Source organism: Panicum hallii, chromosome 1 (genome assembly GCF_002211085.1).
Source record: "Panicum hallii strain FIL2 chromosome 1, PHallii_v3.1, whole genome shotgun sequence".
NCBI classification, from domain to species: Eukaryota; Viridiplantae; Streptophyta; class Magnoliopsida; order Poales; family Poaceae; genus Panicum; species Panicum hallii.
The window spans coordinates 20,905,997-20,978,085 of NC_038042.1; the positions used below are offsets into that span (position 1 = coordinate 20,905,997).

A 72,089-nucleotide genomic window follows, 5' to 3' on the forward strand; every position below is an offset into this window, starting at 1 on the left:
CACAGCGAGTTAATATTGATATTTGTCGCTCTTTAATGCTAACTTAGATCTATTAGTATGTATCATGATTGCCATAGATTGATTATGTGATCATAATATTTTAATTACAGTACTTCATTCTTTGCACTATATGTTATGATGCTGAAATCAAATAATATTGATATTTGTCGCAGCGAAATACCTCGAGTAAATATTGATATTTGTCGCTCTTGAATGCTAACTTAGATCTATTAGTATATATCTATGTTGCCATAGTTTGATGATGTGATCGTAAATCTTTATCTACAGTACTTGGCTATGAAAACTTGATCGCATGTGCGGATACCTCGAGTGTGAGTGTTAAATCATGTAAGACAAAATCATTGACAAACGAACAACGGGAACGTATAAATAAACGTTGTCCTGAATTATATCATGAGAAAAAACTGTCATCGCAACCATGTGATGTCGATCGAAGGGAAAGCAGGAATCAACGGAGCTGAGAAGCATCTCATGCGAAGGAGGCCAGCCAAATGTCAAGTGGAAAGTCTAAGCCTAAGACCACTTGTGCAGCTCGTAATCGAGACTACAAGAGAAGAGTTAGAGAGTTTCGGGAGAACAATCTACACCCCGAATCCATCGCCATGGAAAATCCGCAATTTATCCCTAAGATCATATCCCCCCCTAAAGGTGAATCTACCATAATAGCTGAAGACTGGGAAATGCCTTTCATAAATGGAATGCCGATCTACATTCAGACCTCATCAGATCAGGGTTTAGAAAACCCAACGGTTGATGAAAATATTGAGTTGCCTTCCACGAACCATATTCGGTGACAGCGTGTTTGTCTAGGGAAGAGATAAAACCATTTAGCCTGGTGCAATCTTCTATTTGAAGCAACAATAGGTAGAAGCACCATGGGTTCTTCGAATGAAATTCCAGATGTGGAAGATGCTCCAACACAATCTACCGTCATTAACACCGGTGAATGCCTATATGGTCTTGGCCTACTGAATTTAACATCCTTAATATTTATTAATAAAGTAATGTTGTTGTACAGGATTATCGATCCCAAAACAAGCAAACCACACGACTCCACAGTCACAAGAATCCATTGTTAAATCAGGTAAATTCATAAAGTTCCTTAAGCCTTTCTTAACACAATAATTGTTGGTGTTTAACTCTACAATGCATTCACCAACTAACCATGAATTTATATGTGGAAATTTCATCATCTAGGTGATCTGTATTCGATAAACTATGCACAAGACACCAACGCACATACGCATGCATCAATCTTTGAGGATGGTAATGTATTTTATGGTATAATTAATTCAAACTCAAGAATCTATTCACGTAAACTATTACTAATTACACAAATGTTTCGTTAATCTCTCAAATACCCAGATGGCAATAAGGATGTTGTATTTGAGGAGGATGAGGAAGAGGAGGAGGGCTACCTTTTTGCCAGACAAGGTATTGGTCCTAGATATCTAATAAGATCAATGAAAAATTTCGATCATTTAATCATATATATTTATATTTATTAATATTCAATGTAGATGAAGAAGACGAAGTTGATGTGGAAATCAACCTTGACGATGAAGATAACGGTGTTCCGGATGTGTTGGATCCTTATGATAAGGTCTATGCTTATATGCCATCTGAAACACATAAGTTAGAGGACATGGAGAATTGCGAGCATTGCAATGCGAAGAAGTTTGAGTTTGAAATATCGGGTTTTTGTTGTCGCAGCAGGAAGATACATTTATCCACACCTAAAACACCGCCTGAACTTATGATGCTATGGACAGCTTCAGATGCTGATGCAAGGCACTTTCGTTCCAACATCAGCTTCTTCAATGGCCATTTTTCATTTACTTCATTGTATTATCACCTTGATCGCATGACCATGAACATGCGTAGAGGAGGTGTGTATACGTTCCGTGCCCATGGTCAAATTTACCACAACATACGTTCATTTGGTAAAGAGGAGAGTACTGAACCAAGGCATCTTGAGTTGTATTTCTATGATGATGACCCTTCGCTCGAGCTTCATTATCAAAGATGTCGAGAGGAATGCCTAAAGAAAGACATGGAAGTCATCGATAGGTTGGTTGCGATCATGTGGGGCAACCCATACTCTGAGCACCTTAGGACTATGGGTGTAGTTGATGGTCTGGAGAATTACCACGTGACATGAATCTTGACCGAAGGTTGGACCAGCGAACCTACAATGTACCTACCACATCAGAGGTTGTTGCTGTTTGGATAGAGGGTAGCAAGTGTCAAGGGCAGTTCGAGCAAAGTGTTGTACTCCAAGGAAAGGATAGATCTATTCACAGCATTCGATCATACCATGGTTGTTATGATGCTTTGTCATACCCTCTATTCTTCCCCAAGGGTGAGCTTGGGTGGCACAATTGCATCCCAAAGGTGGGAGTCACCGCGGCGCAAGTAAATGCTGCTTATGAAGTCCGAAATGCACGTGCAGGAGGCGAGGATCTAGGTAATTGTCAAGTGCATATATTTACATGTTTAATTTTCATATTTTTTGTGTGGTTTAGTAATGACAAAGAAATTCTCTATTTGTGTAGGGAGTGCTAGAAATTTATTTGTATCAGTGCATGACTACTACTGCTACAAATTTCAAATGCGTCCTGGCATTTTCAACCCAATATTCTTCGGCAAGCAACTTTTCCACCAGTTTGCCATTGTTAAGATTGAAAGCTCTTGATTAGATTACATCAGAAACAATCAGGAGAGTCTCAAGGCCGACCTGTATTAGGGTCTTGTCGATGGCTTGCATGCTGGTGAGTGCCGAGCCAATGCTGTTGGAAGACGTACTGTTCTTTCTACGTCATTCATCGGAGGTCCTCATGACATGAGACGTCGGTACATGGATGCATGGCCCTGGGACGCAAGTATGGTAAACCAGATATCTTCCTAACAATGACCTGCAATCCTAACTTGGATGAGATCAAGAATGAAATGTTCCCAGGCCAGTCAGCACAAGATCGACCAGATCTTGTAACTCTTGTGTTCAAGGCGAAACTTGAGGCGATGAAAAAGATGTTGTTGAAGAAAGATATACTTGGAAAGGTTCAAGCATACGTGTATGTTGTGGAGTTTCAGAAGAGGGGTTTACCACATGCCCACTTCTTGCTAATAATGAAAAGGAAGTGGAAGCTCACATGTTCTGAGAAGTATGACCGACTTATATGTGTTGAGCTGCCAAACAAGAAGAAATATCTAGAGCTGTACAAGATGGTGACTAAGCATATGATGCATGGACCATGCGGTGTGCTAAACCTAAATTGCCTGTGTACTAAGGGACGTTCTTCATGCAAGAATCATTATCCGCGTCCCTTCGCCAACTCCACCTCATAGGGCAAAGATTATTACCCTATATGTGTGGCAGAACCATCCTGAATTATACCGGCTCAAGTACGCGAGTCCACTCCCGAGGGCTCCAACGTGCTTCAAACGGTATAATCCCTTGGCCTGTCGGGTAACGTCCCGATAAACCACCGATACACAGGATCAAATAAGGTTACCTCACACGAAGGTGAGTCCAGAGATACAATCACCATCACATTTTACATAACAGGGAATTACATTACAAGAGTTTATAAAAGTGGTACAAAGTTTCAAACTTAGAGAAAACAATACAACTCTTTAAGCTAGGATTTTTAGCATCGGAAAAAAATACACGATGATCTACAGCACGTTGACAAGACGGATGTCATGCTAAGCCCGGGCACGACATCACTCGATATCACCAGTGCTGGCTGGGGACGGATCCCATTCCACGGACCAATCATCTGGAAGAGCACAGGGCCAAGGCAAGGAAAGAGTAGGGTCTTCACAGATATCACCTGAAAAACATTCAACTAGCAAGGCTGAGTATACTAATACTCAGCAAGGCTTACCCGTCTCATGGTATACTTAGCCATGTAACTAGACTTATGAAGTCTTTTAGCTTTGGGTAGTGTTTTCAGCTGAAAAGCAACAAAGAGTAGATCCTTACTTTCAACTTTTAGCTTTCAGGTTCTAGTTGATTAACCATTCTAAGTAAGCACCTATAACTATTCAAACATGGTAGGATCTTTACTCAAACATCATCTTTGATAATCATATAATTACTCTTGTTACTCTATGTGATAAAGGGGGTAAGCAGTCTCATTCATCGTGAGAGGCGGACGATTCCTGAATCGAGATTCAACCTTGCAAGGTAAACCTAACACACACGCTTGAAATACCACAGGGTTATTCCGAAGCAACCGTTTGCCTTTCATTCCGACTCGTGGATCAGGGCCACCACAAGCGACTGCAGGTCATATGCACATCCAAAGTGCAGGAAGTACGTCTGTAGCGCGACTACAAAACCCGTATTCCTGGTTGCCCAGCAACACATATGCCTACACGTCGAACAAAGTAACAAAAAGAAGCAAATACATGTGGTGGGAGGTATGTCCACTCCTCGGGCCGATCGGTTACTAGGCTTACCGCTTACCATATTTCACGGCATGTGGCTAGTACTTTCAAACGCTTAGCCACCGCTACCACACACTGCGACCTTATCAAATTCCACAACACAGACGGGGTATCATCTTGACCATGATACCTCATAAAACTCCCGTCCGTCATCCTTATAATGATAACAGGAATGTAAACATCACAACTCCTATATCGCGCGAGTGACAGGAAATCACTCGACTTCTACCGGTCCTATAAGCAGAGCAGCTATTCGGACTCAAGTTCTAGTGTTCAATACATAGGTTCCTGGAATTATGCAACTAAGGTTTACAAACAACTCCTAAGAACTTAATGCATAAAGATATACATAAATAGTATAGGTTGCAGTGTAATAAAGTAGGGGTTATGTCCGGGGCTTGCCTTTATTGGTGGGTTTGAAGTCAGTAAGTCAATATCTTCCGAACTTTGGTTCGGGGCTTCAGATAATCCCGCGACGAAGTTCCCGAGGTCTTCAGAATAACTTCCTTCTGGTTCCGGGATTAGTGGGTAATTTCTGTCGGCGAGAGTGGTCGAATCTATATGATATGCAAGATGGAGTTTAATGAATGCATACACTTTCATTTCAATTCACGATAAAGTTGCAATCCAAATAAAGGAACATTACATTTCGACAAACAACCTAACTACCCCGTACTGGGCAGTCATTTATCGAGTATTAACTAAACTAACTAGTCTCGTTAGGCAACAGGGGGGGTTACCCTAAACATCTATACTAACTTCATTAGGTAGCATGTTTGATTATCTAATTGGTTGGTGTATAGGTCTTGGTCTTAACCGATGAGGATGCATCCGGTTTAGCTGACTGATGTGCTTTGGTCGTGCCTAACAGAGGTGTGTCTACTGTGCGATCTTACTGATCCAAGGTTGTGTACTTTGGTCTGGGTAGCCGGTTGACAGGTGCACTGGTTTTCTAATTGATCGATGAAAACATCGATCACTTTAGCAGAGGGATGTTTCCTAAAGCAGTTGTGTCTTAACTAAGATGTGCTTAAGTGTTATCCTAGGTAACTAGGTGTGGTTGCATTGGCTGGATTACGTCAACACAACAATTGAGTGCAGTACAGCCGATGGGGTTATCTAAGTTAGACCTATTTCAAGATTTAGATATAACAGAACACTAATATTAAACTAGGTTGGTGAGACCATAAGTGTGGAATTAGACTAAAGAGGATGTGGTTGAGGGTATGTAACCGGTAAGCATATAGCCGACCTCTCAGCCGATAAATCGGCTGATAACAGTGTGTGGATAAGGATGGGAAAACTAAGGATTGACCGGCCATATTTGACCGCTATGGGAAACAACTGGAATTGGCTTAGGTCAGTGGATAACAGAACTCTAAGATCATGTGTGTATCTCCGATACGTCGACTATGTGCAGCCGATACATTATCTAAATTGGAGGGTTAGTTGATCACTGTGCGCATCGGCATAGCCGATTTGTGTTTTTAGCAAACTAGTCGAGCTGTGAGCATCAGCATGTTAGCCGCTCAGGGTATGTAACTATTTAATTGTGCATCAGTAAACTAGTCGATAGTGTGAACATCGACCGAGCCAATATGTGCGCATGCGTTAGATTTGTGAATCGGCACAAGTAGCCGATTCCCTATGCTGTACTGGCTGTGCTTAGCTGACAATTACATTCTCTATTGGATGTACCTATCCAACTATTGACGGGAGTGTTAATCGGAGTAATCAGTGTTTGAGTGGTTCAATGATATCAGCAAATAACCGATTGACGCATAACCGGCGTGGTTGTCTAGATCGGACCAGGTCGGTCAGGGTACTAACATCAGATCGGACCGATAGAGTAGTTAACATCGGGCCGATGGGCTTTTGCCGACAGGGAAGAAGTCAAAAGGCTTATGGCCGATGGGGTTACGCCTATCAAAAATTGGCTGAACTAGTAGTCAATTGCTAAGCCTAGTTACAAAGGTGTATCAGCTAAGTAGTCGATACACGAGGTAGACTAGGATCTTTACATAGGAAGGGGCTCTGACAAGATTGTAATCAAGACTAAAGCAAAGGTATGAGCATCCATATGAACAAGGGTTAATCAATCATCACAAAAAGTCTGCCATAGGGGCGGCAAGTACATCAGACATGGTGCACAATTTATCTTTAGTCAATCTATGGCAAGGACTTTGGCTACCGAAAGCTAATTAAGTTTAGCGTCACACAAATAGTAGGCTAAATATAAATCAAACATTTCATGTTCAAATTAGACCTCTCTTATGCTTTAAAGTTGCACAACAAGTCTAATTAAGATTTAAACAAGCGGCACAAGAAACACATTGCAATAACAAGCAAACATGACTAAATATAGCTTTAAGTGGATATGCTTAATTATTTCTTCTATAAACAAATTGAATTGATTAACTTAAAAGAATTTAAGTTACAAAGCAAAATTAGGTTTGAAAATTCCACATCCATTCATACTTAATCTATAAAAATTGTATACCAAAAATCATGATCTACAAAGTTAACATGTAGGAGCTATGAATATTACACTCTCTTATCTTGGATTTAACATAGATTCAAAAATATATGGTTTCATATCAAACTCACTTAATAAAAGTTGTGGGGCTCTAAATCTAGTTTCTAACAAAACTGGTTTTGCAATTTTTGGAATTTCCTACTATTTTCTATGGATTATACAAGTCAGCAGTAACACTTCACATGAAATAACAAACACTCTTACACAAAGGTCCTCAAACAACACTGTTCCTATGAGTCTAGACTTTGCAGAAAACCCCCTGAACTTGTCTTAATTGTTGCACGAGGTCCTCTAGGCGAGCTTGAACAGAGGAGGCGCTTGGGGAGCTCGGTTCCAGTGGGAGGAGACCATACCGGCGGTCGGGAAGGTCGAGCAGCACATCGGGAACTCCTTTTGGTGATCAGTAAGCGAGGAGAAGGGCCACAAGGGAGACATCGGCGTTGGGGGGGGGGGCGGATGTCAGGGGCGCGGCTGCTCCGGCCGAGCCACACCACGCGCCAGCGCGCCCACGCGCGCCGTTCTGCGCCCCGCACGCCGGGCCGCCTGGGCCGCACCACGCGCACGTCCACGAGCCGGCCGAGCGCCTGCCGCCTGCGCGCTGCGCTTCCTCCTGCGCGCCGTGCGCTGCTCCCGCGCCAACACGCCGCCTGGGGGCCGCTCGCTCGCCGCTCGCGCCTCCTGCCCAGCTCCCGCACCTGCCTTCGCGTCCGCGCGCAGCGTCCGAGCCGCCCCTGCTCCTGGGCCCGCCTGAGCCGCTAGCCCTGCCGCCGCTAGCGCCCAGGCCGCCGCCCCGGGCCCGCCTGCCGCGTGCCTGGACCCGCTCCGCCTGCCACGCCGTGCGCCGCGCGTCCGCGCGCCTGGCCGCCCAGCGCTGCCACCCAGCGCCAGCGCCGCACCTCCCGCGCGCGCCTGGGCCCAGCCGAGCCGCCCTCGCGCGCTCCGCTCCTGCGGCCGCCGCTCGCGCTGTGTGACAGTTCGTGTGTTTGTAATGCTAGGCATGTATTTTGTTAGTGTGAAATATGTGTTTGTTTGTATAAAGCTTATGTGTGTTTATGTGAAGCTTTTGAAAATTTAAAGTGCAAATAAAAAGGGTATTTTTGTAATTCCAGAAAAACCTAGGGTTGTTTTTGTAAAATGTATAAGTAAAGGGTGGTTTTGCAAATATGTTTTTCTTACCTTATGTTTTGCAAAAATATATATATATTTACTCAAAAGTTGCATTGGAAATGCGTGTGTTGAAATATGTAAAAATTTTGGGTAAAGTGGTAAAAATAAGGGTATTTACGTGATTTTATAAAAGTACAAGTCCTTTTATGCAAATGTTTGATTTACAAAAGTAACTTTAAAAATTTACTTAGGGCTAAAGTGTAAAAGTGCAAGTCATCATGGCACGTCTATCCAATCATTATGACGAGTCTATCCCGTCATTATGACGTGCCATAAATGCTTGCATTTAGGTCCTGAATTTTATAAAGTTACGCTCTTTAGGACAAAAACAATTCAAATCCGACTTTTATTCAAAATTTCATGTGTAAAAATATAAGTTTTGAGTTTTTGAACTTGAGCCCTAAAGCAATGTTGTAGAGTTTGAAAAACTCTCCAACTTTCGTTTTGGGCGTTTCTTCATTTGGGTTTTAAATCAACGGGAAATTTTGTTTTACAGATAGGTCCCTGCAGTTTTCGGAAATTACACATAAGTCCTTGGGAAATCCTAGTTCCCTTCCTCCTCTGTTTTACCTCTCTCTGTCTTGCCTTATCCTTCACTGGCGGCTGTATCTTTTTCTTCCCTGCTTTTCCCCTTTCTTCCTTCAGCTCACGGCAGTGCGGGGCGCTGGGCGAGCAGCCCAGGCCAGGCGGCGGCGCATGTGGGCCCCGGCAGGGCGGCCGCGCGCGTGGGTGCGGGCAGGCGGAGCGCGGCTCCTAGGCGCAGGCGCGCGAGCGCTGGCTCGCAGGGCGCGGCGCGCGGCGGGGCCAGAGCCCAAGCGGCGCCGGGCGGAGCCGAGCGAGCGGCACCGGCTCGGACGGAGGCTGGCCCAGGCAGCAGCGGGCCAGCGGCGCAGGCGGAAGCAGGCGGCCCGGGACTGGAGCGGCGCGTGGCTCGGCGCGCGGAAGCCAGGGCGGCGGCCGCGGCAGGGCTAGGCGCGCGGGCTGGTGGGCCAGGCGCGGGCGAGCGGCGGCCGCAGAGGTGCGGGCGCGTAGGCGTGGCGCTGGCCGGGCGCGGCCAGGCGTGGCTCGGGGCTTGGGCGCTGGCGCGCGGAGCGGGAACGGCTCGGGCGCAGGCGCGTACGCGGCTCGGTGCAGGTGCTGATGCGGGAACCGGAGCGGCGGCGTGGGCATGCGAGCACAGGAGCACGCGGGCGCTGGTGGCAAGCACTGGTGCGAGGTGCGCGGCATGAGCGGCGCACGGGACCGGTGGCGTGCAGGAGCGGAGCGGCACGCGTGAGCCGGCGTAGCGCGGGCAGCACTGGAGTGCGGCATGAATGGACCAAGGGTGCAGCGCAGGCGACAGTGAACGCGGGAGGAGGCGCGGTGCGCGAGTAGGCTCGGCCGGGGCAGGAGTAGGCCCCAGGTGGCGCGAACACGCATGTGCGAGCGCGGGAGTGACACGGAAAGGCCGGGCGAACACGGGTTCGACAGCAGAAAGCGGAGGAGCAGCTGCACGGCGTGCGGGACGGGAACCCAATCTTCAAGCCGGCGTCGATGCGAGCAAGCACGAGAAGGAGGCGGTCGCCAGTCTGGGGCACCGCCATCAATGGAGCACGCCCGACGAAGGCCGACGAATTGAAAGGAAGGATGCTAGCTCGCTCGCTCATGAGATGCACGAGAAGCGGCGAGCCGAAAGGAAAGGCGGCAAAGCGGAGGTGGCGACCGGATGCAACGAGTTCGGAGGAGCCACACACGGCGAGCTCCCTTCATCTGTGCGGAAGTCGAGGCAGGAGCAACATAGAGCGGGTTCGACGCACAGCGCAAGACCGGCGGCGGTGGTAGACCGGCCTTAATGGCGTCGCAACCGGTGAAGAGGGCGGCGGGGTTGCAAGACCCGGAGGTCCGAATGGAATTGAACTGGCGCGTTCGCGAGTGCGAACGGGAGTGTTTGCCAGTGGCCGGCACGACTCGATTCAGCAAGCGCGTGCGAGACAACATGCCATCTTCCACCCACGGCAACTCTTCCCGGCAAACTTCTTCGTCATCCACGGGATCTCATCATCGTCGAGCTTTTCTCTTCGCCGATCCTGTTCGCCACGGGAATTCACTTTTTACCCGTTCTTCCTCCACATCCGAAACTACCCTAAGGTTTGCCCTGATTCACTGAATCTTCTTAAGGCCGGCGATTCCTTTGCCGGAATATCGCCGTTAACTTCCTGTTACTTGTTTTCCCAGACCAGAGACTTGGTTGCTATGTTTTAGAAACTTCTAGGGTGTTCTTTGTAAAATTTCCAAAGCTTTCTGTATTTCAAATCGATGAACTTCTACATTTCATAGATTTTCGTAGGAAGTTCATAAAGATATAAAATCAGTATTTGTTTGAAACCCTAGGTCCAAATCTACAAGTTATATGTTGTGATTTTGAATGGAAGGTCTTTGAAGTGCGGTCTATGTTAAACATTAGGAAATGTGTGCTTTATTTGCATCTTATGTGATGTGCATGTGCTGTAGCTGAAAAGTAACCATAAGGCATATATCTCAAGTAGAGATATGTGATATCTAGTCAACCCTTTCACCCGAGTACCTATAACCCTGCCATCAAGATATTGTCCCCGTCCCGATTGCTGTTTCTTTAAGTTCCTTGTCGTATAAGGATCCCCGTTAGTTCTTGTGTGTCTACTGCTTAGCCAAAACATCTCTGCGGCTATGCTTCAGCGTTGGCTATCAATTCAGCCGCTAAGCATCCACTTTCCTTGAGTCTAGAATGTTTCTATGTATCTGCTGTCAATCGATACTTTTTGCCATCGGCCGACCCAAGCCAATTTTGATTGTTTTTCCATATCGGTCAAACACAGCCGATCGATCCCTAATTTCCCCATCCATATCCACACACTTCTATCAGTCGATTTATCGACTGAGAGATCGGCTATCTATACTTATCTGTCACACACCCTTAACCACACTCCATTCGGCTATGCGTCACTCAATAGTTGTGCTGACATAATCGAGTCGATACAACCACACCTAGTTACCTAGAAAAACACTTAAGCACATCTCAGTTAGGACACGACTGCTTTAGGAATCATCCCTCTACTGAAGTAATCAATGTTTTCATCAATCGTCTAGAAACCCGATGTATCTTTCCATCAGCTAAACCTCCGTTGTTTCCAATCGGCTCTGTTGTGATCTTCAACGAGCAGCCGATTCTGGTTAGTTGTCCCCCTAAAGCTCTATCTAGGTTTAGTTCAGATCTTTTTGGTTAATATGTGAATAGTATGTTGTATGAATGCTGGATTGCAATTGAATTGTGAAGTAAGGTAGTTTTATGTGCACGCTTGAATGTAATGTTGCATTACATGTAGATACGACTACTTCAGCAACGTTACCTACGAGATCTCCCCGGAGTCTACGGAGGATGTTCCTGAAGACCGAGTGAATGTCACCAAGAGATCAACTGAAGCCCCGAATCAAAGTTCGGAAGATGTTGACTTACTGACTTCAGACCCACCAGTAAAGGCAAGCCCCGGACATAACCCACTATTTTATTTACACTACACTTTATATCTATTTACGTATTCTATGCATTAAGTTCTCAGGAATTGCTTGAAACCCTAGTTGCATTTCCCTAGGAACCAATGTGATGAATACTAGTACTTGAGTCCGACTAGCTGCTATGCTAATAGGGCCGGTAGAAGTCGGGTGATTTCCTGTCACTCGCGCGATATAGGAGTTGTAATGTTTACATTCCTGTTATCACTATAAGGATGCCGGACGGGAGTTTTGTGAGGTATCATGGTTGAGGTGATACCCCGTCTGTGTTGTTGAATTGGATAAGGCCGCAGGGTGTGTTAGCGGTGGTTAAGCGCTTGAAAGTACTAACCACATGCCGCGAAATATGGTAAGCGGTAAGCCTAGTAGCCAATCGGCCCGAGGAGTGGACATACCTCCCACCACTCGATTTGCTTCTTTTGGTTACTTATGTTCGACTGAGGAAATACGTGTTGCAAGGGCAACCAGGAATACGGGTTTTGTAGTCGCGCTACAGACGTATGTCCTGCACGAGTGATGTGCGTATGTTCCGGCAGTCGCTTGTGGTGGCTCTGATCCACGAGTCGGAATGAAAGGCAAACGGTTGCTTCGGAACTGTCGTTGGAAGTTCCAAGCGTGTGAGTTAGGTTTACCTTGCAAGGTTAAATTCGATTCAGAATCGTCCGCCTCTCACGAAGATTGAGACTGCTTAATCCCTTTATCACATAGAGTAACAAGAGCAACATTATGGTTATCAAAGATGATGCTTGACCAAAGATTATACCATGCTTGCTTAGTTATGGGTGCTTACCTAGAATGGATAATTAACTAGAATCTGAAAGCTAAAACTTGAAGTTAAGGATCTACTCTTTGTTGCTTTTCAGCTGAAACTAAACCCAAAACCATTATGAGCTCTCATAAGTCTAGTTATGGGCTAAGTATACCCAATCCCGGGTAAGCCTTGCTGAGTATTAGTATACTCAGCCTTGCTAGTTATATGTTTTGCAGGTAAAGTCTTGAAGACCCTACTCTTCCCCTGCCTTGGCCCTGTGCTCTTTCAGAAGGTTGGTCCGTGGATTGGGATCCATCCCCGGCCAACACTGGTGATATCGAGTGATGTCGTGCCCGGGCTTAGCATGACATCCGTCTTGACGACGTGTTGTAATCGTCGCGTATGTTTTCCGCTGCCAAAAACTATAGCTTTAATGGTTTGTACTCTTTTCTCTAGATTTGAAACTTCATATTTCTTTTAGAAACTCTTGTAATGTAATTCTCTGTAATGTAAAATGTGATGGTGATTGTATCTCTGGACTCACCTTCGAGTGAGGTAACCTTATCGATCCTGTGTATCGGTGGTTTATCGGGACGTTACCCGACAGGCCAAGGGATTATACCGTTTGAAGCACGTTGGAGCCCTAGGAAGTGGACTCGCGTACTTGAGCCGGTATAATTCAGGTTGGTTCTGCCACACGCTGCGCCTCCGCTCCCCGCGCTGGCGCCCACCGCTGCCTGAGCCGCTCGCCGCCTGCTGCTCCCCGCGCTGTGGATGGAAAAGAGAGGGAGGGGAAAAAGAAGTTTGCTAGAGCTGCTGCCGGTGGGGAGGAGATAAGGGCGCAGAGGAGAAAGAGCTGAGAGGTAGTGTCGCGTGGAATTTCTGCAGCAGGAGGTGGCAAGGGTGGAGGAACAGCGGCGAACCGCAGCAGCAGGAGGTGGCAACAGTGGCCGGACAGCGGCGGTTGCAGAGCAGAGAATAGAGCAGCGCCAGAGGAGGAGGAGAAAGTGTGGCAGAACCAACCTGAATTATACCGGCTCAAGTACGCGAGTCCAATCCTGAGGGCTCCAACGTGCTTCAAACGGTATAATCCCTTGGTCTGTCGGGTAACGTCCCGATAAACCACCGATACACAGGATCAAATAAGGTTACCTCACACGAAGGTGAGTCCAGAGATACAATCACCATCACATTTTACATTACAGAGAATTACATTACAAGAGGTTCCAAAAGAAATATGAAGTTTCAAATCTAGAGAAAAGAGTACAAACCATTAAAGCTATGGTTCTTGGCAGCGGAAAACATACGCGACGATTACAACACGTCGTCAAGACGGATGTCATGCTAAGCTCGGGCACGACATCACTCGGTATCATCAATGTTGGCCGAGGACGGATCCCATTCCACGGACCAATCTTCTGGAAGAGCACAGGGCCAAGACAGGGGAAGAGTAGGACCTTCAAAGGCTTTGCCTGAAAAACATAAAACTAGCAAGGCTGAGTATACTAATACTCAGCAAGGCTTACCCGGGATTGGGTATACTTTAGCCCATAACTAGACTCATGAAGGCATTGTAAAGGCTCTGGGTTTATTTTCAGCTGAAAAGCAACAAAGAGTATAAACTATTTTTAAGTTTTAGCTTTCATCTTCTAGTTGAGTATTTATTCTAGATTAGCACCTACACTAAGCAAGCAAGGTAGTGATTATCATCCATCAAGATTATCCATCATTAGTTCCACTTCTTACTCAATGTGGCAGAAGGGATAAGCAATCTCAATCCTCGTGAGAGGCGGACGATTCGAATCGAATTTAACCTTGCAAGGTAAACCTAACACACACGCTTGGAATACCAACAGGGCATTCTGAAGCAACCGTTTGCCTTTCATTCCGGGTCGTGGATCAGGTCCACCACAAGCGACTGCAGGACCGTACGCACACCCAATGTGTACAGGACATACGTCTGTAGCGCGACTACAAAACCCGTATTCCTGTCTGCCTTGCAGAACGTACTCCCGCACGTCGGTGCGTGTACATATAACATAAAATCGAGTGGTGGGAGGTATGTCCACTTGCCGGGCCGATTGGTTACTAGGCTTACCGCTTACCATATTTCGCGGCATGTGGCTAGTACTTTCAAAAACTTAGCCACCACTACCACACATTCCGACCTTAAGACTTTTATCAAAACAGACAGGGTAAAACCTCAGGTCATGATACAACACATGACCCTGTCCGTCATCCTTATAGTGGTTGCAGAAATGTAAACATGCAACTCCTATATCGCGCGAGTGACAGGAAATCACCCGACTTCTACCGGTCCTATTAGCGAAGCATCTAACCGATAAGGACTCGGGAGCATTACATTGGATTCCTAGGATTCATGCATCTAGGGTTTCACCTCAATTCTTAGACTTAATGCAAGATATAATATAGATAGACATAGATTGCAGTGTAAATAAAATAATGGGATATGTCCGGGGCTTGCCTTTACTGGTGGGTCTGAAGTCAGAAATGTTAATATCTTCCGAACTTTGGTTCGGGGCTTCAGTCAGTTCCTTGGTGACGTTTATTTGGTCTTCAGGAACATCCGCCGTAGACTTCTGGGAGATCTTGTAGGAACTGCGTGCGGAAGTAGTCGTATCTACATGCAATGCGACATCACATTCAAAGCATGCACGTGAAGCTATTTCACCTCACAACAAAATTGCAATTCAACACTCCTTTAACATATTACTTACATAACAAACAAAAGACTTGCAACTAAACTTGGATAGAGCTATAGGGAAACAACTATTTAGAATCAGCTACTTGCTGAGGGTTACCACAGAGTCGATTGGAAACAATGGAGGTTTAGCCGATGGAAAGGTGCATCGTTTCCCTAATCGATCGATGAAACCATCGATTACTTTAGCGGAAGGATGATTCCTAAAGCAGTTGTCTTAACTGAGATGTGCTTAAGTGTTATTCTCAGTAACTAAGTGTGGTTGTATCGACTCGATTACGTCAGCACAACTATTGAGTGACATATATCTAATTGGAGTGTGGTTAAGGGTATATGACCGATAGACATAGACAGCTGATCTTTCAGTCGATAATTCGACTGATAGAAGCGTGTGGATATGGAGGGGGAAGAAACTAAGGATCGATCGGCTCTATGTGACCGGTATGGAGAGTAACTAGAATCGGCTTGGGTCGGTCGATGGCAAAAACCCTTAGATCGTGTGTGTTTCTCCGATACATCGACTCTGTGCAGTCGATACAGAACAGATCAAAAGAATTGTATCGGCAGTAGCCGATACTAAAAAGGTAACAACCGTATCAGCTAATCGGTCGATGATAGAGGTATCGACTGACAGCTGTTACACAGAAATATCCTAGACTCAAGGAAATGGATGCTTAGCTGCTGAATCAAAAGCTGATATTGAATCGCAGCTGCAGAGATGTATAAGCTAAGCAATAGATGCATATGAATTAACAAAGATCCTCATACGAAGAGAATCTTAAGGAAACGGCAATCAAGACAAGGATAACGTCTTAACGGTAAGGATATGAGCACTTCGTGGGAAAGGATTAACTAGATATCGCATATCTCTACTTACGACATAACTTCTATAGCTTACTCTTTAGCTATAACACAAGCATACAATATAAAGCACAATATAACATTCATTCCCTAACATTTGACCTAGACTACACATCAAAGACCTCAACTCAAGATCATAACATAAAACTTGTAGAGTTTGACTTAGGGTTTCAAACGAAACTGATTTTACATTTTTATGAACTTTCTACGAAAATCTATGAAATGTAGAAGTTCATCGATTTGAAATACAGAAAGCTTTGGAAATTTTATAAAGAACACCCTAGAACTTTCTAAAACATAACAATCAAGTCCCTGATTCGGGAAAACAGATAACAGGAAGTTAACGACGATATTTCGGCAAAAGAATCGCCGGCATTAAGAAGATTCAGTGGATCAAGGCAAACCTTGGTTGTGGAGAAGAACAAGCAGAAAGTGAATTCCCGCGGTGAACAGAATTGGCGACGAGAAGAGCTCGACAATGACGAGACTCCATGAGTGACGAAGAAGCTTGCCGGGGATTGTAGTGGTTAGAGAATGGCCGAAGAAGTAGTCTTCGGGGTGATTCGTGGTTATAACGGTTGAGCGATCCACGAGGGGCAAGAACCGTTGAATGTCGGGGATCATGGGACGAGACGATGGAGCCGAATGGGTTCGCTATACCGACTTCTCCGCGAACCCTAGGGTTTTCCTGCTCACGGGTTGAACTTCCTCTTCCCACGCACATGCGATGCCAAAGTCGGGCCGACCGAACATCTCTGCTCGCACAAGAAGAAATCCTCCTTGACTTGACTGCACCGCATCTCCTCCGAGCTCGTCACGCCCGACCACTGTCTTTGCTTCGCGGCTTCTTTTTCTAACTCGCCACGCCGTACTCACACTTCCGCCTTCGCGAGGACCGTGTTCCGCTTGCATTAGGGTTGTGCCTTCCGTTGCGTTTTCCTCGACGGCCTCTAATGTCCATCACGCGCGACCCTCCTGCACACCAACTCGGTCGCGGCCTGAGCTCGCCCAGCGGGAACTCCGTCATGCGTTGCACGCCACCGCTCTGCACGTTGTTGCCCTGCATAGATCTTCCTCCTTCTTCCGTTGTTGGTCACGCGCTCGCTTCGGCCTTGCCGTGCCTTCGCTGCGCGCTACACTGCTCTGCCGCGCACGCGTTGCTCCACCCGCGCGCTCGCATCTGCCACACCCTCGCTCCTGCCCTCGCCACTCCCGAACCGACGCGTTGTTTCCACTGTGCTGTGCTCTAGCTCTTGTTCGCCCAACGCCCGCGAGCCAGCGCCGTCTTCTCGCCTGAAGCCGTTGGCTTCGCTCCTGCGCTCGGCTCATGCGCGCCACCGGCGCTGCTCCTGCTCCGGCCACGAGCCGCCGCTGCACGCTGCGCGCATCCAACCCGTCAGCGCCGAGCCGGCCTCGCTTCGCCCCTGGGCCTGGCCTACGGTCCTCCTGGCTGCACTTCCTGCCCTCCAATTTCCCCCTCGCATTGCAGCTCCCCGACGTAGAACACGGCCACCTGCACTGCACTGCTCAGCCAGCATCTGCGTTTGCCAGGCGTCTGTGCCCGCGCCGCCACCAGCCGCTCGGGGCCGCTCGCCCGAGCCCGCTCCGCACCGCGCCGGCTCTGCATCGCGCCCAAGCCCGCGCGCGTTCCTGCTCCACGCCGCCAGCACCCGCATCCGCCCGGCGCCTGCTTCGCGCTTGCACCCGCGAGCCACGCGCCCTGCGTACTGCCTGCCCCGCCAACCGTGCGCTCAGCACTCCGCGCGTCGCCGGCGCCCACCTGCACGCCACCTGCCTCCGCCTGGACCGCGCCTCCTGCGCTCGCTTGGGCCCGTCGCTCCGCGCCTGCGCTGGCTCGCCCGGCCGCGGGCCGAGCCGCGCGCGCCGCCCAGGCTGCTCGCCAGCCGCGCGTCCCGCGCGCTCCTGCCCCCTGGGCCCGCCGCCTGGCGCCGCTCGCCTGCCTGCCGCGGCCGCCCTGGGCAGAGCGCCCCACTCCCTCCGAGCACCTGCCCTGGCTGCCTGAACCGGTGAAGGAGAGGGTAGATGAGAGAGAGAGACGGGGATAGGGATGGAGAAGAGGAAAGGAAAATGGAATTGAACAGAGCTGCTGCCGTGAGGAAAGAAGATAAGGGCCAGGGACAAGGGAACAGAGGAGATGGGAAAAGGAGATTTCCCAAGGACCTATACGTAAATACAGAAAATTGCAGGGACTTGTTTGTAAAGCAAATTTTTCCGTTGATTTAAAACCCGAATGAAGAAATGCCCAAAACAAAAGTTGGAGAGTTTCTCAAGCTCTACAACATTGCTTTAGGGCTCAAGTTCAAAAACTCGAAACTCGCATCTTTGCACATGAAATTTTGAGCAAAAGTTGGATTTGAATTACTTTTGTCCTAAGAGTGTAATTTTAAAATATTCAGGACCTAAATGCAAGAATTTATGACACATCATAATGACGGGATAGACTCGTCATGATGACTTGCACTTTTACACTTTAGCCCTGAGTAATTTTGAAAGTTACTTTTGTAAATCAAATATTTGCATAAAAGGACTTGTATTTTTATAAAATTACATAAACATCCTTAATTTTTACCATTTTACCCAAAATTTTTGCATATTTCAACACACACATTTCAAATGAAACTTTTGGATAAATAAATATATATTTTTACAAGGGATAAAATAAGAAAAGCATGTTTACAAAACCATCTTTTACTCATTTTGAAATTACCTTCATCCAAATACATTTTTACAAAAACAACCCTAGGTTTTTTCTGTAATTACAAAAATACCCTTTTTACTTGTACTTTTAAATTTTCAAAAGTTTCCCATAAACACACATAAGCTTTATACAAACAAACACATATTTCACACTAACAAAATATTTGCCTAGCATTGCAAATACATGAACTGTCACAGAAAGGGAATTCCCCGAGGACTTGTTTGTAATTTTATGAAACTGCAAGGACCTCCCGGTAAAGAAGAATTTAACCACTGTTCTAGGGCTCAAACAAAGATGTGACCAAAATGAAAGTTGTATAACTTTTCAAACTCTACAACTTTGTTTTAGGGTTTGAACTCTAAAACTCAAAATATGAAGTTTTATTTTAAGTCTTGGACTAAATTTGAATTTTATAAAATCTTTATCATTGTTAGTGTAAATTACATATAACATTGGGCCTTTTTGCAAGATGCTATGTAAGTCATGATTGCTTACATTATTACCTTTTTACTTCTAGTAATTTTGGAAAGTTACTTTTGTAAATCACCTATTTTGCATAAAAGGACTTGTTCTTTTATAAAATTACATAAATACCCTTATTATCACCATTTTACCCAAAATTTTTACACACTTCAGCACACGCATTTCTAATGAAACTTTTGGATAAATATATATTCTTACAAGACATAAAGTAAGAAAAATATATTTCCTTATTTTGAAATTACCTCCTATTCAAATACATTTTACAGAAACAACCCTAGGTTTTTCTGTAATTACAAAAATGCCCTTTTCACTTGCACTTTAAATTTTCAAAAATTTCACACAAACACACAAAAGTTTAACACTTAACAAGCGTACACTTCACACTATCAAATTATAAGCCTAGCTTACAAACACATGAACTGTCACAATATGAAACGAACCGGGTTCCCAAATCGAGGAATCGGACTCCCTGTATCATTGTGATAGTCCCTGGATCAAGTGCTATCATATACAGAACTCATTCCAGGCATAATATCATAGTCATACTCCACATAAGGTCAAACATGGGTTTAATTATTACATAAATCCATAGGATTTGTAGTACAGAATTTATTACAAGCCTCTCAGCTAGAGTGATTCAGGCAGAAAACGTAAAGCGGTAGCTAGTCCTTGGGCTATCCTTCATCTTCTGGAACCTCCTCCATAGGCAACTCGAGCGTAGCACGGGCTTCAGTCGTACCAACCGTCATCGTTGGGGTCGAACTCCGGATCGGATCCTGCATCATACCAAGCTATCCCCAAGGTATGGGATAGGTTTACGTCACCATCCGAATGCAAGCTTTATAGTGGACTATACTAAGGGTACAACAAAGTTTAAGGGGTAAAGCTGGGGTTTCCTATGCATGCACCATCATGCATATATATATATACAAGTATACATATCTTCTTCCAATCCCAACTCGGGCCCTTCCGGCATTCCGGACGCCCAGTCAAGGCACACCTTCCAAGCCACCAAGTTGATGCAAGAACTCCCTCTCCTCGCATCTCAACTGCCCCCCTGGCAGGAAGTCATTCTAGAGGGAGATAGAAATCATGAGTAACACTAACTAATAAGAGCAACAGAAGAGTAGAGATGTCCATGACCGAGGACGTGGCTATACACATAGATTTCACCCTGCAGGGGTTGTACACCTGAACCCACTCGAATCGACACCAGTCGGAGATCAGCCGACTAATAGACGAAACACCGGTCTACTAAAACAAGACTGGGAGCCACGGCACCATTTGGCTTTCCCGGGTCTTGGGTGCATCCTCCCACAAGAGGTCGCCCCGGGACTGTGAAGCCTCCCATGCGTCTTGGGGAACGTGAACTCAGCACCTCCTTCCTCTACACCGATACTCGATCCTCCTACCAACTTGGTACCACACTTGCTAGCCCCGGACCGGACCCACCCTCATAATGGGTAAGTGGTGTGCACGCTTAACATATTCCCACAAGTCATAGTTACTCTCACCCGGTCCTTAACTGCCGAAGCGGGCATCTTCGTCATATGCGTCTCCACCACGGTGGTCCGCAATTGCACCCTTGACGGGTGCCCCCAACAGCTCAACCATATAACCAAGAAGTTGTACCCGCTACAGGTACTCCGTAGGGTGTGCCAAGATACACACCCCAAGCCCTCGATCCACGATCGAGTTAAGTTTGCCTGCTTCCAGCTAAAAGCCCTAAACACCAACTCCTGAGGAGTGTATCTCTAGTCACGGCAAGACTATCCATCCATTCCTACACATACACATTCAAGGTACGGCAAGGCATTTCATATAGTAAAACAAGGATTACAAGGAGTACGGGTAAATAAGATAGGCTATGCAGGTTCATCTCGATAGAATTACACAAGTAGCGATAGCATATCTAACAAGCAATGCCTAATGGGCATTCAGATCGTAGATGGGCATGAACCTAGCGTCTCTTCGAAGTCCTCCTGAGCTTCCGGGTACTCCTAGTCATCGGTCAACTCCTCGCAGTTGGGTCCTATTCACAAATACGAGTAAGGGAAAGGACCAAAGTGCAAAATGCACAAAACCCTCCAAATAAGATCCAAATCACCACTAAACCTACTCCAACAGGTAGCTCATGATTTTAGAAGAGTTATGAAATTGGTTTCATAATTTTTGAAGGTCCACTTGATTTATTATGAATTTTCTAGGGAAAAACCTATTTCTGAAATTAATAAAAGGATTTGGGAAAAACATCACTCAGCAGTGACACGTCGCAGCACCAATGCATGCCACATGGCATGCTAACATCAACATGACATCACTGGTGGGGCCAATACCTGCTGACGTAAGCAGTGGGCCCTGCTGACGTCAGCGCTGACCGGTCAACGCTGACCGGTCAACGGTCACTGGGTCAAGGGGTCAGTGGGTCCCACCGATCAGCCTCACCTCGAGGCTGATAGGTGGGGCCCTCAGTCAGGCTGAGTAAAAGCAAAAAGAAAAAGAAAACGGCCCGGCTCAGTTCTGGGCCTAAAAGGTGTTGGGCTGGCTCAAGGCCCAACCAGGCTCGGCTTGGCTTCACAGGTCAGCTCGGCCTGCGGCTCAGCAGGCTGGCTCGGGTCCTTGGGCTAGCTAGCTGTGCAGGCCAGCTCGGCCTAACAGGCTGGCCCATGGTTCACTCCCCCCTCTCTCTCTCTGTGACGACACGGGCCCAGGAGGCAGCGCCCCACGCTTCCCCCGACAGGCGGGGCCAACCTGTCGGTCTCCCACCGGATCTGGTGTGGCTGCCAGATCCAGTGTGGCTCAGCCTAGGGTCGCCCCGTGTGCGTGTGTCCCCGCGTGCATCCAGTGTGTGTTTGAGGGAATGCCCGAGGGGCTTGGCCGCGATGTGAACGCGACATCGTGGCCGCGTCGAGTGGTCACCGCGCACGACAAGGCCATGATGGGGTCGTGGCGTGGCACGGTGTGGGGCACGACTTGGTCAAACGGCGGCGCGGCGAGGCGGGGGCACGACTTAGCCACACGGCGCTAATGTGCACGCACGTGCGCGGGTCCTAGCTTCCCAGGACCGTGGTGTGGCCGTGCCGTGCGCGGGGCACCGGCATCCCGGGCCCACGGCACGATGTGGCACTGAAGGGCGACGGCAGTTGTGGGCTCATCGAGCGGTGCGGTGGGCTCCTGCACAAGAACGGCTCGGGTCCTAAGGCTGGGTACGGAGGGGTCATCGGCGGCCCGTGGCTAACGCCGGCAGCAAGGTGCAGGGGAGCGGCAGTTAGGCACTCACCGGTGGGCTTGCTGGCGAGGGGGAGGCCTGACGTGGTGGCGGGTCGGGGCCGTGTAGGGTGCCGGCCTAGTGGAGGTGCTCCGGTGCGGCAGCGTCATCTCCTTCCTCATGGCGCTCCTGCTCCTTCTCTTCCTCCTTCTCCTCCTCTTCCTCCCTCCTCTCCTCTTCTGGTGTAGTGATGGCGGAAAGGGAAGAGCATGGGGTGGCTAGGGCTTCGTGGCTGCGGTGGGGCTCTTATACGCGGCGCTAGGGTTTGGGGTGCGGCTGCGGCCAAGGGATCTTGGCGTCCAGGCCGGGGCGCATGGCGGCATCACGGCAGTGCGGGCGGCAAGGTGGACGACACGGGAGGTGTGGCGGTTTTGCTCCCGTGTCACGGAGTGGGGACAGGTGATGCGCGGCGCAGGCTGGTGATGTGAGCGAGCGGGGCTGCGGTGGAAGGGAAAGGGGATAAAGGGTCGCGGTGGTTAGGGCATCTTGTCGCGGGGTGGAGCGGGGTGGAGCAGGGGGGAGCTGCGGGTGAGCGCTGCGGGCGAGCGGTGAGAGGAGGAAGGGAAAGCTGACAAGCGGGTCCCGCTTGTCAGCTGCCTCGGGCGGAAGATGAGGGGTCGCGTCGCGGTGAGGCCGGCCGGCTGGGCCGGGCCGTGGCTTGTGGGCTGTGCTCCGCGGAGAGAAAAGAGAAAAGGAGAACGGGCTGGGCCGTGCGCGAGTGGGCCGGTGGGCTGTGTGTGTTGGGTTTCGGCCCATGGTGGTTAAGGTGATTAGGGTTTGAATTTGAATGGCCCATTAAAATTCAAATTCCACTCAATTGAATCAAACAAATTTTGGAAGCAATTCATGTAAAATCCAATCAACAAATTCAAACAAGATAAATTGTAGTTAAATCCAAGAGACTCCAAATAATCACACTAACATCTTAATGGTTCTTGGTTTAAATAAAGTTACGTTGAATTTGCTACGACTTTGAAACAGAGGGAACTTATACTACTATTTGGAACTAGCTAAGGCACATACATGAAAAGTTTTTGAAAATTCACATTTTTGCGCGTTGACAACGTTCTGGGAAAAATTCAGGATGTTACACTATATATCACTGCCGTGACAGCGGGTGTAAAGAGAAGGTTCGAGGTTATGAGCTTGACAATGTGTGGGTTGTCCCTTATAACCCATGCCTACTTCGAGCGTTCAATTGTCACATAAATGTCTAGGCATGTAGGAATATTAAATCGGTAAAGTATTTATTCAAGTGTGTATACAAAGGTCATGATCGGGCTTCAGTAGCGGTTAGGGAGTCTGGCCAGACGGATGATAAAGGGAACATAGATGAGATCAAGGCATATAGAGATGCTTGATGGGTGACCCCTCCGGAGGTGATGTGGAGGATATACGGTTTTGACCTTAGTAAGAATTATCCATCCGTGCAACAACTTCAGCTCCATCTTCCCAACATGCACATGGTGTCATTTAACAATCGTCAAAAGATTCAACACGTTGTTAATAAACCAGGCGCCGATGAATCAATGTTGACAGCATATTTTAAAGCAAACAGGCTGCACGAGTTTGCTCGCAACATATTATATCATGATTTCCTAGAATTTTTCACATGGCGGTCTAATGGTAAATTTTGGCGTCCAAGGGAACGAGCTAACACTGGGCAAGTTGGGAGAATCGTAGCAGCTCATCTAGCTGAAGGTGAATGCTACTATCTCCGGATTCTCCTAAATCATGTGGCTGGTGCAACTTTATATGAAGATTTGAAAACCTTGATGGCGTGATACAACCTTGTTTCCGTGAAGCTACCGAGAAAAGAGGGCTGATTGAGGAGGACAGCTCACTTGATGAGTGTCTTTCTGAAGCTGCCATGTATCAGATGCCATCGTCGCTATGAAGGCTTTTTGCAACAATATTGGTATTTTGTGAACCGAGCGATGTATTCGCACTCTGGAAAAAACACTTGGACGCAATGTCTGAGGATTATCGTCGCAACAATCCATCAGATGCTATCACTAAGCAAATGGTCCTGGTTGATATTAGAAACATGCGGGTTGTTTTGTGGATGGCCCCGGTGGCACTGAGAAAACATTCTTGTATAGGGCTTCGCTTGCCAAAGTCTGCAGTCAGAACATGATTGCTGTTGCGACGGCAGGGGTTGCTGCATCCATAATGCCCGGTGGGAGAACAGCACATTCACGTTTCAAGATTCCACTTACCATTGATAGTGGTGGATGTTGTAGATTCATTAAACAAAGTGGTACAGCGACTCCGCTACGTACAGCTTCTTTGATTATTTGGGATGAGGCTTCTATGATCAAGAAACAAGCAGTGGGGGCGTTGGACAATAGCACGCGTGATATAATGGACAGGCCAGATTTGCCTTTTGGTGGGAAGACTGTTGTGTTTGGCGGAGATTTTAGGCAGGTCCTACCGGTTGTCACAAGGGGATCGAGAGCTCAAATATTAAATGCTTCGCTACGCAGGTGATACCTTTGGGATTATATGTGCCACCTAAAGCTTGTGCGCAACATGAGAGCGCAAAGTGACCCATGGTTTGCTGAATATCTGTTGCGCATTGGCAACGGAATAGAGGAGGCCAATGCTGATGGTGAGGTTCGTCTCCCAGATGAAATTTGCATGCCTTATACTAGAGATGGCAATGATCTTGATAGATTAATCCAATGCATCTTCCCTAACCTTAATGAGAACATGGCAGACAAGGACTACATCACTTCTAGAGCCATTTTGTCTACACGCAATGATTGGGTTGATAGGATTAATATGAAGATGATCGGTTCTTTCCAAGGTGGGGAGGTGGAGTATCATAATTTTGATTCTGCTGTAGATGATCCACACAACTACTATCCATCAGAGTTTCTTAACACCCTTACACCCAATGGATTGCCTCCTCATGTGTTAAATCTAAAGGTAGGCTGTCCAATTATATTGCTTCGGACTATTGATCCTGCGAATGGTTTATGTAATGGTACGAGGCTGGTTGTCTGTGGTTTTCGAAGAAATACTATCAATGTTGAGATCGTGTTGTGTCAGACCTGGGGCCACGGGACTGTGTACATAACGTAGTTTAAAGAGGTTTAAAAGATTAAGCCCGTCTTATCTCTTATTTATCTTGTTTATCTCTTATTTATCCCGTTTAAGTAGGAGATAGAGCTAACCGATACAGAAGGAATCTACCCGAGACATGTTGTGGTACGATTCCTTAGCTGGTGTTGGTTAGTATCTCTGTAACCCTAGCCTCTCGGATATATAAGGGAGGACAGGGACCCCTCTCAAAAGAAGATCTCCAGATCAAACTACACCAAAGGCAATACAAATCACCATACATGACGTAGGGTATTACGCGCCTAGCGGCCTGAACCTGTCTAAGCTTTGTGTTCCTTGCACCTTCGAGTTCCTGATCTCGGCATCTCCTCACCAAAACTTACCACCTTGGGTATATCCCACGGTGGGCAGCCGGTAAAACACCAACAGCTGGCACGCCAGGTAGGGGAGAGCGTCGAGGATCCACCAGCGAGCTCGATGGTAACTTTCCGATTCTCCAGGTCAGTTCCCTCTCAGGGCACGACATTTGTTTTTAGCTCGTGGGTCTGCATCGCAGATGGTGTGGGCAATTTTTGGTGATTCCTCGTTGATATGAAGCCAAAGATTCTCGTGGCAGATCTTCACAGTGACCTCGACAAATTCGTCGATGATCTTGATGACTTGCCAATCCATGCATCTGCCGCAAAGATCAAGATGGAGTCAGCTCCCAGCTCGACTTCATCAAGCGCCGCAGCAATTTCCCTTGGGTTGGACTCGTTCCAATCTAAGGACTCGCATAACCGATCCCAAATCGGTTCACACAATCCGGCCACTGATCTTCAGGAGGCCGACATCTCTGGGTCCCTCTCTGCGTTAGAGAAGGACCTGGATTTTCTGCTCCAATCTAGAGGGCCTGAAGCCACTGCATGTTGGGGACTTTGGGTTGTTTTGGCGCCAGTGATCTGATGATTACCTCCATACCGGAGGGGCGTTTCGTACATTGGAGGGGCATGGAACTCTCCGATCTACTCGAGGCTGAGGGTCGACTTGTGGCCCACCTCGAACCTTTGCCTTTCCAGGAGGGCAGGTCATTGGCTACCATGGAAGAGGAGTCGACTGAACTAATCAACACCAGCTCTAATGAGCTCATCTCCCGCCAGGTGCTAATGGCGGAAGAAGGCGAGGACGATGGTGGTTTTCCCATCGTCGATTTTGATGCGGTCTCCAAAGATGAGGCCACAGCCAACGCCGGCGACGAGAACGACGCTGATCGTGAAGCATGGAGGGCCAGAAATAGGGCCTGCACAATCCAGCAGAGGAGGGTCAACGAGCACAGGCGATCTATGCATCGCGAGCTTGACCCTGAGTTCGCCGCTGTAAGTGAACGGGGTTTTAGGACCCCGGTGGCCAACATTGCCAGGGTTACGGCTATACTCGAGCGCAGTAATGATCTGAATGTGCATCAAGCACTTCTTTACGCGCAGCGGGCTTGGATCTAGCTGGATTATCAAAACCCGACGTCTACCATTCGGGAGGAGCGCGTGGGCGAGAGCCGAAGCCAGGCTCACAGCCGAACGGCTGGTGGTCATCCTCGACCTCAACCTAGCCACAACAACGACAACGCCCACGGGAGTCAGGCCCCTGGCGGGAGGCAGCAGCCACCTCCAGAGGGTAACCCGCAGCAGGCCAATCACCGGCCTCCTCCAGAAGACCTGCGCCAGCACATCAATGAAGGCCGCGATGCGCGGTCTGTGATCGACTCCAGGCGCAAGGTACGTGAGGAAGTTGAGACCGAAGGTACTAACTGCAGCGACCGCTTCCCAGCTTTTTCTGCGCGGTTCAGCAGCTACAAGTACACTGAGGGCTTCAAGCCGATCGGCATCACCAAGTACGACGGCAAGCAGGCTCGTCAGCAGTGGCTGTGTTGCCACTCCACGACCATTGAGGTCGCAGGGGGCTCGAACATCACCAAGGTTGTCTACTTCCTGATGGCTTTGGACCCTGCGCTGCTCACGTCGCTGGAGAGCCTCAGCAACAACTCCATCGACTCCTGAGAGTGGCTCAAGAAGGTCTTCATCGACAACTTCCAGGGAGCGATTGCTCGCGCAGGTACTCGTCATGATCTTGCTCAGTGTAAACAGGAACGTAACGAGCTCCTGTGGTCCTACACACGTCGCTTCTTCGACGTTCGCGCCACCATCGCAAACATCTCGGAGGATGACATTATCGACTGCTTCTACAACGGCATCACCGACCTAGGCATCTACAGGGATTTTGGGCGGAACAGGCCGAAGACTATTGCGGGCCTTCGTGATATGATGCACGATTGGTCCGAACAGGAGGAGAAGATGTGGGAGCGGTTCCCGCGGCACCAAGATAGCAATCTGAGGTGCCCAAATGACAACTGCAACGACAAAGGCCAGCGGGACTATTCGGGTCCACCCTGAAAGCACAAGCCAGATGATCTCATCGCGGCTGTGGATCATCACTCGCGGGGCAAGAAGTCAACGACGCAGGAGGAATTGAGAAGCTCCTGCAGAAGAAGTGCCCATGGCATCCAGGTGCCAATCACACGGCCATCGACTGCTACCACCTCCGGAGGACATTCAGCAACTCCAGTGGTGGTAAGAAGAACAAGAAGCCTGCGGACAAAGAACCCGAGGATGATGACCAAGAGGACCAAGGGTGCAACCTGAAGTTCCAGGACGCTTCGAAGACCGTCAACGTCATCTTCGGGGGAGATGGGGATTTCGGCTCCAGGCGGGACCAGAAGCTGCTTCTTCGGGAGATCATGTCCATCGAGCTGGCGGTTCCATGGCCACTCCGTTGGTCGGAGGTCCCCATCTCGTACTCCTGTGATGATCAATGGACGAGTTTCTCGGAGCCTGGCAAGTTTCCCCTGGTTCTGGATCCTGTGGTGGCTGAGGTCAGGCTCACCAAGGTGCTCATCGATGGTGGGAGCGGTCTCAACCTCATCTTCGCCAGCACTCTGAGGCAGATGGGCCTGGACTTCAAGGACATGCTGGTTCCGAGCAAGTCCCCTTTCTACGGCATCGTCCCAGGTAACACGACGCACCCACTTGGTACGGTAGTTCTCCCAGTCACCTTTGGCACGAGGGAGAATTATCGCACTGAGTACATTAAATTCGAAGTGGCCAACTTCGAATCTTCTTATCATGCAATTTTGGGTCGTCCTGCACTCGCCAAGTTTGTGGCAGTGCCACATTACGTTTATCTGCTTCTCAAGATGCCAGGACTAAGTGGAGTACTTACTCTCCGCGGCGACTTGAAGAAGTCGTATGACTGCAATCAGGAGGCGATCCAGTACGCTTCGACTACTCGTGTGCCAGATGCTTCCGGTGAAGTACTCGCGGTCGCGCAGCAGCTCTCTTAGTCTGAGCTGGAGATCCGCTCTAGAAAGGCCAGCAAGTCGAACATCCAGTCGACTGACGACGTGGCCCTCAAGACGATCCAACTCCAGGAGGGCGACTCATCTAAGACCGCCGTCATCGGCACGGGCTTAGGAGAAAAATAGGAACTCGCGCTCGTCAGCTTCCTTCGGGCTGACCGAGACATATTCACGTGGAAACCAGCAGACATGCCAGGGGTGCCCAAGGAGCTGACCGAGCATAGATTGAATGTACACCCACAGGCCGGGCCCAAAAAGCAACGCCTGCGAAGGTTTGCCCACGATAAGCGTGAGGCCATCAAACGGGAAATAGCTAAACTCCTCGCGACTGGATTCATTAAAGAAGTAATCCATCCAGAGTGGGTAGCTAATCCTATCCTTGTACAAAAAAAGAATAATGAATGGAGAATGTGTGTTGACTACACTGATCTCAACAAGCACTGGCCAAAAGATCACTTTGGCTTGCCGCGCATTGACCAAGTTGTCGACTCGATGGCTGGTTGTGTCCTTCTTTACTTCCTTGATTGTTATTCAGGATATCATCAGATTGCGCTCAAGGTGGAGGACCAGATCAAGACAGCGTTCATCACCCCGTACGGGACGTATGCCTACAAAACTATGTCCTTCGGGTTAAAAAACGCAGGAGCAACCTACCAGCTTGTGATCCAGATGTGCTTCGTGGATCAACTACATCGGAACGTTGAGGCCTATGTGGATGATGTGGTCATGAAGACCAGGGATTCCAACGATTTGATTACAGATTTCGAAGAAACGTTCAGCAGTCTGTGCAGATTTCGGTGGAAGCTCAACCCAACCAAGTGCGTTTTTGGAGTACCTTCAGGGAAATTGCTCGGGTTCATTGTCAGCAACCGGGGCATTGAGGCCAACCCAGTAAAGATTTCGGCCATTACTGATATGGGGATTCGGCCACAATCAAGGATGTGCAGAAATTAACAGGTTGCATGGCAGCCCTGAACAGGTTCATCTCCCGACTCGGGGAGAGAGGACTACCCTTATTCAAGCTCTTGAAACACCAAGATAAGTTCCAATGGATGGAGGAGGCTGAGCGGGCTCTGCAAGATCTGAAACATCACCTCCAGCCTCCTCCGATCCTTACAGCACCATTGCCGGGGGAAGATCTACTACTTTACATTGCGGCAACAACTCATGTTGTCAGCAGTGCTATTGTAGTCGAGCGAGGCGAGGAAGGCCATGCATTTGGGGTGCAGAGGCCTATCTACTTCCTCAGTGAAGTACTCTCTGAATCCAAGGTACGGTATCCGGCCATTCAGAAGCTTTTATACGCAATTTTAATCGCATCACGTAAGCTGCGCCATTATTTTGACGAGTACAAGATCACTGTGATTATGGATTTCCCGTTGGCGGATATCCTTCATAATCAAGATGCCACGGGGCATGTATCAAAGTGGGCAGTGGAACTGGGGGCTTTGTCAATCAACTTCAAGCCACGCACTGCAATCAAATCTCAAGCTCTAGTCGATTTTATGGCCGAATGGAGGGAGAATCAAGTTCCAACTCCAGTCGACAAGCCAGAGCACTGGACCATGTACTTTGATGGGTCCCTCAAGCTCGATGGCGGTGGCACCGGAGTTTTTCTTATTTCTCCACGAGGCGAACAATTGAAGTATGTCCTTCAGATCCTGTGGGAGGTATCCAACAATGAAGCCGAGTATGAAGCCTTGCTTCACGGGCTTCGTTTGGTGATATCACTAGGGATCAAGCGACTACTTGTGTACGATGATTCTCTTCCTGTCGTTCAGCAAGTCAAAAAAAAGTGGGACTGCAACAAGGAGACGATGGATGCCTATGTAATGGAAGTGCGCAAGTTGGAAAACAAATTTTCCAGCTTGGAGGTTCATCATGTGCTACGAGAGCATAATGTTGGCGCAGATATTTTGTCCAAGCTGGGGTCAACTCGTGCTCAGGTTCCACCAGGAGTTTTTGTCCACGAGCTCAAGCATCCATCCATCAAGTCTTCACCACAGATATCCACCGATGCGGGTCCTCAACAACCCGATCGGGAGGTCATGACGCTGGGTGAGGACTGGAGAGAGGCATTAATCGATTTCATCCGGGATCAAAGGCTACCGGTGGGAATTGATGCAAGGAGCGTAGAGGCGGCACATGTCATGCGCAGAAGTAAGGGTTTCGTCCTACTTGACAGCAAGCTCTACCGGCGCGGTGCCCGGTCAGGCGTTCTCATGAAGTGCGTCATGAAGGAAGATGGCTATGACATACTGCGGGAGATACATGAAGGTGTTTGCGGTAACCACGCAGCTTCGAGGACGCTGGTGGGGAAACCATACAGGGCCGGTTTCTGGTGGCCCATCGCAGTATCCGACATGGAGGATCAGGTGCGCAGGTGCCAAAACTGTCAATTCTTCGGCAAGCAGTCTCATGTCCCAGCCCACAGCCTCATCACCATACCGCCATCTTGGCCCTTTGCATGTTGGAGCCTTAACATGATTAGGCCCTTCACAATAGTTTACCAAGTGGATCGAGTACAAGCCGATAGCCAAGCTCACACTAGATCGGGTTGTTGATTTCATCTCTGATATCTTGCATCGCTTCGGCTTCCCAAATACCATCATCACGGACTTGGGATCAAATTTCACGGCCAACCAGTTCTGGGAGTTCTGTGAGAATGCATGCATCGAGGTTAAATATGCCTCTGTTGCACACCCAAGGGCCAATGGACAAGTCAAAAGGGCGAACGACATGATCATCGACGGCCTCAAGAAGAGACTCTATGATGAAAATAGCAAAAAGGGAGGCAAATGGATACGCGAGTTGCCACATGTCGTCTGGGGGCTTCAGACTCAGTCGTCCAAAGCCAAAGGACAAACTCTGTTCTTTCTCATGTATGAATCTGAAGCTATCTTGCCGGCCGATATCATGTGGAAATCCCCAAGGGTTGAAATGTACAACGAAGGCGAGGCGGACGAGGCAAGAAAATTAGAGCTCGATTCTGTTGAAGAGGCTCGCTGCACCGCTCTTGTTCAGTCAGCCCGATACCTGCAAGGGATTCGGCGATATCATGATCACAACGTGAGGGAACGGTCATTCAGCATCAGTGATTTGGTCCTACGTTGCATTCAGGACGAATTCGGCCTACACAAGCTCAACTCAAGGTGGGAGGGTCCGTTCATCGTCAAGCAGGTTATAAGACCAGGGTCATATCGATTATAATATCCCGAGGGTCAAGATGTTCCGAACTCTTGGAACATTCAGAACCTGCGCAAGTTTTACCCATGAGAAGATGCCCGGAGATAGCTAAATCTCCGGGGGCTTAGGCGATCTCCTTTTCTTGAATCAATTTGGAGGCTACGTGCCACAAGATTTGGGTTATAAATTTCTCTGTGAACATACGGAGGCTACAGCCACGTGTATCATTTATATAAATCGACTTCCTGTCATGGATTCTACGGAGGCTCCGGCCACGTTCATATCTTATCGACTTCATGTTTCGACGGAAGCCTTGGCTCCGTTCATATCTTCTACGAATCGAATTCCGCCGTGACCTTGGATGGTCACTCGCGACAGTAGTCACATTTATTCCAACAAGATCGATCCGTTCGACTGGTTTATACCCAGTTTGTTGGATGGGCTTGCATGACGAGCTACTTCGACTACATCCTGAGTCATTGTACTCAGGGTAGTTTTGTTTTTTGCCAAAAGCACGGCAGACCCGCGGTGATGTCCGCATTCGCTCCCAACAAGTTCGGTCTGTTCTTCCAGTTCCTACCTAACTTGTGGAGCGTGCTCGCATGAGGAGTGACCTCGACTACATCCAGAGTCGATGCACTCTGGGTAGCTTCCATTTTTTCTCTGCCTTGAGCACGGCAATCCCGCGACGATGCTCGCCTTCTTTCCTAACAGGTTAGGCCTGCCCGATTGGGTTATGGCTAACTTATTAGACCAGTTCCTACTTGGAGCTATGGCTACCTCCAGGGTCGCTGCACCCAGGGTCGCGTCTACTACTTAGCCCTTAAACCTGGATGACAATTCAGCCAGGGCACACAAGTGGAGACATCAAATAAAGTATATATACAAGGAAGTAAGTACTTGTTTTTTACACCCTAATCCTGCAGTACACTTTGTACTATCTGTTCTGCTACAGGTTGGGCTTCTTGGAGCTATTGGTCGAATTGGTCCTCGGTGCAATCCACAGCCATGCCCTGAGCAAATATCTCTAGTTGCGCTCCAGCAAAAAGGACTTCATGAAGGCGAGGGCATGGCTGACACACGCGACCAGGGCTTCTGAGAGGAACTTGACCACCTTCTGCGGGCTCCACCATGTCCACCAGCTCCTGGGCGGCCCCCTTGAGCTCCTCCAGCTCCTTCTATTGCCGCTTATCCCTCTCCCCCAGCGTCTTGACTTGCTGAAGGCAGTCGACGAACTGTTGTTCAGTGTCACCGATCACCTTCTACAACCTCTCGACGTCATCTGTACGGTGATACAGCAGGTTCTTCACGTCAGTAAGCAGCTCTTCTTTACACATTAAGATTTTCCTAAGTTCTGTGGTGAAGAGTTTTTCAGAATCCAGGATAAATTGATAAATGCAAGTACTCGAGGGAAGCAAGGGTAGTTTACCTTGGTGCGCTTTCTTTTGTTCTTTGAGCTGCTCCTAGTGCGCGTTCTTTTGTTCCTCGAGCACCTTCTTCTGCTCCTCGAGTTGCTTTTGGAGCTCGAAGTTGGCTTTCTCGAGGTTTCACAGGTCATCCTTGAGGAGCCATGTCTCTCGAGTCCTTCCATGCTCCAACATCTCGAGCTTCCTCTCCAGAAGGCCGTTCTTCGTAATCTCCTTGGATACGCGCTTATCTAGGGCAGCAAGTTCTTCGTGGCCACTCACAATTACTTTCAGTTTTTCTGATTTCTTCTACGAGTGAGTGATCACATTCTGCACAAAAGAGGAGATTGAGTCAAAGCTATTCGACAAAGCATACAAGCAGACAAGTACTCAGGTCTTACCATGGCAAAATCACATAGCTCCTTGCAAGTTCGCCTGAAGAACTTTATGTTGTTGGCCGTCAGCATGGGGTCATCCACCAGGTTGGTGTTGATGACATTCTTGTACCCGGGCCCGGCCTTCAGTATTTCACGAGGACCCCCCGAGGTCCCCACGGCTTCTTCAGGAGGTGGTTGTTGGGCACCTGCAACTACTAACATCTTCAGCATATAGCGCTTGGATCTCAGCAGCTAGCTGTGGGAGGTCAGATGCTTACCTGCACCATCCGTAGGAGCGGCAACAGGGGCCTCGACTTGTTCCTCGCCACCGGTTTCGGCTTCGCCTTGTTGGAGCTCGGGAGGCGGCAAGTCGGGCAGCGTCGCATCCGCCTCGGGGGCTGGCTCCGTGGGCGTCGACCCACCAGGGGCTGATGGCTCGGGGGCTAGAGCAGCTGTGGCTGGCCCTGCACCTGAAGACTCTGCTCGGGTTGACGACCCGGGGCTGAGGTAGTCGTGGCCGGTTTCAGCTGGAGCTTCACGGTGCTTGCAGCCCTGATGAAGTCGAGTCCGTTGTCATACAAGTCGAAAAGAGCAGAATGTTTATTATGCAACCAGATGCAAACTTACAGTGTAGACTTCTTTTTGACGGCCTTTTTCACCTGCAAGGCCCATTGCGGAGTGTCCGTTGCTGGCAGTGGGGTTTCACCAGCTGGTGGCGTGGTCCCCGCCACGGCGATGGTGACGGCCGTGGTGGCAGATGGAGCTGCTCCCACCTCTTCGGGCTCAGTCCTGGGTGAAGAGGCGGAAGGACTACAAATGGACACTGTCAACATGTAACAATATCGATGTTTAGCAATTCAACAAAGCAGCAAACAATTACCCGGAAGATTCAATTTCCTGCGCCTTTCGCTTGCGCACTACCCGACGACCCTGCGGCACCAGAGGCAGAGTTTCGGCCAACTCCACGGCTGGCCCGGAGGAGTTGTCCCTTCTTGCCTCCCCTTCGGTTTCTGTCTCCGCCAGGGGGCTTCCGTCCTCTGTGGACTCGCTGCTGTGCCGGGCTGCAGCTGCTCGAGCCCTCTTCTCTTCGGCAGCGGCGCTGGGGAGCAGGTGCTCTAGCCGAGGGATTTCGGGCTGTGGCGGGTAGCTACGGTACAATTCCGTGTGTCCCTATAGAAGGTTCTCAGTTAGTAATGGCATAATAGAGGTTGTTCCCAACGAAAAGTAAGGCACTTCGTGCGGAAAACAATCCAGGCACGTAAGGCACTGCGTCCACGTTCAGCAGCACCCGCTTGACTCGGAGAAGCGCGGCGTCGTCTGACAATTCCTCTGCGCACATGCGAGACGGGTCTTCAGCGCCTGTGTACTCGTATCCAAGTTTGTGGCGCTGTTGGATCAGCTGGACGCGGCGTTTGAAAAAGGAAAACATGACGGATGCGTCGGTCACTCCCGTCATCTTATGTGCTTCTATGATGTCTAACAGTTCCTCGACTTGATCCATGTCCCCTCTGGAAAGTTCAATATTCCACTCCGGCCTCACTACAGGTTGTTTGTTTGATTTTGCTGGGAGCTGGGGAGCATGGTTTTCGGTACAGAACCAGTGATTCTTCCACCTGGGAAGGTTGAAGGGGAATTTGTATGATAAGTACTTGTCGCCGACCTGCTGACGCAGTTGGATGCCGGCGCCCCCTACAACAGAAAGTTTTATCGAGGTGGGTTGTGGTTTGACGCGGAAGAGGAAGCGGAAAAGATCCCAGTGGGGTTCGATTCCGAGGAAGGCTTCATAGAAATGGATAAAAATTGAAATGTGGCAAATAGAGTTTGGGTTGAGGTGATGGAGCTCAAGCCTGTAATAATAAAGAAGGCCGCAGAAGAAAGAACAAGAGGGGAGGGCCAATCCCCGTTCGGCAAAATGGTAAAATGTGTCGATTTCGTCAACATCTTCCATGGGGAAAGGTTCATGGAATGAGGGGCGCAAATTGACAAGATTCTTGTCTTGGAGCAATCCCTCGGAAACTAGCCTATTGAGATCGTTCATGGAGCACTTACTGTGGATCCACTCCTCGGTCGGCGGCCGTGCCTCCTTCCCCTTCCCTTCCTTCTCTGATTTCTTGGGTGCCATCTCTGGATCCGCTCGCCACGAGTTGCTCGGGGGCTGCGGGGAGAGGGACGGGGAGATCTAGGGGGATTGGGATTTCTCCGGGCGTGTGACGGTGGAGTGCGGCTTTGTTTGGGGATTTTGGTGGCTTTTGGCAAATTGCAGTTTGGAAGCTCAAATCTTTTCTCACTGTCGCCGTGGGGTTAAATAACCAGCGGTTGGGGAAAAGTTTACTGTTTCGAAGTTGAAGAGTCATTTTTGGGAATATTCCGAAGATGAGGGGTCATTTGGTGGACTGTTTGGATTAAATATTCGATTAATCATTTTTTTCAGGGTTAATTGGCCCGAAAAAAGGGGTTTTTCGAATTCGTGATCTAACTTCTATCATTTGTACCATCACATTGGTAATTTACCACGTGGACATTTTTAACCTACGTGCCACGGTTTTTGGACCCTTATCTCCAATTTTGAGGGATTTGGATTCAAGGCTCGGGGGCTGCAGGGTACGTGGCATCGACTACTTATTTTTTCAAGACTAAAGTGACCCTTAGCCTGATTCTTCGATTCAACCTAAGGCTCGGGGGCTACTCCATATGGAGTGCGATTTTTCAATCGCACACCATATTAGAAATAAAATTCGGGGCATGAGCACCTCATAGCTTCGATGCAACCAAGTAAGTATCGAAGAAGAACTTCAAGACGGAGCTTCCAAAGAAGTCGAAGACTACTTCAAAAGTACTCGATAAACCTGCAGTACTCAGCTACGAAGAGCTCGGGGGCTTGTCAGGCCCGGGGCCACGGGACTGTGTACATAATGTAGTTTAAAGAGGTTTAAGAGATTAAGCCCGTCTTATCTCTTATTTATCTCGTTTATCTCTTATTTATCCCGTTTAAGTAGGAGATAGAGCTAACCGATACAGAAGGAATCTACCCGAGACATGTTTCTGGTACGATTCCTTAGCTGGTATTGGTTAGTATCTCTGTAACCCTGGCCTCTCAGATATATAAGGGAGGAAAGGGACCCCTCTCAAAAGAAGATCTCCAGATCAAACTACACCAAAGGCAATACAAATCACCATACAGGCGTAGGGTATTACGCGCCTAGCGGCCCGAACCTGTCTAAGCTTTGTGTTCCTTGCACCTTCGAGTCCTGATCTCGGCGTCTCCTCACCAAAACTTACCACCTTGGGTATATCCCATGGTGGACAGCCGGTAAAACACCGACATGTTGGGCCAACATGCAGGAAAATGGGTTTTCCTCCCTCGGATACCCCTATGCCCGTCCGACGACGAGATATTCCCGTTTCAATTCAAAAGAAAACAGTTTCCCATCCGGCTCAATTTTGCTGTGACGGTCAACAAGTCACACAGTCAGACTATTACTAATGTTGGTGTTTACCTCCCTAACCCTGTGTTCTTGCATGGGCAATTGTATGTTGCAATATCGAGGGCTACCGCTAGAACAAACATGAGGATTCTGGCACTTCCACCTAATGCCACTGAGCTGGAGGAAGAGGATAAAAAGGAGAAGAAAAATGCCAAAGAAAAGGTAAGCGGATAGTTAATAACAAGAAAGAAAAGAAAAAGACCCCAGTTTATAATGGTACATTTACTAAGAATATTGTATACAAGGAGGTCCTAACGGCATAGTACAAAGGTATATATAGTACTAATTATTGCATAGTACATTCGCGTTGCATGCTCCATGTTTATTTACATTACTAATATTATCAGTACATCTAATATTTTTCTCTCTGAACTGACAGATTCAATGTGCGTGTTTAAGGTGAAGGGATCTGGCCATGTGTGCACGTGCACACTCATCCTCAAAATACATGGCTTCTGCGTATATATTTGTTGTAAAGTGTACCTGGCTATTGATGATGGCTTCAAGCCTACAATATTTGCTATGATTCAGTTTAGTTGAATGCCACTACCATGCATCAGCGTGGTTACCATATGAGCTTTTCAAACATTCCTAGAACATGTAGCATGTTTGAGTTGAGTAGAGATGAAGAAATATGACTTTACATTTGTATCAGAGGTTACCCGGTATATCTTGGAAAGCAGAGGTGTGCAGGTTTTGGTTGGCTGGCGATAGATACTCTTAGCATGGTGATGAGAGATTGAAGTTGTTTATTTGTCAGATGATTTCAGTGAGTCTAGGTGAATTGGCTCTTCTTACTGGTTCTTACTGTTAATGAGTATAGTGTAAAACTCTACTGTATTGAATTTGGACTGTAGGTTCTATCAGTTTTCGAGCATGGCTCAAACATATGATAGTGGATGTAATGTAGAAATGTGTTGTATGCTCACCATACTAATTGGTTCAAACCTAGCATGGTTCCACGCACACATGTATTCTAGAATGATGAAGCCTAATAAATACCTAAGCACCATTGAATGTCAATATCTACCTCCAACTACTACGATTGTATCTGTGACTACTTCGACAGTATCTCCGACTGCTTCAACTACATCTCTGACTATTACGACTATATCTCCGACTGCTTCAACTATACCTCCGAGTACTACGACTACATCTTCGACTACACTGCATCTTTGACTACTTCGACTGCATCTCCGACTGCTTCAACTACATCTCTGACAACTATGACTACCTCTCCGAGTGCTTCAGTTATACCTTTGCATTGCCACCTTTGCACTTGTCACACCCGGTTTTAAGGACAAAACCTAATGCATAACTATATATATGCCAGGATCAAGTTCCATACATATAGTGACTTCATCGGTGAATAATCAGCAATAATATCACGAAAAGAGAATTAAAAGACTATAAAAATTATCAGAGTTATATAGTTTATCCTGGAAATGAAGACTCCAAACTTCACAGGCAATTGATCGGGGGTTGCGTAGGCCTAGAACTCAGCATCTTTAACAGACTTCACATCATCTTTAGCAAGTGTTAGGAATTATATGACATGAAGGCCAAAATCAAGGAAAGGCTGACTGGCTTACTGCGATAAGCAATTTTAGTTGGTCAAATTTTATTAGTACCTGATTACTAAGGTATAAGTAAATACCAAAACCTACATTAAAAGAAATAGAAGAGATATAACAGAAGCACAACCACAACCATAAACATGGTCCATGATTTAATTCATCTTCAAGTTCAATTATAATGTGAGGGTCCAAACCGCTCTTAACCGTGAGTACGGCTGATATATCAGTTTTAACCGTGAGTACGGCTGATATATCAGTTTTCACTCTACAGAGGTTGTACACTTTACCCACAATTCGTGTCTCCCAATTTTCCCGAGGTAGCTAGCCTCTTAAACACTTCCGAGGTAAGTGGCAAGGGTTTCACTATGAGGCCTTTACAAAGATTCCCTAACTTATGACAATCCACTAAGGTTTCAAGTCAAAGTGGTCATAACCCTCCCTAATGAGGTAGATGCCTTAACCAGGATCATTATCATACCCTTAAGAGGACCGAGCTATACCCCGACGATGCAACCCCTCTTGCTGTTTCGGTAAGATCATCACAAGCTAAAGTTTCTAATTAATTAGCTAAGACCAGAGCCATATAGTATTGTGTTTGCACTATTTTCCTGGGTGATTCTCCATGTTCCGATTAAAACATATGATTTTGTGATTACAACACAAAGAGCATGAGCATGGATAAAATAGGTGTATTATCATCATTATTGTCATCATAGTTATAAATTATTCCCAAACCAGAACTAGTTATAGCAACTAAGAAAAAACTATCTAACATAAAGGTAAAACCCAGGTTGACAAGGAATGATCATAAAGACTAGGCATATCCTTAATTAAGATCCATCAAAATGAGGACACATGCAGGCATAAAGAAAAAGTTATATTTATTATGTTTATTAGGATAAAAGAATGATCAAGGAAACACTTGCCTTTCTTTTAGAGAATAGCTACTTAGAGTCTTCGACTCTTGTTCTTGAAACTCTAATTCTTCAAAACTCTTCGATCACGCTCCTTCTAACATCACACAAGCATCGGGCCCAAGCATAAAAGCAAGAAAACAAACAAGAACAACTAAGACAGATACAGCAAACAAAAGGAAAGCTTTAAATGAGAGTAAAAAAAGGATAGGGCTCGTTGCTACAGTCAAAAGGGCGCAAGAAACACAGAAAACGGAGCTAGGGTTGAAAAGAAACAACTATCGGAAGATCTGTACTATAAAGAGACAAAAGAACTATAGGCTTCATTTATTTTAATTTAAAAAACTAATGTAAAAGATATAAAAGAGAATTTCTCTAATTATAATTAACTCATATTATATTTGCATTTATAAAGGCGAGGTACAACTTAGTCAAATTTTATATATAATTGTCTATCTACAAATTATCCTAATTAAACAATTAATTAGAAAAGAAATTGCTGAGAGCATCTAAACGTCGAACTTTATGGTTCGTGTTGAACTAAATATGTAATTAACTATAGATTTCAGGGGCTAGCAGCAAAGAATTGCAAGACACAGAAAATAGTGCTCGCAAATTAGAAAAATTTAGGGTTAGCTCTAAAAAAGACCATGGGTGGGGCTAGATTGAAAAGATGTAATAGATCCAGGGGGTCTTCTGCAAAGTTTGCAAGACACACGAAAAACTGCAGGAATTACAAGATTTTCAGGGGGCTAAATTGCTAAAGCTCGACAACAGCTCCCATGGTGGCTAGAGGCTACTGTTGGCCGAATTCTTGGCGTTTCAGGGTACGGGAGATCGCGAGGAGCGGGGCAAATGAAACAGGACGACGAGGGGATTCGATTCCATACCTTACTTACCGCGGGGATGCATCGTGGTGGGCGAATTTCGTCGGAGAAGTTGCGGCGGCGGCTCTGTTCATCCTGTTCTTGGGTGGCAGCGCTTCTGTCCCTAGCAGTAGTGCTGGGCAGGGGCGGTGCAGGAGGAGGCGTCCAGGGGGGAGGGTGAGACGCTCCTGATGGCGGCGGCGCTGCACAGAAGCAGGGCGCAGGGGGCGACGGCTATGCAGGGGCGCGAAGGGCGGCGGTGCTCCTGGTGGCGCGCACGGGCACAGGGCAGGGCCAAGGCGTGCATGGGCGGCGTGGCAGCAGGAGGAAGGGCTGGCGGCGGTGATGCAGGAGGCCCACGTGAGGAGACGGCTGCGCAGGGGCAGCGCCGGGGGGTCTGGCGCTCCTGGTGGTCGTGTGCAGCACCAGGGAGGGACGCAGGCAGGTAGGGTACACCGGGGAAGGGCGACGACTACGCTGGGTTTGGCGTAGGGATGATGCGCGGTAGCAGGGGCGTGAGGGGAGGCTAGGGCCGGCGATGCAGGGGAGGTCACAGGGGCTGGTGGGGGAACAGGGAGGAGGCGATCGAGGAGGGAGCATGAGCAGGAGGAGATGTGGGTCTAGGGTTGCGTGCAGGATTTATAGGGGCGTGGAGGCCTGAGGTTTGGCAAGTAGGGATGAGGCGGCACATTGGGCTGGGACTCGTCCTTGAGTCCAGATTGCCCACGGGAGAAATGAGATTGGGCTAACCAGCGGGCCCCACATGTTAGTGAGCAAAGAGAGGAAGGAAGAGGTAAAGGAAGGAGGAAACGACCTCGCGTTGAGACTTGAGTGGCGAGCGAGTTCGGTTATGGGCCGAAATAGGTTCGGGTGGAGGCTGAACATGAAAACATGCTAACAGTACTGGTTGAACATGGGCTATTCGAGAACGTGAAATAGAAAAGAGACAGAGAGATCAGGCTGAGTCATTGGCGGATTAGTTCACGACCTTTCAGCAGCGATTCTGGTTATCGTAACTGGCAGTTCGCTATCCTTAACGAGCAATCAAACTCTAGGATAGAATGAGAAAAGGAAGCGAGGGGGTTTGCCTAGGGTTCCTCGAAGAGAAGTTTCTGGTCTATTTTCTCGATGAAACGCGACACACGACAAGATAGTGGTGGTGACCGAGCTGAAGCTCGCACGCGGCACGTTTGTAGGATTTAAGGCGGAATAGACCCAAAATGAGTTGAATCCAGCTCAAGATGAAAAGAAACGAATTCATTTTCCAAAAGATATTTTCTAGCTTAAAATAAATCTAGAAAAATCTAGATAAATCTTTTAAACCACGAAAATATATCCTGAAGAATCCCAAAAATTTTAGAAAAACCCTAGGACACGATGATTCCAAATAAAATACTCGGAGCCCCAGAAAAAAATTTTAGAGCTTTCTAATAAATGGATTTAGCTCTATGGAAAAAGAGAATAATTTCCAAAAAATTCTGGAAAATTCTCAAAAAACCCTATTGATAGATGGACACATTCTAAAAGACATTCACATCTTAAAATTAAATATTTTATGGTGTGACAGCACTATCATTGCGATGTGATTTGCCTGTGGCGAGCGACCGGGATGTTTACGTGTTGACGAGTCAGTAGTTGCGTTCCCAATGGATTATGGGATGGCGGAACGACAAAATCGCAAGCACAACGTTAATGGGATTTATCTGGCCGGCGCTGCTGCCAACATACAAGAGTGTTTGCCGCCGGTTCTGCATCCGACACAGAGTGCCGAACAAATCTCCATCAAAACCTGTAGTTCTCCTGAGTGTCAAAAATAGATGAGCTTGCGATTTTAATTTGCATGCTGGGCCTTTATAAGTACCCTTTGACATGTTTTCTTGCGTGGAAGCCACTGTTCAACACCTGGAACAGAACCACGGCGAGGGGGCAAGTGTGACAGTTCATGTACTTGTAAGCTAGGCACATTATTTGGTAGTGTGAAGTATGTGCTTGTTAGTGTAAAGCTTGTGTGTGTTTATGTGAAGCTTTTGAAAATTTAAAGTGCAAGTAAAAAGGGTATTTTTGTAATTATAGAAAAACCTAGGGTTGTTTTTGCAAAATGTAATTGGATAGGAGTTAACTTCAAAATAAGTGAAGGGTGGTTTTGCAAACATGTTTTTCTTACTTTATCCCCTGTAAAAAAATATATATTTATCCAAAAGTTTCATTTGAAATGTATGCGTTGAATTGTGTAAAATTTTGGGTAAAGTCATGAAAATAAGGGTATTTATGTAATTTTATAAAAGTACAAGTCCTTTTATGCAAGTAGTTGAATTACAAAAGTAACTTCCAAAGTTACTCAGGGCTAAAGTGTAAAAGGTGCAAGTCATCATGACATGTCTATCCAATCATTATGACGTGTCTATCCCGTCATCATGACATGTCATAAATGCTTGCATTTAGATCCTAAATGTTATGAAGTTACACTCTGTAGGACAAAAGTAAGTTAAATCCAACCTTTGTTCAAAGTTTAACGTGTAAAGATATAAGTTTTGAGTTTTTGAACTTGAGCCCTAAAGCAATGTTGTAGAGTTTGAAAAACTCTCCAACTTTCGTTTTGGGCATTTCTTCATTAGGGTTTTAGATTAATGAGAAATTATTTTTTATAGAAAGGTCCCTGCAATTTTCTGGATTTGCGCATAAGTCCTTGGTAAATTCTATTTCCCCTTCTTCTCTCTCTGTTCTTCCTCTATTTGGTTTCCTCCTCTTTTCACTGGCGGCAGCATCTCCCTCTCCCTTATCTCCTCCCCGGCCACTCCTTTTTCTCCTCCACCCGGCTCGGCATAGGGGCGCATAGGAGGCTGGCGGTGCGCTGGAGCGAGGCCTGCGGATGCATGCGGGCGCGGTGCAGATGTGGGGCGCGCGGCGAGCGGCGCGGCTCCAGGCGGCGGCTGCGGCTCGGGCGCGCGGGTGCGGCTCCAGGCGTGCGGCCCCAAGCGGCGGGCGCAGGCTTAGAGCGGGCGCTGCGCGGGCGAGCGGACGCGTGGCGCTGGCGAAGACGGGCGACTGGAGGCGGCGCGCGTGAGCGGGCGGCGTGCGGAGCGCGTGGGCAGGCGCAAGCACGGGCGGCTCCAGGCGGCGCGGGCGGCGCTAGGACGGGCTGAAGCAGGCGCGGCGCAGGAGCAGGCGTTGGAGCGGCGCGAGGACTGGCAGAGGGCGCTGTAGCGTGGACGGGCGGTGGCCGAGAAGGGAGGACGCGAGCTCGCTCGCCCGTGAGATGCACGAGGAGCGGCGAACCGGAAGGAGAGGCGGCGAAGCGAAGGCGGCGACCGGATGCGACGAGCTCGGAGGAGCCACGCACGGCGAGCTCCCTTCATCCATACGAAGGTCGAGGCAGGAGCAACGCAGCACAGATTTGACACGCAGTGCAAGACCGGCGGTGGTGGTAGGCCGGCCCTGATGGCGTCACAGCAGATAGAGAGGGCGGCGGAGTTGCAAGACCCGGAGGTCCGGACGGATTTGGACTAGCGCGTTCGCGAGTGCGAGCGGAAGTGTTTTGCCTTTGGCCGGCTCGGCTCGATTCCGCAGGCGTGTGCGCGTGCAGGGCAATAGACCACGCACGAGTAAGTTGAGGGCCAGTGGTGTGAGAGCAGAACGGGAACAGCGCGCAGGAGATGCAACCGGGCGCGGTGATCCTGCAGGAAGCTACGCGGGTGTGCCGGCCGTGTTTCAGTGGCACACGTGCGTGAGCGGAGGAGGCTTAATTGCTTAGCCCGTGAGCAGGAGGACCCTGAGCTTCGCAGAGGAGTCAGCATAGTGAACCAATCCGGCTCTATCGTCTTGTCCCAGGGGTCCACGACGTCCAACAGTTCTTACCCCTCGTTGATCGCTCAACCGACTACCGTCACCACAGGTCACCGTGAGGAATATCTCTCCGGCCATTCTTCACCTACTACAATCCCCTGGCAAGCTTCTTCGTCACCCACGAAACCTCGCCACTGTCGAGTACTTCTCACCACCGATCCTGTTTGCCACGTGAATTCACTTTCCGCCCGTTGTCCTCCACAACCAAGGCTACCCCAAGGTTTGCCCTGACCCACTGAATCTTCCTAATGCCGGCGACCCCTTTTGCCGGAACATCGTCGTCTTCTTCCTATTCTCTGTTTTCCCCGACCAGGGACTTAATTGCTTCGATTTAGAAAGTTCTAGGGTGTTCTCTATAAAATTTCCAAAGCTTTCTTTATTTCAAAATAGTGAACTTCTACATTTGATAGAAATTCGTAAGAAGTTCATAAAAATACAAAATCAGTTTTGTTTGAATCCTTAGGTCAAAACCTACAAGTTTTATGTTGTGATCTTGAGTTGAAAGTCTTTGATTTGTGGTCTAGGTTAAATATTAGGAAATGAATGCTTTATTTGTACCTTGTGTTATATGCATGTGTTATAGCTGAAAAGTAATCATAGGATGTATGTCTGAGGTAGAGATGTGTGATATTTAGTTAATCCTTTCACACGAGTGCTCATATCCCTGCCATCAAGACTTTTTCCTTGTTTTGATTGCTGTCTCCTTAAGATCCTTTTCATATAAGGATCCTTGTTAGTTCGTGTGTATCTGCTACTTAGCCAATACATCTCTGCAGCTATGCTTCAGTGTCGGCTATCAGCTCAGCCGCTAAACATCTGTTTCCTTTGAGTCTATGATGTTTCTGTGTAACAGCTGTCAGCCGATGCATTTCTTTTGATATGCTTCTACCATCGGCTGGTTAGCTGATACGGTTGTTATCTTTCTAATATCGGCTACTGCCGATACAATTCTTTTGTTCTGTCCTACATCGACTGCACATAGTCGATGTATCGGAGATGCACACACGATCTTAGGGTTCTTGCTATCGGCTGATCTAAGCTGATTCTAGTTGTTTTCCATATCGGTCAAATATGGCCGATCAATCCTTAGTTTCCCATCCTTATCCACACACTTCTATCAGCCGATTTATCGGCTGAGAGATCGGCTATATATCTATCAGTCACATACCCTCAACCACACTCCAATTGACTACACGAGCCAAAATACACAACCCTAGATCAGTAAACTAACACAGTAGACACGCCTCTGTTAGGCACGACCAAAGCACATCAATCGGCTAAACCTGATGCATCCTCATTGGTTAAGGCCAAGACCAATGCACCAACCAATCGAATAGACAAAAACATGCTGATAATCCAATCGGCAAGATTCTTCCTTGGTCTATCCTTAAAATACTGTACCTATAACATCCCTATCCATATCCCTATCCATATCAGCCGATTTGACCCCAGGTGAACTCAAATCGGCTAACCTCTTCTGCTTATATACAGAGACCGTTTTTGCCAAATTCTCCTTCAAGCGGAAATCAGCCAATTTCCTAAGGCAAAGTAGATAGCTCCCTCCTTTGCCAATTCTATCGGCTAAACCCCTGTTGTTCCAATCGGCTCTGTTGTAATCTTCAACAAGTAGCTGATTCTAATTAGTTGTCCCCCTAAAGCTCTGTCTAAGTTTAGTTTCAGATCTTTTTGGGTTGTTATATGAGTAATATATTAAATGAGTGTTGGATTGCAACTTTATCGTGAATTAAGATAGTTTTATGTGCACACTTTAAATGTAATGTTGCATTGCATGTCGATACGACTACTTCCGCAAACGGTACCAACAAGATCTCCCAGGAGTCTACGGAGGATATTCCTGAAGACCAAATGAACGTCACCAAGGGATTATCGGAAGCCCCGAACCAAAGTTCGGAAGATAATAATACTAACATCTCTAACTTCAGTCCCACCAATAAAGGCAAGCCCCGATGCACATCCCAGTATTTCAAATTACTACAAATCTCATTATTATATTATATATCTTGCATTACGTCTAGGAGTTGCAATGAAACCCTAGTTGCATAAGATCTTAGGAATCCAATGTAATGTACCCGAGTCCTTATCGCTTAGATGCTCTGCTAAGTAGGACCGGTAAAAGTCGGGTGATTCCCTGTCATTCGCGCGATATAGGAGTTGCTTGTTTACAATTCTGCAACCACTATAAGGATGATGGACAGGGTAGTGTGTTGTATCATGACCTGAAGGTTTACCCTGTCTATTTTGTTAAATGTGGTTAAGGTCGCAGCATGTGGTAGTGGTGGCTAAGCGTTTGAAAGTACTAACCACATGCCACGAAATATGGTAAGCAGTAAGCCTAGTAACCAATCGGCCTGGCAAGTGGACATACCTCCCACCACTCGATCTTTATTTTATGTTCACACGCACCGATGTGTGGGAGTACGTTCTGCAAGGCAGACAGGAATACGGGATCATGTAGTCGCACTACAGACATATGTCCTGCACAATTGGTGTGCGTACGGTCCTGCAGTCGCTTGTGGTGGCCTGTCCACGGCCCGGAATGAAAGGCAAACGGTTGCTTCGGAACGATCTTTGGATGTTCCAAGCGTGTGTGTTAGGTTTACCTTGCAAGGTTGAATTCGATTCAAAATCGTCCGCTTCTCACGAAGATTGAGACTGCTTATTCCTTCTGCCACATAGAGTAAGAAGTGTAACTAATGATGGAATAATCTTGATGGATGATAATCTCTACCTTGCTTGCTTAGTGTAGGTGCTAACCTAGAGTGGATAATCAACTAGAATATGGAAACTAAAATTTGAAAGTAGATCATACTCTCTGTTGCTTTTCAGCTGAAAATAAACCCTGAACCTTTACAATGCCTTCATAAGTCTAGTTACGGGCTAAAGTATACCCGATTCCGGGTAAGCCTTGCTGAGTATTAGTATACTCAGTCTTGCTAGATATATATTTTTCAGGTAATGTCTTTGAGGACCCTACTCTTACCATGCCATGGCCCTATGCTCTGCCTGATGGTTGGTCCGTGGAGTGGGATCCGTCCCCAGCCAACCCTAATGATACCGAGTGATGTCGTGCCCGGGCTTAGCATGACATCCGTCTTGATGACGTGTGTAAATCATCGCGTATATTTTCCGCTGCCAAAAACCATGACTTTAACAGTTTGTAATAACTTTTCTAATTTGGAACTTCATACTACTGTTGGAAACTCTTGTAATGTAATTCTCTATGATGTAAAATATGATGGTGACTGTATCTCTGGACTCACCTTCATGTGAGGTAACCTTATTTGATCCTGTATCGGTGGTTTATTGGGACGCTACCCGACAGGCCAAGGGGTTACACCATTTGAAGCACGTTGGAGCCCTTGAGAGAGGACTTGCGTACTTGAGCCGATGTAATTCAGGTTGGTTCTGCCACAGCAAGGATCCCATCGGGCTGTACCGATGAACGCACTACACCAAAGCAGCTCAATTTCATCGGCCACATGTAATTTCGTCGGCCCAACACAAGCTGACGAAAATAACTAGCTTATTTCGTCGGCCAACACAAACCGACGAAATTTGAACTTATTTTCGTCGGCCTAGCACAGGCCAATGAAAAACAGTCCATATTTTCGTCAGCCGGCCCGGGCTGATGAAAAAAAGAGCATATTTTCGTCGGCCTGCTATAGGCCGATGAAAATATACCTAATTTCATCGGCTCGCTCCGGCCGACAAAAATATAGGTACCCTAATTAGGATTTGGATGTCTTGTTCTAGGCTCGCACAGCACTTCGCCCCCGCGCCCGAGCCCCCCGCCCCCACGCCCCGCCGCCACCGCCACGGCCCCCGCCGCCCCGCGCGGCCCCCCTCCGCCAGCCCCGCGGGCCCCCGCCGCCGGCCCTCCCCGCCGCTCCACCTCGCGATATCGCACGCGCGCCTCCTCCCGCGATGGCGACTCCCGCGGCGACACCCTAGGGTTAGGGTTCCGGCAAGTTCCACGCCCTGGGGATTGCGTGGGAGATCCGTCCATGTTGTCCAACCCCTCGCCCACCTCCCCACGCCGGTGGCCCTAGCGGGCGCGACGGAGGTGGATCCCCAGTCCCAGCCGGCCGCGCCACCCGCCGAGTCGCCGGAGGTGATGCACCGGACAAGAGCCGTCAACTTCCTCGGATGCTGCACACCCATCATCTACCAAAACGACAACGGCCCCTGCCCGCTCCTCACCATCTGTGAGCTCCCGCTCGATTCCGAACCCCCTGCGAGTTCACCGCGCGCGTGAAGTGCTTTTCTAGCAGTACTTATGTCTCCGGTTTTTGTTTGTGCAGGTAACGTGCTGCTGCTAAAGAATGTGATCAGCCTGAACCTGGACGCCAGCGAGGTGTCGCAGCAGAAGTTGCTATCGCTTGTCGCCGAACGCCTCATTGATTCCAACAGCGCCGTACAGGTTCGGTTTCAACTCTCTCTCTATAGGGGGTTGTTTCTGTTCAGTTGATCAACATGAGAATGGTGTTGTGTTGGGATGCAACAGCAGTGTGTAGGTTAGATTAAATTAGGTTGCGGGCTGTGGTATTGATTGGTGTGATAATGGTTTTGGGATGCAATTCGTAGGACAAGGATGAGGAGTACGTCCGCAACCGGGAGCAGAACATCACGGATGCCATCGACCTTCTCCCGCGCCTCACGACAGGCATTGACGCGACTGTTATGTTCAGGAAGTGCGTAAGGGTTTTCAGCTTGTTGATCGGTGATTTGTCGTGTGCTTGTGTGAATGTATGTTTATTCTGATGTTCACTGGGGTGTGTATGTTGCAGGATTGATGACTTTGAGTTCACCCGAGAGCGTGCCATATTTGATCTTCTGGATATCCCACTATACCATGGATGGATAGTGGACCCTCAACTGCACCGTCTAAATTTTGATTTACAATGTCCAATAACTGTTATGATCTTTCTCTTGTCCTTTGGTGGTTGTTTCTCTCTGCACGAATAGCAATCAGCTAAGCCTATTCAAGAAGGTATATCTTTCACATTGTTTTTACGTTCCCATTTTGTAATGTTCATATCAATTATACCCATCTTTTGCTTTCCACTTTTCTCAGAAATTGCAGCTGTAAGTGATTCGCCTGACAGCACGCCCAAGAAAGATAAACCAGCAAATGTTGAAGTTACTAAAGTTACTCGACCTCAAGGAAGGTTGGTTTGTACCTGATTTTTAACATTTTGATTCCTCAACCTATTCATTCTTTCCTTTACATGATAACTTGTTTTTTTCAGATACAAGAAAAGAGAGGGGGGGGAGTGAGCTCTTATTCAGTAATAGATCTTCAAGGCATACTTGTGAGCGATGGATCTTTTTATCTGTGGTTATTTCGTTCTTAGATAATCTGGCAATCATCCATAATCATCTGTTTCTTGAACTATGTGTTGGTTTTTGTCTAACTCAAGTTTTTTAAGAGTGATAACTGATAAGTACTAATCTGCTGGATGTCACTGCATGCACTTGAAATTTAGCTACAGTACTCACCAATAAGATTTTTAAATTATCTGCCTTGTTATGATCTCTGAAGCAACTTGTCTCGGCACAGGTACGCAAAAATGAAGATAATTGCCAAGTGGATAAGAAACCTGAACCAATATGTTTGGATGAACCTGATCCTATCATTTGCCCTGATGCAGGTCAGCTCTTACCTTTGTTTCTTCTCTAATGGGCTTCATTGTGTACCAAGTTACTAACTTCATTGAGGTTTTAGTAACTTGCTTTATTTGATGATTATTGGATGATGTATTTATTGATGATTGTACTTATTGGATGTATTTGATGATTGTGTGATGATGTATTTCATAATGGATATGCTAAGTAACTGCTTATGGATGATTGCATTTCATAATTGCTATTATATGCAGCTAACTTTTTTATCAGGATCCCAGTATTTTCGTCGGCCAGGTGGCCGACGAAAATATTGGACATGTTCTCGTTGGCCTACAGAGCCGACGAAAATATTACCATTATTTTCGTCGGCCTCGCTAGACGTCGAAAATGTGAACATATTTTTGTCGGCCGTGCTGGCCGACGAAAATATCTTTATTTTCATCGGTTGCCGACGAAAATAAAGCTATTTTTGTCTACTTTATTCCGTCAGCCTAATTTCATCGGCCGGCTGACGAAAATAGCTATTTTCGACAGCTTTCCGGCTATTTTCATCGGTTTCTGGCCGATGAAATTACACTATTTTCCTGTAGTGATGGCGAGGAAGAGCCAAGGAAGCCGCTGCTGGGTACTAGTGATCGACGGCGACCTTCGGCGAGATTCATACCAGTATTCAAACCGTAAGTGATGGTCAATAATTCTTTGGATGCATCCGCGTCATGTTTTGTGTAGGGAAACTAGCATGCCATTTATCTTTGCTTGATCATGAATGTGCTCTTTCAAATTGAATGCATACGGGAGAGGCAGAGTTTCATGGTTCCCTGCATGGTTGCCTCCCTCCTAATGTGGACGTGCTAATTGTTTGCACGTCTGTTGGCCTCTCGTGGACTGGCACGTTCCGTTCACTACATATTTGTTCTATGAATTTAGTAACAAATACACCTTCATTGGTCTAAACATTCATCTATGTAGAAGCTCTTAGGTCCAATTTTTAACCAATAACATGTGATAGTTTTTTATGTATTCAAATTAATCCTAGCTATATGTCCTTAATTAACTTGATCATTAATATTATCTTATTTTTCCAGTAATAAATCTTTCAATTAATCATATAATAATTTTCCCATCACCAGTTGCAATTATGCATTCCAACCGCCAATCCATTTTGAGGAAGAGGGTGTACGCCAACCCAATGTTGCACATTAACGTCCCAACCACATTCAGGTAAGTTACAAATATATTTAGATTGGCTGGAGTAATTATGTTGATAATATTGATAATGCAGGTGCGTACAATTCCATGAGATTGGACAGGACCACAACTTTAGCACATGGGATGTGACTGCATTGGTGTTTTGGAAAGGTGATTTAGGAGTGAAAAATAATGGTGACATGTACTTGTGCGTTGTCTTGGTTGATGAGCAGGTGCGGTCAGTTTTACTGAAAAATATGTAGTGTCTTAGATGAAATATGTTGACTGAATGTACCGTCATTGCATACATCCGATTGTTGATATGTGTCTGCAGGGTACCAAAATGGAGGTAGTTGCCTATGGCAACCACTCTAGGATGATGAATAATTTGCTTGTCCAAGGAGAATCGTATGATTTCTTTAGAGTTGGCTTTGCGCCAACCCTTAATGATCCCTTGGCTCATATTTTCCGTCTATATTCACACTACTTTGTTCTTCTCTCCCTGCACACACAGTAATATGTGAACCACTAAGAACTCTATGGATTGCTATCTTTCCTCATACATTTAGGCATTTCGAGGATGTACTCAGGCAACGAGAGAATATGTTCGCAGGTATCTCGTAGTGTTTTATCCTTTAATTATAATTTTTTATACAAGATATTTAGACTCTTTTATTCCTATATTTGAATTTCATTTTGTGAATGAAGATATTATTGGGTTGGTTGTTTATGTGGATGACATCTGGGATAGAAACAACTTCCGGAGGTGTCCTAACAGGCATGTTGTGTTGATGAATGAGAGGTGTGTATGTTGTCTTGGATTTATGTTTCTTGCACTTCTCGATATTAAATCATCTTGCATTGGAACTCGTAGGGGCAGATTGCTCATAGTTCACATTCAGGATCCACACCTCGTTCGAACCATCTGGCAATGGAGGCCAATGGCTTCTGGCTTTAGAACAATGGCTACCCTTCATGTCAGAAAGAATGCGATAACACGTACGCCCATTACCAGTGTACATTCTAATCTAATAAGCACATAATTTTGCAGCTTTTTCATTGTTTTTGTTATGCAAAATAGATGGAGTGACCACTACTGATTATAGCGAAATCATATTCTCTCCGATAGTGGTTGAACCAGATGAGCTACGAGGTAACGTAGTTTTTTGTCTGTCATCTGCTTTATTTTGCAATCTATGGAGTACTGATTTCCCAAAATTAGTGTGCAGACCAACGCATTTGGCTACTCGCTGAACCACGCCCCCACCAAGTTCGACGGATTATTGCACATGCAACAGCTCTGCTGCGTAATATGGATATGGCATAGTCTCCACCAAAAGAATTTTCTTGCCCACACGGTGTCCACGAGCAATGTTAAGCATGAATTTTGTTGATTCTTTAGCCTGTAATAACACGGTCCGACTTCCAGCAACATTTAGTTCTTGTACCAGATATGCAAGTGAACGTGAGTTTCATCCAATTTTTTATAAATGTGCCTCATGTGCCATGAACCATCCTCATGGATCTATGGTAGATGTAGCCGGTGTCATGTGCCACAAAGGTCTGTTTTTCCACTGCATCTTTTACCCACACGGTCTTAGGGAGATTTGCATCAAAGATGATAGGTACGTGCCATCGAACCTGTGTATTTCATGACGACCGGATATTTCTATGATGTATGCTTATATATGCAAACATTTGGACCAGGAAATTGCAGTCGTGTTGCATTCTTCCACGTGCTAACTGATATGCGGGATAGCAACCTCTGTCACCCCCGTCATGCCCATCACTATCGTTCTATGGCAAAAATCCGATAATTGCGGCACCCTTCCTTTCAGTGTTCACAATAATAGGGTAAGCTAAACCCTACCATCGCGCCTAGGACAAGCCGCGCCAAAACACGGCATCGCCACGCCACAACACGCCGTCGCCGCACAGCGCCTTCAACACGCCACGCCGCGGCGTCCCATCGGCTCACGGCACACTACAGCTCAGGCGCACGTCTCCGGCCTCTTCGTCCTCTATCGCCCCCGTCGTTGCCGTCGCTGGCGTTCTAGGGCATCCGTAGCACACGCCATCTGTAGCACACAGTGCACAACTATATTGCGTTTGCAAGAACGTGTGCAAGCAGATGAATCATCCCAATCAAAATACTCGTAATGATCTATTCTTTTGATTCAATTGCGAATACTCATGATTTGCTTCACGGTATTATTTTCTCACCACATGAACTTGAAACAGATTTAGGTAATGCTATTGGTGGGAAGACTGACTACTAGACTATATCTCTGACTGCTTCAATTATACCTCCTACTAGTATGACTACATCTTCGACTATACTGCATCTTTAACTACTTCGACTGCATCTCCGACTGCTTCAACTACATCTCTGACTACTACGACTACATCTCCGACTGCTTCTTTTACACCTCCGACTACTACGACTACATCTTCGACTACTTAGGCTGCATCTCCGACTACTACGACTACATCTTCGACACTTCGACTACACTTCCAACTGCTTCAACTATACCTTTTGCACTGCCGCCTTTGCACTGTCATTGCGATGTGATTTGCCCGTGGTGAGCGGGCCCAGACGTTTACGTGTTGATGAGTCAGCAGTTGCATTCACAATAGATTATGGGATGGCGGAACGATAAAATCGCAAGCACAACGTTAACGGGATTTACCTGGCTGGCACTACCGCCAACATGCAAGAGTGTTTGCCGCCAGTTCTGCATCTGTCGCAGAGCGCCGAACAAATCTTAGTGCTCGGGCATCCTGTGCTTATGATTGGTAGGTAAATAAAAATATAATGATAGTGGATGTAATGTAGAAATGTGTTGTATGCTCACCATACTAATTGGTTCAAACCTAGCATGGTTCCACGTAGACATGTATTCTAGAACAATAAAGCCTAATAAATACCTGAGCACGATTGAATGCCAATATATACAATACATTTTATATAGATAATTTTATAATATGTAATGTGTTTAGGTCAATTACCCTATTTTGTCATTTCCAATGTCTTAATCACTTTTAGCTTTCCATACAAAAACATTATCGTTCCATTTACTATCATACACTCTCATGGCTGCCATATATTTTAAGCTCATTTCGATAATTGTGTGCACCTACTTCTTATATGGTAGGTCTTCAACTAAACTGCATCTATGACTACTTTGACTGCATCTCCAACTGCTTCAATTACATCTCTGGCTACTACAACTATATCTCCGACTGCTTCAACTATACCTCCGACTACTACGACATCATCTTCGACTACACTGCATCTTTAACTACTTCAACTGCATCTCCGACTGCTTCAACTATATCTCTGACTACTACAACTACATCTCCGACTACTTTTATTACACCTCCGACTACTACGACTACATCTTCGACTACTTAGGCTGCATCTCTGACTACTACGACTACATCTTCGACACTTCGACTATATTTCCGACTGCTTCAACTATACCTTTTGCACTGCCGCCTCTGCACTGTCATTGCGATATGATTTGCCCATGGCAAGCAGGCCGGCATGTTTGCATGTTGATGAGTCAGCAGTTACATTCCCAACAGATTATGGGACGGCGGAATGATAAAATCGCAAGCACAACATTAACGGGATTTACCTGTTCACTAGACGAACACCGATGGCGCAGATTTAGGCAGCTGGCGCTGCCGCCAACATGCAAGAGTGTTTGCCGCCGGTTCCGCATCCGTCGCAGAGCGCCGAACAAATCTTAGTGCTCGGGCATCCTGTGGTTATGATTGGTAGGTAAATAAAACTGCAATGATAGTGGACGTAATGTAGAAATATGTTGTATGCTCACCATACTAATTGGTTCAAACCTAGCATGGTTCCACACAGACATGTATTCTAGAACGATGAAGCCTAATAAATACCTGAGCACGATTGAATGCCAATATATAAATACATTTTATATAGATAATTTTATAATATGTAATGTGTTTAGGTCAATTACCCTATTTTGTCCTTTCCAATGCCTTCAGCATTTTCAGCTTTCCATACAAAAATATTATTGTTCCACTTACTATCATACACTCTCACGGCTGCCATATACTTTAAGCTCATTTCGATAATTGTGTGCACGTACTTCTTATATGGCAGATCTTCGACTAAACTGCATCTGTGACTACTTCGACTGCATCTCCGACTGCTTCAACTATATCTGTGACTACTACGACTATATCTTCGACTGTTTCAACTATACCTCCAATTACTACGACATCATCTTCGACTACACTGCATCTTTGACTACTTCGACTGCATCTCCGACTGCTTCAACTACATCTCTGCCTACTACGACTACATCTCCGACTGCTTCTATTACACCTCCGACTACTACGACTACATTTTCGACACTTCGACTACATTTCTGACTGCTTCACCTATACCTTTTGCACTGCCGCCTTTGTCCTGTCATTACGACGTAATTTGCCCGTGATGAGCGGGTCGGGACGTTTGCGTGTTGACGAGTCAGGAGTTGTGTTCCCAACAGATCATGGGATGGCAGAATGACAAAATCGCAAACACAACACTAACGAGATTTATCTGGCTGGCGCTACCACCAACATGCAAGAGTGTTTGCCACCGGTTCCGCATCCGTCGCAGAGCGCCGAACAAATCTAAGTGCTCGGGCAACTTGTGGTTATGATTGGTAGGTAAATAAAAAAGCAATAATAGTGGACGTAATGTAGAAATGTGTTGTATGCTCACCATACTAATTGGTTCAAACCTAGCATGGTTCCACGCAGACATGTATTCTAGAACAATGAAGCCTGATAAATACATGAGCATGATGGAATGTCAATATATACAATACATTTTATATAGATAATTTTATAATATGTAATGTGTTTAGGTCAATTACCATGTTTTGTCCTTCCCAATGCCTTCAGCACTTTTAGCTTTCCATACAAAAACATTCTCGTTCCATTTACTATCATACACTCTCATGGCTGCCATATACTTTAAGCTCATTTTGATAATTGTGTTCACGTACTTCTTATTTGGCAGGTCTTCGACTAAACTATATTTTTGACTACTTCGACTGCATTTTTGACTGCTTCAACAACATCTCTGACTACTATGACTATATCCTCACCTGATTCAACTATATCTCCAACTACTATGACTACATCCTCGACTATACTGCATCTGTGACTATTTCGACTGCATCTCCGATTGCTTCAACTACATCTCTGACTACTATGACTATATCTCCGACTACTTCAAGTATACCTCCGACTACTACGACTACATTTTCGACTACACTGCATCTTTGACTACTTCGACTGCATCTGCGACTGCTTCAACTACATCTCTGACTACCACGACTACATCTCCGACTGCTTCAGTTACACCTCCGACTACTACGACTACATCTTCAACTACTTAGACTGCATCTCCGACTACTACGACTACATCTTCAACACTTGGACTACATTTCCGACTGCTTCAATTATACCTCTGACTACTAAGATTACATTTTTTACTACACTGCATCTATGACTACATCGACTGCATCTCCTACTGCTTGAACTACATCTCTAACTACTACAACTACATCTCCAACTGCTTCAGTTATACCTCGAGTATCTTATTAAATGTCAGACTAAAACTGAAACACCTATCAGGTTCAGAAGGAAGCAAGAGTTTTGGTACACATACAGACCTAAGCAGAGCCTGTTAGACACAACCATTTAATTCTATATCCAGTTAGATGTGGATCTTCTGAACTATTGAACCATTAATTATAAAGGAAAAACAAGATCTTCTTAAGATAATAGAGAAAATGGAGCAATGAATGTGTATCAATTTTATTCAATGATTGCATGACAATTAACTGGATTCAATGCAAGCATCAACTTTCGATGAATCTCTCATAAGATACCATAAGAAATAGTCGATATTGGAGAAAATGGTGAGGATATGCGATGGAGATCAGCCAGCTAAAAATTCCATTTGAATATTTAATTCAAAACATACCAGATGATTTCAGTGCCTTAACAAGCATACTTACTACTTAGCAAATGATAGGATATTAGGGTGGAGTTCTACTATGACTACATCTTCGAAAGCTTAACTGATATATACAAATTACTTGGTGCCTAAAACGTTGTCCCTAGAGAAGGAGATCGGGACCTCGCTGTATCTCAGAGGCCTTGACGTGGTCGGCTCCATAGAGAGTATTTCGCGCAAGGTCAACTTCTGCGCGCGCTTGAAAGGGAATCCGCCATCTCCGCCGAAGATGATGTTGATGACATTCTTCGGATCCTGGAAGTCTTGAGCCCCCGACTTGTCACCCTCCTCGTCATCCTTCTATGTCGCGACTTTGGGTGTATCGGGCATTGCTTGTGCATGACTTTCTCGAATTATGTGTCGTTGTTACCCGACTTCTTGCCACGCGGATTGCGCTCAACAGCCGCGACTTCTTGGTCTGGCTTGCGCTTTTGGGTGGTCCCCGAGTGGTTCTGCTGGCTCTTGTCGAAGTGGTCGTTGCCATTGCCTTGCTTATCGTGGTTGCACTTGGGGAAGCGGTCATTCTCCTCATCCTCCTAGTCAGCCCACCATGCCATCATATCATGCAGCTCCATGGTACGTGTGCTTCGAGAAAAGGCCATTTTGGAAGCAGCGGATGATGTCCATGTCGGTGATGTTGGCGATGGTGGCGCGCATCTCGAAGAAACGGCGGGTGTAGGACCTTAGGGTCTCGTTCATCTCTTGCTTCACCTGGGATAGATTGTGGCGAGTGCCCGCTCCGATCATGGATCCTTGGAAGTTGTCGATGAAGGCCCGCTTGAGGTCCTCCCACGAGTTGATGGAGTTTGGCTTGAGGCTTGAAAGCCAGGTGAGGGGTGTGGACTCCTGAGCCAAAGGGAAGTAGAGAGCTTTGGTGGAGTTGGATCCCTCTGAAACTTCAATAGTAACGGAGTAGCACCGAATCCACTAGCGCAGATCCCGTTTACCATCGTACTTGGGGATTCCGACTGGTTTGAACTCTTTTGGATAGGACTTGTCGGTGATGTTGGAGGTGAAGGCGGGGAAGCGGTCGCTGTCATCATTATCGTGGCACCTGCCATTACAGTCCCTTCTCCTTGCTTTGATAACACACCGCGTGTCACGTCCTTCATTGATCTTCTACCTTAGGTCGATCATGGGAGCGTCGTGGAGGCTGGCCTCGAGTGGAGCTTGGCCTTGATGCCTTGCACCATGCTGGTTGTGAGTAGATTGTTGTACTTCTTGTTCACTGTTGCCGCGCGCGAATGGGTGGCCCTTATTGCCCTCCGGTTCACGGGGCCTCCTCCGTGAGTGCGACTGATCAGCACGGTTTCGCCATGACGCTCAGACCTCAAGGGTAGATTCTGAGTGGAAGACACTGGATGTTGCCCATCGAGTTGTACACGCTCGCGCTGGGTCAGAGACTGCAGCCGCTATATCTGAGGGTGGGGTGGTAACTGTTGAGCTAGTAAGGCTGCATCTGCGATGGTGCCAATCAGCGTACGGTACTCCTGATCCGCGAGTGCTGCAAAAGCGTTGTTGAGATCCCTTTGGTACATTGGGTCGCGAGCGCGATTCGCCGCATTCCACCTGCGCTGGGCGCGCTTGGCGTTCTTCACCCGCCGGATCCTTCGGTGCTCCTCGTCCTCATCCTGGGGGGCGTCAGCTGTGGGCTCGTCAGTTGAGACTGTGGCAGAACCGCCTGAATTATTCCAGCTCAAGTGCGCTAGTCATTACTGTCCAGCCGATACTAACTCAGCGCACTTCAAACGGAACAATCCATTGGTCTGTCGGGTCTCCGCCCGATACAACCACGGTTCAACAGGATCAAAGCAGGTTTACTTCGCGTGAAGGCGAGTTTACAATCACAGCACAACTCATCAACTTTTTAATTTACAGAAACACAAATATTATTATTACAAGCCTTTTTCAAACTTAAGGTAAACTTATACAAACAGTGTTTAAAATGACTGGCTTAACAGCTTGTCCATGTTCACAGCGGAAGGAAAATAAACACGCGACTAAGCACGTCGCGAAGGCTGACACCATGCTCAGCCCAATGCCTGGTGTCACTCAGGAGGGTCACTGCCAGCCAGGGACGGATCCCACTCCACGGACCAGCCATACGGAACAGAAGTTGGCCACGCAAAGCTATCCGTGGGGTTCTCGAAGGTCATACCTGAAAATGATACTAGCGAGACTGAGTGTACTAATACTCAGCAAGGCTTACCCGGGATTGGGTATACTTAGCCCGTAATTAGACTCATGAAGGCTTGAAATGGTTCTGGGTTTTATTTCAGCTGAAAAGCAACAAAGAGTATGATCTATTTTCAAATTTTAGCTATCAAATTCTAGTTGATTATCCACTCTAGGTAAGCACCTACACTAAGCAAGCAAGGTAGAGATTATCATTCATCAAGATTATTTCATTAATAGTTACACTTCTTACTCTATGTGGCAGAAAGAATAAGCAGTCTCAATCTTCGTGAGAAACGGACAATTCTGAATCGAATTTCTAAACCTTGAAGGTAAACCTAACTCACATTCTTGGAACATCCAGAGATCATTCCAAAGCAACCGTTTCCCTCATATTCCGAGTTATGGATCAGGGCCACCACAAGCGACTGCAGGACCGTACGCACACCAATTGTGTAGACGTACGTCTGTAGCGCGACTACATGATCATACTCCTGTCTGCTATGCAGAACGCACTCCCACACGTCGGTGCATGTGTACAACAAAAATTAAAATAATCGAGTGGTGGAGACATGTCCATTTGCCGGGCCATTCAGGTACTAGGCTTACCGCTTTACCAGATTTCGCGGCATGTGGCTAGTACTTTCAAACGCTTAGCCACCACTACCATACACTGCAACCTTATCAACTTTTATCAACACAGACGGGTAAACTTCCAGGTCATGTTACTGCACATGACCCCATCCATGATCTTTATAGTGATTGCAAGATAGTAAACATTCAACTCCTATATCGTGCGAGTGATAGAAAATCACTCGACTTCTACCGGTTCTATTAGCAGAGCATCTAACCGATATGGACTCAGACACATTACATAGGTTCCTAGCATCAATGCATCTAAGGTTCCATTTCAACTCCTAGACTTAATGCAGGATATAATTTATAAGTATAAGATTGCATAATGTAGTAATTTGAAATACTGGGTTATGCACCGGGGCTTGCCTTCTTGAGTGGGGTTGGGGGCAGGAGTGTCAGAGACTTCCGAACTTTTGTTCGGGGCTTCAGTTAGATCCTCGGCGACGTTTATCGGGTCTTCAGAAAACCCTTGGTCTTGTCCCAAGACTAGCTCATAGTCTCCGTCGTCGAGCATCGTTGATTCTACATGATATGCAATAATTTAAGTGAGTCGGTGTTGGAGTTTAAGATTTTATTTTACAATAAAGTTGCAATCCAACAAATTAACACACATGAACTCATGAAATAGGGGGTTTAATCTTAAGTTATAGTTTTTATTTCAGTTATGCTTATAGTATTGGAATTGCTGAAAATAGAAATTAAACATTTGAATTTGAATTCAAACTTCAAATTCAAATCTTAGATAAAGGGAATTATAAAGTCTTAAAAATTTAATTATGAACTAATTATTAACTTGTTAGATTATGAGAAAAAGATCTAAATAAATAAGCTTTAGAAATATGCTTAACTAAATTCAAATCCTTTCAAATTGAATTGCCCAAATTCAAAAGAACCTAAACTACAAAATAATACTAAGCTTGAAACTTTTATACAAGCTTACACATGATCTAAAGATGCAACTTACTAAAAATCTTAAGAGGCTAAGCTTGTATGTAAGAGTTATATATAAAATACCCCTTTTATTTAGATTTAAAATAGATTCAAAAGTATTTAGTTTCAAACTAAACTTTATTAATATAAGTTGTAGATTTTGATTTCTAGTTTCTAACAAAATTGGTTTGACAATTTTTGGAATTTCCTACAATTTCCTATCAATTTTACAAGCCGGCAGCTTTGCTCACATGAAATAACAAAAGGTTTTGCGCTGAGGTCCTCGGGTTCTAGCACTTAGGCCCTCAGAACCGAAAAAGCTATCACAGATATGCCCTTGCCAGCCCTCGACGGCGTCCGGCGTCTCTGTCTACAGCATTCTCGCCGGCGGCGAGGTCCTGGGTGGGGAGGGATAGGTGCTACACGACCTACAGAAGCTACTGAACACGATGGGGGGTGATGTGCTCGAAGAGCAGTAGCAGAGCACGGCTGGCGACGAGAGATGGCGGCGGCCGTGGCGGCGCGTCGTCGTTCCCGGTGAGGGGCCGGCGAACATGAGGGAACAAGTCGCGCATGAGCACTGGGGGAGTGCGGGGATGCTTTCCCCTAACTTAATTTGGTCGGAGACAAGGTGGAGGATGGTGCTCGATGGTGGGGTATGCGTCGGGTTCTTACTGGAGGCAATGGCGGCCGGCGTTCTGCGGGTTAGGGCGACAGAGGGCGGTGAAGGAGGGGCGGAATCACTTCCGGAGGATGATGTGGTGCGGATGATGCCTTTGGCCGGGATGGGGAGGCTTTGTACCGGCGGGTCGACAGGAGGCCAAACGGCGGCGGAGGAAAGGGGCTCGCCGGCGTTGCGGTCCGGCGGTTCTGGTGGAGAAAACTGAGATTGGTTTGCTCGGTGAGCTACGGTGGGTCACAGCAATGCTGTTGGTGCACTGGATCGGGGATTGGGGAACGGCGGTGGGGCTGCCGACGGTGACCAAGGACAGCGGCGGGGATCGGGTGACGGGAGATGATCGGAGCAGGAGGGATCAAGTGAATTGTGCGTGTGCAAGCGTGAGAGCAAGAGTGCTAGGAGCTTTAGGGGGTGCTCAGGATCCAGAAGAGGACATGCCCGTAAGCAAGCAGGAGCTGGTGCCTCGGTGGCGCGCGTGGCGACCGCGACAGAGCTCGGGCAGAGGAAATGCAACATGGAGGACGCAAGGGCGAGCCAGCACGAGGTCGAGAGGGCGGCAGCAAGGCAGGGTAGTGACGCATGGAACCGCCGGGAGCAGGAGGTGGCACTGGAGTCGCTACGACGGCGAGCGGCGGTGAAGCACGGCTCGGGCAGGCTGTCGGGCGGCGTGTCGCAGCGGGGAGAAGCCAGCGCAAGGCCGGGGAGCGGCGGGGCAGAGACTAGGGTGGCACGTGGACGAGCGTGGAGCGGCGCTGGGGCGGCAGGGGCGGCGCACATGGCCAGGACAGCGGCCGCGGCACGCGGCAGAGGGAAACAGAGGAGAGGGGGAGAGAGGTAGATGAAGAGGGACCCGGTTGTACTTTCCAGAAAAGACAGGGACTCCACTGTAATGCTTAAATAACTTTCAAACCAGGGTTCAAATGAAGATAGGCCCAAAAGCAAAAGTGTATGGTTTTCCAAATTCTACAACTTTGTTTTAAGGCTTACTTGCAAAAGAGCTAAGGATGTGTAATTAATTTGAAACTTAACAAGATTTCCAAACTTTACATAAATCTTATTTTCAAACTACACTACAAATACATCCTAGGTGTAGTTTCACCTACATTTGCGATTTAAACACATGTTTTTGAATTTTGCAAAACAACCCTCATACATTTAAATTCTACCCTTCATGCTTACCCATTTAACACTAAAGAACTTTTATTAAAATATAATTATATAAACAACCCTTTTCCCTTAGCATTTAAATGTTTAAGCACACTTTTACCACATTTTTCACACAACTTCGTACTAAAATCTAGGGTGTGACAACACTAATTACCTGAGTGTCACAGAGACATCCACGAGTTGCTCGTTGTCGTACTCGGGGCCCAGCCGTCGTCCTCCACGTCACGAAGGAAGGCCATGCAGACTTGATGATCCGGCAAGTTGTTAGCCGTAAGGCTGTACTCGAGTAGCTTTATGCTACTTTCTCCCTCTTCTGCAATGGGAGAGAGAGGTTTGCCCTCCTGGAAGGACAGTTCCTGTGTGAAAGCCACAAGGCAAGACTCGTAATCGAGTAGTTCGGAGGGCTCAAAGCCCTTCCAGTACATGAAACGGCCTGTGGCGTTGAAGTTATGGTTAAACCCAGATGGCTGCCCAAAAATGATTCGGTGTGGCTATCGGGTTGCCAGTGGTTTTCAAGAGCGGGGGCCGCCCGACTGGTGGTGGCTTCCTCATCTCCGAGTCCTCCTCGAGACTGGCTTGAAGGTGTAGTACTGAGCGAGGAATACTCTTCGTTGGAGTCCAAGTAGATGTCAAAAATAGGGCCCCCCCGGCAAGCGGTGGCTCCCACGTCCTTGAGCTTGAGCAGCAGATCTAAATCCTCCTCCAAGTCGGAGAGGAATTTAGATTGTGTGGTCTGCTCAGATCAGTTTGAGTTCGATCTGACTAGTTTTGGTACATCATGGGTGGAAGTCGCGTCGAAAACGGACATCTTTTCAATCTGCAGGTCCAGATCGGGAAGCAACAGCTCGTCGAGGTTGTCGATGGACTCATCGAGATCGCTGCTTCAAGTCGATGAAGAGGTCATCAGCTCCCTGCAGTTGGCTAGGTGGCAATTGAAACCACCCGACCCGTTGGCGATGCAGATCTAGGAGCCGGAGATGAAAGTTGTGCCCTCATCGAGCATAGCGCTGGTGAACTTGAAGGATGTCATCGAATTCTCTGGTGGATGCTCGATGAAAACCCCTACCTGGCGTGCCAGCTGTCAATGTTTTACCACCACGCCCACCGAGGGATACCCTCGAGGTGGTGAGTTTATAGGTAGAGTGTCGCCAAGATCAAGAACTCGAAGGTGCAAGGAACATAAGGTTTAGATAGGTTCGGGCCGCCGAGAGCGTAAAACGCTACATCCTGTATGATTTGTATTGCCTTTGATGGTGATCGTCCCTTAGGGGGTCCCTGTCCGCCCTTATATAGTCTGGGGGACAGGTTTACATGAAAGTCCTAGTCGGGTACAAGCCCAGGAGTCCTACCCGAGTACTTCTCGAGTAGTTTCCTACCGTGTCCGACTAGTTTCACTACTGTATGAGTAATCCTATTGCACTACGAGTAGTTACAATAGATGTAGGGCATGGGTCATGTCCCATCCCCTATCCTAGGAAAAGTATGCCACGTGTACAGTCCCGTATACCCGGGTCTGACAGCGCCTGCATGGTATGGCCTAGGCGCCTGTCATGTCGCCTACATCTGCCGTCAGCTGTGCACGCCACTGTTAGCCCTTGCATAATAAACATGCACTGGTTATTAGCCATGTAACATGAAACGTATTCTTCTACATGTATGAAGTTGAAAGTGAGGGATAGCTTTGCCTTGGATACAAATATTGTATCACTTACTGGTTTGCCCTAAGTGTTTATTATTTGGAGCAAGCCTAGACGGTGTAGAATTAACTCAAACTAACAATTCAGTGACAACAGTTTAGTTAAATATCTGAGTAGGAGCATGTTCCACAAGTTTATTCTATCATTTGCATGTAAGGTGTATTTTGTAGCTTAATTAAGGTATGCACCTTTATGAATCGGTGATAACCTACTAATTGTAGAAAGAGAAATGATTCGCTCGATAATTAATAACATCATTATTCAGTTTTGGCATGTATTAGAATGATTACTCGCAACTCCGACAATAGATGTGTTCCTAGGATGCGCTGTCATCGTTGTCTACGTGCCGTCGTCTTACCGTACTATTTTTTTTCTGCAGGACCCCATGGATAATGGAAGTTCTTTCAAACCAGCAAAACAGACAGCCAGGAAGAAGGTCGTGATCCACGATGAGAGTGATAACTATGATGTAGACATGTTGATGAAACTCGAGGAGATGGAACAATATGTGTTTTTTTGCGCCATTGTGCTTTGTTGCGTGTATTAATTTATATTCATTCAATCTACGGATGATATGGTATCTTTTCCATTAACACAAATAATGTGATATCTGTGACCTGTAGGGAAGACACGCCCGGTCTCGAATGGGACGGCATGATCAGTTACAAAAGGGATGACATTCATAGTGCAAAGGTTGGTAATGAAAAGTCGATGGAGAGGGGTAGCAATGAGAACGAGGGCAATGAAGAGTCGGTGCTGGACAGCTAAAAGGTTTATCACCCAATACGCTATAGTTGTGAACTGGTGTTACGTTAAGCATCATGTCACATTAAAGCCTTTTTTAATATAAGTTCTTTTTTGAAGTAATATGACCATCGACGTTGCGGACAAACGGGATGTCATGGTTGACTCTCATAAGGACGACACCGGTGTGGAGAAAGGGTATGACATGCCCGCAGCAGAAACGTACAGTCATGATACAGAAGATGGAACTGTAAGTGATCCGGAAGGTGGCAAGAATAGGTAATTAATGTGATGCACCTTTGATATGGGTTACCATTAAAGTTACACTAAAGTTCAGCGAGCCGAGTTCTTGCCCCAACCATCATGACTGTGCAGTTATGGGCTACCGGGGTGTCAGTATTAATTGCAACATCAAAGTTATCTAATTTTTTTTTGCAATGTCCTGACTAGTGACATGATGACTGAGGGGTGCCAAGATTGATTCAGACAAGGTTGACACCAACAAGGAGAATCGTGTTGGCATGATAGGCCCGGAAAAAGAACTCGTCACGGTTAGGTACTTAATGAGATGCACGATTATTGAGGTTTTTCGTGAATTAAAGTTCGTGAAAGCCATTTAAATATGAGTTCTTTTTTAAATTATCATGAACATTGTAGTGTCGGCCGCCCCGGATGTCACAACCAAGTCTGGTAACGAGCCAATAGGCAAAAAGCGTAGTTTACAGGAGACCTGGCAATCCATGGTTCATAACAAACCAAAAAGAACATGGTCGGCATGGATTATACCAGAAGGTATTGCATTTATCCATTTGTACTTAGCTCATATAGAATATTTATGGCATAATTTCCAATGTGTTGCTGCCCTCGTGACTGCGGTATTTGCAGATTATGCTTGAAGCAAAGATGACCTTTTCATTATTGAGCATATAAAAGAAATTCCACCTTCACCGGGTCAGGAAGCGGTAGTGGAGATTAATGGTATTCCTATAAAATGATATCATATAAAATGTCCTTTTCAACCAGCCAATCACGTGTATGATGAGGTAATCACTTCACAACAAATTGTTCTGTTTATTTAATTGTGTTTATCTAAGTATTGCTATTAAAGAATCTATGCAGGTCATAAATGCATACTTTGCTTTATTAAGTTGGCAAGAACACATGATTGAGAGGCCCGGTAGTATAGTCTACATAGAAAATACTTTTATGAAGGGATTCATGAAGCGGGATGGGGTTGATGATGCGGACCTAGAGAATTTATATCCAATGGCTGAAATTTCTAAAATTTCTCGTAACGGTCATCGGGTGTTAGATTATTTGGCCCATGACATGGTAACACATATTAACTCTATATTGCCTTAATTATCACGACATCGTTTCTAAAGTTTGGCACAACTACATCTAATATTTTCCTATATGTTGTACTTGATGATTAATTAGGTTTTTCTACCAATAAATATTAACAATACGCATTGGTATCTTGCTGTTGTCAATGCTCCAAAGCGTGAGGTGCAAGTACTCGATTCGTTGTGTACACTCTTGGGATGCAAGGACCTCGAGGCTACAATGGTATTACTCAACCATGTAATTCAAGGATTACTGCTCAACCTAGCGATAGTTTTATATAAACTTTTTTTCATAAACAGCTGAAAGGTTTGGAAAAACAAGTAAACTTCATATCCCAGCGTGTTGTTGTAAAAAATAGATGGCAACACCTAAAAGTTGCTTCTTGGCCAGTTAGAGAGATTTTACCGGACCAGCTGCAAACAGATGGGTATGAGCTTAATATTATTAAAATATAAATCAAATGTTTCTGAATCTCACCCTTTGTTTAATGTATACATTGTAGTTGTTCGTGCGGGCTATTTTTAATCAATTGTGGAGTACTGGACTGCTGATGTGCTCTCTGACACCATAACACAAGTTGTTTAGATAGCTTACCGGAAAAATTATCATCATTGGTTAACAAATTTATTAATCAATATCCATTTTATATTCATCATGCAGCAAGATATGAAAGAATTTAGGTTGAAACTTGCTGCTATTTTGATATCTTCTTTTCTCAACGTCCGGAGAGGACGTCCATTATTTCTGCGCAATGATGATGGACCTGGAAGACCAAACGATGTAGTGGAAATAGATGATCCTAGACAACGGACCACAACTCCAAGCAATGGAAAGTGTGATAGAGACAGGTAACTATATAGTGGGCCAGCAGGGGACATCTGACATCATAATAATGCAGCAAAACTCTACACGGAGTCATTGTGACCAATCCAAAGATGAGTTTTTACACTCTATTTCAAAGCGGAACATGAATCTGCGCAGTGAAGATATGATAGGGATATTGTGCGACTACATCGCATCGATTGACGATGCCGTTGTCTTAGAGTAAGCTTCTCACTTCCTATCATTCTTTGAGCACTGATGTAAAGTATACTATATAATACTGAATCCAAATTATGCCTGTCAGTCTAGATTATTATGATTAATTTGGCATCTTTCGTACTCATTTGTTTTAACAGGAAACGTTGGGTGCAAAGCTTTGAACCTTACAATATTGCATTAATTCTCTGAGATCTGCAAAAAAATTTAATAATAAATCAAAGGCATATCCGCGGAATGTTTCAATCTAGGTGTTCGTTGTTATGCATATCGTGAGTACCGAAGATTGAAATATTATAATGCTGCAATCTCAAAGCATTTCATGGATCTACGATTTTGTGTAAGTGGGTAGTTATATATTTTTTTCATGACATAGTATATCACAAATCTTCTTCTTCGAAAAATAAATTATCCATATGGACTACTGATCATGCCAATTAATTTTCCTATATTACAGAAGATGTGTGATTTAATAAGACATTCGAAATTTCACGAAAGCTATAGTAATAAAGACCTAGTTGCAGCAATTGAGGGACAGTCACTTCTAAACTATGACCACTTACATTGCAAATATGTAAGTCTACCAAATCTTTAATTTTAAATATTATTATTATTATTATTATCTATCTTACTACAGATTATTTCTAGTAGTTCCTCCCACCATGGTTTACCAGGAAAAACTTCATGCTGTATGTCTTGGATCATGTGGACAAAAAATTTATTGTGATTGATCCGTCACGCGTTCCGGAGTGGTGTGAAGATGTTCCATACAGAAAATATGGACAGACTATTACACATTTCTACAAGAAGTATACAACTGCAATGAACGTGAATAGTCCCAGGTGGGACCAGAATATCTACAAGTGGTCGTTCACACATGAAAAGGGAATTGTTGAAGATGAGGAGAAAGGGTAACTTATTATAGATTACTAAGCATTGATAGCTTTTATTTACACTATACAATAATATGAGTGATAGGAAAGCTACCGCAGGTATTCTACAGGCTATCTGGTTCTGCAGTACATGTCTTGGTGGAAAAGTATCCAGAGCATGGAGATTTGTACAGTGAGTATACTACTTTGTGAAAAAATATTTTTTGTCATCTTCAATAATTGTTGCTATCGATCGTATATGAGATGTTTACTTATGTGTCCGAATTGTTCATAGGATCGCGTTACTATGCGGCAGAACTTAATCATCTATATCTTATCATTAGGAGTGAATGCTTATCGACAATTGCTTCCTGCTGAAGCAAAGAATTATCTTAGCCGCATCAATGAATGGGATATAAAATAGAATTTACTGCACATTTGTTTATCAGTTGGCTTCAGAGACAATGACGTACATACGGATTTGATTTATATCTGATTTGTTTGGAACCATGTTATTTGTTGGTAGTTTTACAGAATATTCATATTTGGTGGTAGCTTTTCAGATTTTTACCCTTGATTTTTACTTCTGTTGCAATGCAAATGTATTTTTATTCCTGTTGCAACGCACATGTTAAATCTCGATGCACCGTGATGCATTTCTCCTATATTTTAGAACAGGGATGGATAAAAAATATGGGGTATTTGTTAAAGATTGAGATGCTGAGCAGTCCTAAAAATATGACCGTGAATCAGTGGCTAACCTGGTAGGACCATCAGGATAACCCAGTTTGCTCACACACACTGCACCCATTTCATCTTTGATCATTGATCTGTGAATATGTTTGAGCACTTCTATTTCATATTTGATTAATGATTTGTTTATTACGTGTAAAATTATATTTGATTAATGATTTGTTTATTATGTGTAAAATTATATTTAGGTACTTACAGTTATCTCGATCGTTGATATGTACATTTATAAAAAATAAAGTTTTTTCTGTAGTAACGTATCGGTACGTACGTGGCGAGTCAAAAAACTCCCATAGGTTCCTTCCGCTTGCCTCCGCGCCGCAGACCCCCTCCTCCTCCCTTCCGCGTGCCTGCTCGCCACGGCTGCCTTGCAGTGCTGATACGCGTACCATTTGCCGCCGTCGAATTGAAGTCCTAGCGAATTGATGCTGGAGGTCTAGCTCATTGCCCGTGCGAATGCGATAGCCAACAGGTGGCTGCCCATGGATAAATCCTTTTACTTTGTCCGCACTTTGCTTGGATCTTGACATGGATCTTAAATCATGTTTTGGCAAGCCATTGATTTGCTCTGTAGTCAATTGGTATCGTGCCTGGTGCATGCACCTCACAGCACTACAGCAGCAGCGCCGCTCCCCACCGCCTGCGCCCCACCGCCCGCGAGCCTGTGTCCTGCGGCAGCACCAGCCCTCGCCCCGTAACCTGCAGCCGCACCGTCACACCGCCGCGAATGCACCGTCACACCGTCACACCGGTCCGACCCGCCAACCTCATGCGTCTGCCGCCCGGGAGAAAGATAGGGGGGTTGGTTCTAACTGGGATGAGCGTGTTCGGCGGAAAAAATGGGATGGGCTCATGCAGCACCTCAAGGGAATATTCCCATTGAGTGTTGGCTCAATCCCACCTGTCCACGAACCAACCAATAGCAAAAATGGGATGGGATGGCTCCATCCACCTGTTCGCGTTCAAGGAAGTGATAAATGAATACGACCTGACGAGGGAGGGAGAGATGGATTTTTTTATTTTTTTTATGAAACTTTCTTTTTATACTGGAGGGAGAAATTTCACTGGCTGGCATGGACGGATGCTTAGGACAACCGCTACGAGGCTGATAAGTTCTGTATAAATTTCCACGTAGGAAAGAGAAATGAGGAGAGAGAATCGAGTGTCGCTAAAGCCGTCTCCAATGGTTCCGGCGAAATCGCCAGCGACTTGGAGGCTAGAAACAATTAAAAAAGTAAAGTATGGAACACCATGACTGTATAGTATCAAAGGACGAGGGAGCGTAGACACAGAGCTAATTGGGAGATGTGCGAGACTATCTACTATCCCACCGTTAGGGAGATGTTTTTTCGTATTCTCGCTCCTCCACGTCGTATAAATTATTGGTGGACGGCCGTTGGAGGCGGCCCAATGCTGAGTACAGCGGTGGGAGGAGATATCTCCCTACCACGTCAGCTCTCACCTTCACTCTCACTCTACTCTCACCCCACATAGATTTAATTATGTCACTCTCTTTTGTTCGCGTACGCAAAATAATTCAATAAACTAATTTTATTCAACTAAAAAAATTACCGATTACATTGTAATTAAAAAAATATCGCAATTAAAAATAGCAAAAATACATAATAATTAAAAGAAAATTCTAATCCTCCTCTGAATCCGCATCTAGTCCAAGCTCTTTTTCCACCATCTTGACGGTCTTGAAATGAGTACGTTTTTCTGCTTCGTCCATATCCGCGGTTGATCGGGACTTTATTAGTTCCTGATGAGGACATCACTCCTTTGGATACAAACAACAATCCTCCACTGAATGTTCAAGGTCCAATCACTAGAGCTCGACCACAACAATTGAATCTAGAGGTGAGCTTGTTCCTAAACGCCTCTTCATATGATTATGAGAATAGATTGCTACCGAATGATTATATTGTGATTAGGAACCATGGAGAAGGCCAAGGAATACTTGGAGAAGGGCTTGGAGGCGTGGAGGACCAGCAAGGACATACAAGTCAAGAGGGAGGCCCAAACCAACTGGCCTCGGGTCTGTTTTTGGGCTCCAGGAGCAGTCTGCGCTAAAATGGACGCCCAGGTCACATATGGACTCGGATTTGGGTGATCTTTACATGGATGGAAAGCTAAGAAGATAACCTTTCAAATGGCGTTGGTCCCAGGCCCAAATTCATCAGGAGTCGACAGGAAAATATTCCACAAGTTGGTGTCCAGAATCTGTCTCAGTGTTGCGCCACTGTCTTTGGTCCTTTGGGCCGTGTATCTTGTCTTGGCCCACTAGGGTTGCGACCAGGGGGTCTTGGCCGCCCCAAACTCCTCTTATCCAGCCGCCACCCCCCTCCTCTAGGGTTGGGTTTTGCTTAGTTCATTTCTGTCAAGAACAGGACGCCGTTCTTCGGTTGTGGAACCCCACTCGTGAGTTGAATCAATTGCTTTCTGTGATTTGGTTGCTTCTCCGTGCACTTGCTTGTATTTTTCGATTCGCAGGCAAGAGTAAGCCTTCTTGGCAAGGTCAATCGAGCAGCAGCTAGGTTGATAAC

At 46.5% G+C, this 72,089-nt stretch overlaps 1 protein-coding gene and 1 long non-coding RNA gene across 2 annotated transcripts; both read left to right on the plus strand.

The window, feature by feature from the left end:
• The first annotated feature begins 34,669 nt into the window (after positions 1 to 34,669).
• Positions 34,670 to 49,605, plus strand: LOC112896472 (ubiquitin carboxyl-terminal hydrolase MINDY-1-like). The gene is made up of 5 exons (XM_025964447.1): positions 34,670 to 34,767; positions 48,637 to 48,845; positions 48,942 to 49,060; positions 49,225 to 49,331; positions 49,428 to 49,605. The coding sequence occupies exons 1-5, from the start codon at positions 34,670 to 34,672 to the stop codon at positions 49,603 to 49,605; spliced, it is 711 nt and encodes a 236-aa protein (XP_025820232.1).
• Positions 49,605 to 49,913, plus strand: LOC112902391. Its single transcript, XR_003230632.1, has 3 exons — positions 49,605 to 49,630; positions 49,715 to 49,808; positions 49,890 to 49,913. It is a non-coding gene; the product is annotated as an uncharacterized LOC112902391 (long non-coding RNA).
• Positions 49,914 to 72,089: the final 22,176 nt, after the last annotated feature.

Coding starts and splice junctions, on each gene's coding strand:
- LOC112896472 (XM_025964447.1), top strand. CDS start 34,670: ATGGTGACGGCCGTGGTGGCAGATGGAGCTGCTCCCACCTCTTCGGGC. Junction 49,061..49,224: donor ATTCCAACAGCGCCGTACAG/GTTCGGTTTCAA, acceptor TGCAATTCGTAG/GACAAGGATGAGGAGTACGT. Junction 49,332..49,427: donor GCGACTGTTATGTTCAGGAA/GTGCGTAAGGGT, acceptor TGTATGTTGCAG/GATTGATGACTTTGAGTTCA.